At 33.3% G+C, this 72,089-nt stretch overlaps 4 protein-coding genes and 2 pseudogenes across 8 annotated transcripts in view; 2 read left to right on the top strand and 4 right to left on the bottom strand.

Moving 5' to 3' along the window:
* The window catches only part of LOC115989451 (receptor-like protein 56), a 12,783-nt gene extending 2,736 nt beyond the window's left edge, over positions 1–10,047 (bottom strand). Inside the window, exons 1-6 of one of the 5 annotated variants that reach the window (XM_031113135.1) lie at positions 9,571–10,046; positions 7,408–7,563; positions 6,757–6,912; positions 2,678–2,752; positions 591–665; positions 356–502 (exon numbers count right to left, since the gene is read on the bottom strand). In XM_031113135.1, coding sequence (XP_030968995.1) covers positions 356–502; positions 591–665; positions 2,678–2,752; positions 6,757–6,912; positions 7,408–7,563; positions 9,571–9,985 — 1,024 coding nt within the window. In that variant the 5' untranslated portion in view covers positions 9,986–10,046. Of the gene's footprint in view, positions 1–355; positions 503–590; positions 666–2,677; positions 2,753–6,756; positions 6,913–7,407; positions 7,564–9,570 lie in introns of all 5 variants that reach the window. The other 4 variants (XM_031113138.1, XM_031113136.1, XM_031113137.1 and 1 more) reach the window with 4 other exon arrangements.
* A 27,656-nt stretch (positions 10,048–37,703) lies between these two features.
* On the bottom strand, positions 37,704–43,068 carry LOC115989455 (annotated as a pseudogene).
* A 1,791-nt stretch (positions 43,069–44,859) lies between these two features.
* LOC115989982 lies at positions 44,860–47,492 on the bottom strand (annotated as a pseudogene).
* A 3,773-nt stretch (positions 47,493–51,265) lies between these two features.
* LOC115989981 (receptor-like protein 13) lies at positions 51,266–55,068 on the bottom strand. The gene is made up of 4 exons (XM_031113845.1): positions 54,914–55,068; positions 54,564–54,638; positions 54,309–54,455; positions 51,266–53,481 (listed from the first exon to the last, which is right to left on the bottom strand). Exons 3-4 carry the CDS (start codon positions 54,451–54,453, stop codon positions 51,266–51,268), a joined length of 2,361 nt encoding a protein of 786 aa, XP_030969705.1. The 5' UTR covers positions 54,454–54,455; positions 54,564–54,638; positions 54,914–55,068.
* A 7,628-nt stretch (positions 55,069–62,696) lies between these two features.
* LOC115989980 lies at positions 62,697–63,482 on the top strand. Its single transcript, XM_031113842.1, has one exon. The coding sequence runs from the start codon at positions 62,697–62,699 to the stop codon at positions 63,480–63,482; it is 786 nt and encodes a 261-aa protein (XP_030969702.1).
* A 1,693-nt stretch (positions 63,483–65,175) lies between these two features.
* On the top strand, positions 65,176–65,670 carry LOC115989979 (uncharacterized mitochondrial protein AtMg00310-like). Its single transcript, XM_031113841.1, has one exon. It carries the CDS (start codon positions 65,176–65,178, stop codon positions 65,668–65,670), a length of 495 nt encoding a protein of 164 aa, XP_030969701.1.
* Positions 65,671–72,089: the final 6,419 nt, after the last annotated feature.

The raw sequence follows: 72,089 nt of genomic DNA, 5'->3' as shown, positions 1-72,089 counted from the left end.
CATATTTTATTTAAAATCGTTGCAAAAATATAATATTGTACTACTATAGCAAAATTATGGGACCTTATTCCATGCGGCTGCCTTGAGCAAATTGGCTCAATTATGAATTAACAAAGGTTAGAGTCGGTCCTATGGGATTACAATGAGTTTTTATTTTATTTTTATTTTTATTTTTTTGGGTACGTGGGGAGTAAAATAATTTCTATATTTAGAAAAAGTGGATGTTCGAATGTTATGCTTCCAAGTTGCAGCTAGTGAGGATTGATCTATATCAAGTTATCAACCATTCTCTTTTAAATTGTTTTCACACTCCTAATGAAAATTTTAAATGCCTGATTTCATGGTAGAGTCTTACCTGGAGTGTTTAAAGTTCCATTAAGTTTATTCGAAGATAATGATATAGCCTTGAGAGAAGATAACGCTCCGATATATGGAGTAATGCTTCCAGTGAAATCATTTTTACTCAAATCTAAAATCTCCAAACTGCTGAAATTTGCCATATCTACCAAGAGAAATAACGATAATAGTGTTGAGAGAAAGTCTTTAAAATGGCTTCCATTAAGGAGATTAAAAATAGATGGAATGTTTACCCTTGAATGGTAGGCTTCCGTTAAGGCCATTTTTAACCAAGATGAGGGCCTTCAAGTTGCTTAGATAAACCAGTTCTACATCACCATTGAAGAGATATTCATATATCAGATTGAAACCAATACTACAGAAGAAATATCTAATAGAACTAACACATTTTATATTGGACTGGACAAAAATTTCCGTTAAAATGCTCATTGAATATTGAAGGCATACTACTAATATCATTTGCATATATCAAAAGCATTGGGTATTTCATTAAAACATTTTGTGCTTTTTAACTCGAAGAGGGTAAATGTTGATAAAGGTGAATATTGGTTAAAAGAAACTTTTTCATGGTGTTCTTGATGAAGAAAATTCAAATATGCACGTAACTTGGCTTGAAAGAGACCATATGTTATTGCCACTTAAATCAAGAGATTTAAGAACTGGGAGGGCACCTATAGGGTGTCATATCATGTTATTCATTAGCACAGTAATTGTAATACAAGAAAAATTCATTGATTAATTGAGCTATCAAGAATCAAATATGTTTTTTGGAACAATTATTACCCCACACCCCTATCCATCCTTTTTTTTTTTTTGGATAGGTGCGAAATTTATGATTGTAAGTCATAACAATGCACACTTATCATATAAATATGAACTGTTGGCAATTGTATCTGCCTCTCTTATTTACGAAGTCAGAGATGGTAGTAGGTGTCAAAGAAAAAATAATGCACCCGTAATAGTAGCAATTAGTGAGAAAGCATAAGTGAGGGACAATATTAAAATAAGTAACATTTTACAATCTAATTTTATGAACATTTATTTGTAAGAAAAAACAAGTAATGAACGATATAAAATACATTTTGTTTATTAACTTTTTGTAACGATTGGCAGTTTTTGTCATCATTTCGTGTTCTTGAGAACAGGTTTGTTGATCACAACACACAAGTAAAAAGCAATAAAATACTATGTGTAAAGAAATTATTCAATAATCAAAGAAAAACTAAAATAATTATTTGCATTACATGTTCAAATAGTTGGGCCCTTTGAAAACAAAAAAAGAGTTGGGCCATTTTGACTTTTAAAAAAACAAAAAACGAATTAAGCCATTTTAGGATGTGTACAGTAGTATAAGTTTTTCAAAAATTCTTTTCACTCTACCCCAATGTTTTTAATTTTTTATCTATCAAAAAATATTAACTAGGTAAGTTCTGGCATTGAAAGTTCTGTGTTACACGTTTAAGAGTTGAGCCTTTTTGAGTGTGTACTGTATTATAAGTTTTTCAAAAATCGCATTCCCCTCTGCCTCTTCACAAGATTCTCAATTTCACTTCCCTTTCTTTTTTCTTTTTTCTTTTTTTGGGGGATCACTTCAAAAGCTACAATGTGAAATTCAAACTAGATTATTGATTTTATATTAAAAGAATATATGTTGACAACTTAATATTCAAAATTACTTTTATATATAAGCATATGAATCAAACTCTAAGCTATTCGCTGTTATTACAACATAGGTACTTCAACAATATAACTAAAAGATTTGAATTTGAGAAGGGATGAATTTGGTACACCAATAGTTTGTCCATCCTATATACACCAGGTCTAAAATGTTGATATTCTTTTTTCTTTTCTTTTTTTAAGGGTGGAAGTAGATACCAACATTCACATATTACATATAACTAGCTTTTGAGATCTATTCCAAATCAACCATTCACTTTCCCTCGTTTTTACACTCTTATTCAATTTTAGAAGATTAGCAAGTAAAACTAACAAATTGTCAAAGTTCAATTTCATAGTAGATTCTTACCTTGAATGTGTAAAGTTCCATTAAGTCTAACAAAATATAATGATATAGCCTTGAGAGAAGATAATGTTCTGATATATGAAGGGAAACTTCCAGTGAAATAATTTAAACTCAAATCTAATATCTCTAAACTGCTGAAATTTGCCATGCCCACAAAGAGAATTGATGATAGATAGTGCCAAGAGAAAATATTTAAAATATTGGCTTATACGAAAAGAACTTTCTATCACAAGAAAATTATTCTTGCAGTTAAAGAAAATTATTCTTGCAGTTAAAATAGATGATAGGAATGTTTACCCTTGAATGGTAGGCTTCCACTAAGACGATTTTCACTCAAGTTGAGGACCTCCAAGTTGCTTAGATTAACCAGTCCTACATTACCGGTGAAGAGATATTCATTTGTCAGATTGAAACTAAGAGTATGGAGGGAACATCTAGTAGAATTACACATTTCATATTTGAATGGACAAAAAAATTGGGCTAAAATTCATAGTAAATATTGAAGGCATACTGTCGTAATCATTTGCATGTATCAAGCATTTTGTTTTGCACTGAAGCATTTTGTGCTTTTTAAAATGAAGAAATTAAAGTAAATGTCAATGAAGGTAAAATTGGTTAGTAAATTTCTGTTTTCTCTATACTTCTTCATGGTATTCTTGAGGAAGAAAATTTAAATATACACTTACCGTGGCTAAAAAGAGGCCCTTCCATGGTATTGAAACTTAGGTCCAGATATTTAAGAACAAGAAGGGCACCTAAGAATCTTAAATTTTCCTCGCCAAATTCATTCCAACTTAAATTTAAGAATATTCGTTGACTACTTAATATTCAAAATTACTTTTATATATATATATATATATATATATATATATGCATATGAATCAAACTTAAAACTGTTTTCTGTTAAGACAGCGTAGGTACTTCAACAATATAACTGAAACTCTAACACACACAACCAATGTGGGATAAATTTTTTTTTTTTTTTTTTGCAAAAATAGTAATACTTATTAAAACACACAAACACAAAAATAGTATATAGAATTTTTTAAATAGACTTTTAATATATATTACTACAAAGGTTAGGGCTTTTTGTGATAATCTAGTTATGTAATATATTATGAGCCTGTTTAAAATATTCTATATACTACTTTTGTATTCATGTGTTCCATTAAATATTACTGTTTCTTCAAATAAAAAAAATAAAGATATTTATCCCACATTAATTGTGTGTGTTAAAGTTTCAGTTCTCATAAACTCAGACTACTATTATAAAAGTTAAACCATTTTGTAATGATACGGTTATGTAATATATTACAAGTCTGTATAAAAAACTTTATATACCACTTTCATGTCCGTGTATTCTAATAAGTACTACTATTTCCTCAAATAAAAATATATATATATATATATATATATAAAAAACTAAACCATTTGAGTTTGTGAATGGATGAATTTGGTACACCTACAGTTTCTCCACCTTATACACCATGTCTAAAATGTGGATTTTTTTTATTTTTTAAATGTGGAAAGTAGATACTTATATATATTCACATGTTACATATAACTAACTTTTTGCAAATGGCCGGCATAGTGTTTTTTTTTTTTTTTTTTTTTTTTTTTTTTTTTTTTTTTATTGAAATGAAATGCTATAATATAACAAAGTAGTATAATATATAGGGCAATTTTTTATAAGAATATATTATTTTAGATGTATCGAACTATTAATTTTTAAAAATTCATTTATCTTATCCTTTACAAAACCAACCAAGAAAAGGTTTTTCTTTTTTAATTTTTTAAACTAAAATAAAAGATGTCATGTTGTTTTCTTTTTGTAACTAATGAAAACGTTGTGTTCTCCACATATAGTAAACGAATAAAAAAATTCATTCCTTTTTGTTCAAGATTTTGGTATTATGAAAAACATAAGTTCTCTATATATTATAACAAATAAAAAAGCAATTAATTTCCTTTTTGTTCAAAAATTTATGATCTTTTAGAATTATGAACAAATCTGCTATAAATAAAATATAGTGAGATTTTTCCAACCATGATAGTTAAAGAAGGTAAAAGAAAAGTAGATTTTTGATATTATATTTACCCCCAAACCACTGCATTTGGAATCATTCTCACTAATTCATATCCCCCAAATCTTTAATTAAAAGCTTTGCATCTATTTTTGAATTTCAAGGCTAATTTGTCAAAATCTTTAATTAAATATTCAAGCGAAGCAATGCAATACATATGATTTTCTTAATTGATTTTGTTTTGGCACTTGGTTACAATCTTCAACCAAAGAATTTTGATTTGGTATTTAGTTTATTATTAAATTGTTGACGAAATGGTCTTAGCAATTAGTTATTCTCTTGTGCACACCCAGTATCGAAACAAAGCACTACAAATGGAAGAAAGCAATTACAATAAATATTAAATATTAAATCAAGATTTTGGTGCAAGTATGATCTCGTGGACTTAATAAAAACACCTCTTATGAATGTTACATTCAATCATGATCTAAATTATCTATAAAAAAGATGACAAATGTACTTAATTTACATGGTCAAAAACAAAAGGAATGAAATAGGTTTAGAACAAAAAGGGGCCTGCTTAACCATCATTGCTCAATTTAGCACTAATGAAGGCACGGAACATTTTGTGTCAAGTATAGGCTTAATCGTCTTGGAACTGTATTGTCAAACAAATGAAGATTTAGCATTAACACCAGAAACATGGTATTAACACCTAGAAAGCAATATTAAGCAAATAGGATAGAGCCAAAAACAGCTGACACAATGATGATACACTAATTACGGTCCAACAAAAATGATATCTAGCTCTAATTTTAAAATTCGTTTTTAAACAAATGAAGATTTAGCATTAACACCAGAAACATGGTATTAACACCTAGAAAGCAATATTAAGCAAATAGGATAGAACCAAAAATAGCTGACACAATGATGATTCACTAATTACGGTCCAACAAAAATGATATCTAGCTCTAATTTTAAAATTCGTTTTTTATTAGAAAATTTTTTTTCATCAATATTAAATATAATGTGCAACTGCTCTGTTATATCCTTAGTAACAGAGCCAACTGCCATCAATTTTTTCTTCTTCTTTTACTTCGTAGTTATACGTACTACGTGAATTATTATTATTATTATTATTATTATAAACAATGCTTGGCGCAAACTGGGTTTGATGAAATCAGATATAAATAATAAGAGAATTTGCAAGGACTGTTGCACCATTTTATTTGGTTTTAACAAACGTTGAGAGAGGGTAATTAAGAAGCAAGATGGAACCATTTTATGTCTCTTAATCAATGCATACGGCAAATCGGAAATGACGTGCGATAATTTAGAGTGATGCAAACATATTGATGTTTTATGGAAAACAATGATTTGTTCATAAATATTTGACACATCATAATGAGGCTCCTTAAATACTTCTAAATAGATTACCATTATATATATTTGACATATGTAAACATATGTTGTATTATCACAGACACCTACAGTCAATCACATCATTTACCAGTCAATCACATCATTTACGAAATCCACAAATCCACAACATCTGACCTTAACATTAAAATCGTAACTGCCGTTATCACTCAATATAAAACACAACCCCCTTTACTTGGTAGTAGCCAAGTCATGTGAGTTAGGATTTAGATTAGACAACAATGTTAGAGCTAGATAGGTATCGTCAAAAGATTGAAGGTAAATGAAATTATTTTGGTCTATGTATTTGACATGAGATGGCATGAAGGGCTTTAAGTAGGTACATACAAAGAGGCAAAAGTGCAAGTTTATATAAAGGGGTAAAAGTGCCAGAGGTGAAAATGGTAAATTAAGATGTGAAGAGTTTGTGTGTGTGTGTGTGTGTGTGTGTGTGTGTGTGTGTGTGAGATAAAAAATTTTGAAACATTAAACCAAATGATACAAAAAGTCATAATTTAATTCGTTCCTATATGTGGCACTTTAAAATATTTTAATTCTCTTTACATGTAATGTGCCACCTGACAGGATCTCATGGCCTCTCACATGAGGTCTCTGTTCTTATGTACATATTGATATTGAATTCCTCACAGGATGAGGACCTCCAAGTTGTTTAGATTAACCAGTTCAACATCATCAGTAAAGGGATATGTACTTATTAAATTGAAACTAACAGTACAAATGGAAGATCCAGTAGAATAACACATTTCATATTGAAGCCACATTACCACAATCATTTACATGTATCGAGCATTTTGTGATTTTTAACGTGAAGAAAGTAAATCTCAATAAAGGTAAAGTTGGTTATGAAATTTCAGTTTGTTTCTAGACTTTTTCATAGTATTCTTGATGAAGAAAATTTAAATTTGCACATACCGTGGCTAGGAAGAGGCCCTTCCATTTGATTGTAACTTAGGTCAAGAGATTTAAGAACTGGGAGGGCACCTAAGATTCTTAAAATTTCCTTATCAAAGTTATTCCAACTTAAATTTAAGTGCGCCAGCTTGCTCATTTTAGACAAACAATTGGATTCTGTAAAAAAACATATTCAACCAATTGTTAAATCCATGAATACAATGGGAAAGGAGTGTACTCATTATCACAACAATCATAATACGAAAATAAATAAGTAAATAAATGATCTATCAAGAATCGTATGTGATTCTGGTACGATCATTAGTACAACCTGCATTGTTGATATGTGAAGTTTTACTATTGAAAACCAGATATTGATTTCCTCGCAAGATGAGGACCTCCAAGTTGTTTAGATTAACCAGTTCTACATCATCAGTAAAGGGATATGTACTTATCAAATTGAAACTAACAGTACAGATGGAAGATCTAGTAGAATAACACATTTAATATTGAAGCCACATTACCACAATCATTTACATGTATCGAGCATTTTGTGATTTTTAACATGAAGAAAGTAAATCTCAATAAAGGTAAAGTTGGTTATGAAATCTCAGTTTGTTTCTAGACTTTTTCATAGTCTTCTTGAAGAAGAAAATTTAAATTTGCACGTACCGAGGCTAGAAAGAGGCCCTTCCATGTCATTGTGACATAGGTCAAGCGATTTAAGAACAGGGAGGGCACCTAAGGATCTTAAAATTTCCTTGTCAAAGTAATTCCAACTAAAATTTAAGTGCGCCAACTTGCTCATTTTAGACAAACAATTGGATTCTGTAAAAAGCATATTCAACCAATTGTTAAATCCATGAATACAATGGGAAAGGAGGGTATTCATTATCACAATAATCATAATACGAAAATAAATAAGTAAATAAATGATCTATCAAGAATCGTATGTGATTCTGGTACGATCATTAGTACAACCTGCATTGTTGATATGTGAAGTTTTACTATTGAAAACCATATGTAACTTTGAAAGCAAAAGAAAGTATGTGCACTTATCATTTAAATACGATGTGTGGGCTCTTGTTTCTGCCTTTCTTATATGTGAAGTGACGATCAAGTGTACAAGACTACATCAAAGGCCAATGATATATGTATTACCGGTACTAGTTGCTAAGAGCATTTCCCGCAACTTCTCTAAATTTTTGTATTTTTTGAGATAAACAGTTACAGTTACATTTAACTTTTATTTACCTACTTTTTTAAATTCACTTTCAATAGATTTACTCTCATTTTTCTATCTTATTAAAATATTATTCTTTTATTATTTAGTTATTCCTACTTTTTTTTTTTTTTAAATACACTTTTCAATAGATTTACTCTCATTTTTTTCTCTCTCTTATTAATCATTAAATTATAATTAATTTCCTCAAGAAAAATTTAACATAATTATTATCATAAAAAATAAGATAAAATAAAAAAGTCCAGAGTCACACCACACGTTTTCCTTTTTTTTTCCTCTACCCCCAACCTTTTTGCACACCCAGTATCGAAACAAAGCAATACAAATGAAAGAAAGCAATTACAATAGATATTAAATATTTAATCAAGATTTTGGTGCAAGTATGATCTCTTGGACTTCATAAAAACACCTCTTATGAATGTTACATACAGTCATGATCTAAATTATCTATAAACAAAAGATGACAAATTAATGTACTAAATTAACATGGTCAAAAGCAAAAGGAATGCAATAGGTTTAGGACAAAAAGGGTCCTGCTTAACCATCATTGCTCAATTTAGTACTAATGAAGGCACAGAACATTTTGTGTAAGTATAGGCTTAATCGTCTTGGAACTGTATTGTCAAACAAATTAGGATTTAACATTAACACCAGAAACATGGTATAACAACCTGGAAAACAATATTAAGCAAATAGGAAGAGACAAAAATAGCTGAGACAATGATGATTCACTAATTCCAGTCCAACAAAAATGATATCCAGCTCTAATTATGAAATAGTTTTTTATTAGAAAATTTTATTTCATCAATATTAAATATAATGTGCAACTGCGCTCTGTTATATCCTCAGTAACAGAGCCAACTGCAAAAACTTTTTTTTTCTTTACTTCGTAGATGTACGTCTTATTATTATTATTATTATTATTATTATTAACAATGCTTGGCGCAAACTGGGTTTGATGAAATCAGATATAAATAACAAGAGAATTTGCAAGGACTGTTGCACCATTTTATTTGGTTTTAACAAAAGTTGAGAGAGGTTAATTAAGAAGCAAGATGGAACCATTTTATGCGTCTCTTAATTAATGCATACGGAAAATCGGAAATGACGTGTTATATTTTGGAGTGATGCAAACATACTGATGTTGTAAGGAAAACAATGATTTGTTCATAAATATTTGACACATCGTAATAAGGCTCCTTAAATACTTCAAAATAAATTACCATTATATATATTTGACATATGTAAAGCTTATTGTCTAAATATTTGTATTTAAAGTTTAGAGTAAATGAGATTTCAAAAAAATAAAGTTTAGAAGAGAGAGAAATTATATCTAATCTAATGATTAAAATGACTCGTCCTCTCATTCTAAAAAAAAAAAAATGACTCGTCCTCTAAAATAAATTTAATTAATCAAATTGAGAGCAGATGACCAACTATAATATTTTAAATTTGATTTGGGATATTTAATCGAATCGAATTACCTTGATCCCAAGCCTTTCCTATTAAGCGTAAAGTTCTTTTGTGTCTGTGTTTGTGTGTGTGTGATTTGGGAGTGGGGTATATGATAGTAGAAGCAAAGGCTAACATACCTTCATTTCCTAACCAACCAGAAATTCCGTTGTCAGATATATCAAGAATTCTTAGCTCCTTGAAAGGATGCAACAAGGACACGTTTAGGAACCAAGTCCCCTTGTAATCAGTCGAAGTTTGCTCTTCATTTATATTGGAGAGCATGAGATTGATCACATGACCAGTGGTGGGGCTACAGTTGACTCGCTCCCAACTACAACATTCATCCTGTGTCTCATAAACCCATGTTGGAAGAAGGGGCTTGGTATAATTAGTGTGAGATTTTAGGAAGGCTTTCAATTCTAGAAGACCCGTCCTCTCTTCCTCAATACAAGCTCTGTGCTCATGAATTTGAACAAAGAGTAACAAAGCCCATAGCAAAGACTTCACTAAAGGCCACACCATTGAGAAATTTTGTGAAACACCTTCTTTCATTTCTAGCTAAACGAGCTTGTGTAAGTACCCCAGACAAGAAAGTTTTGAGTCCATGGGCCTTTATATAGAGAAAGTTAGAAGGTTTTCATATTTAAATCCATAATTTATAAGATAAACTTTTGTTTAAGTCTTTGGGCATGAGAATCTGATAACATGTAGGTGTGGTTTGGATACAGATGATTTCGCATTTGCCTTTTTTTATTTATTTTTTTTCAGCACCTCTTGTCATGAATAATGATTTAGGTTTATAAACAGTAATCAGCACTATTTATGCACGCGGATTATACTGTATAGGAAATATTGTGCATTGTTTACGTACTGTTTATACATTATTTACGCATTATTTACGTACTGTTCATGTGACCCACAATCAATTTATTCAGAAAAAATATATATTAAAAATGGGTTACTATTTAAATATTTAAAAATTATTTTACTACAATATTTTCAATTTTCAATTGATGTGGAATCCTTTGACCCTACCAATTGATACGATACAAATCCATTAATTTTGAAGATGATGGCACATTTTCTTTTTGTTAAATATATTTTTTTAATATGTGGAGAATGTATATCATGAATTGAACTGTGGTCCAATAATTGAACTATGGAGAAGACAATTTGAAATAAGAATGGATCTATTTACAAATATAATTTTATTTTTGTCCAAGTTGAATAATTTTCTCCTCTAGAAAGTGGCTGTGTTAATAGCAATGTGCCATGACTATCATCACAATGAAGTAAGGAAGGATTAGAAGCTGTAAGAATTTAGGCCCCTAGAAAACACAATATGTTTAACCTAATTTATAATCCGAGTAATTTGTGTCCTTGATATGACTCATATTTTCTTCTAATTTTTCAATTTCATACTCTTTCTATAAATCTTAATTTTAACTACTTAAACAAATAAAGAAACATATGCTTAATTCTACAAAAAAATTTTAAAGAATTCAAGGCACTGAAATATTAATACAACTTTATAGGTATATTATTATATTCCTAACACTCCTACATCAATTTCAACATTATGAATTTAGATTTTTTTTAATTATTTACTATAATTTGATTATTTTTGTTTTCTTTATTTGAATAATATGAAATATATATATATATATATATATATATGTGGGGCCCAAATGATTTATGGGCCAGGCCCATCTACCCGAGGAGAACCCAAAGGCCCAAGTCGAGGAGGGCTATGGCCCAAACTTGATAAGGTGGCCTACGGATACCGCCAAGGGGAGTTCAGTCCTCGGCAGACCCAAAGTCCCCCCTCAGAGAGGAGGGTAAGAACGGTATAGGACAGAAACTTGGGAGAAAAATCTGAAATATCAAGGGAAAGCCGCCCTTATTGCCATTCAATGCTCTGAACCTGACAGAGCCGTATTCTTAGACTTTTTACAACCACCCCCAACGACTTTGAGTGAAAGCTGATGGGACAAATATCAACCTTGGAAATGCTGACCCTATACGTGGACGAAGGACAGTGAACACAAGGGAATATAAAAGGAAAAATCAGTAACCTAAAGAAGGGGCTGGGAAAAATGGCCAAAAACCAGAGCCTCCCAGCCCACCTCCAGGAGAAGGACTCCATGGGTGAAGATAACCTAGACATGCGCGAATATCACGAAAAACCCACCGCTCGTCGATCAAGGCCTAACCTTTCAAACCCACGCTCTACAAATGATATTGTTGGGGCCTCCTTATGTGCGAACCCAACACTGTTACGGTCCGCCACGAATCGCGTCCCCACAATATATATATATATATATATATATATATATACACACACACATGTAGTTAATTGAGCTTATGAAGAAACATAATCACAACTAAATATTCGAAAATATTTTTTTTTTTCCAAAAAATAGTATCACCTGAAAACATTTTACGGTGGTTGGAAAATATTTTCTTCTGAAACAAATACAGTCTTATCCTTTTCTGTTTTAATAGGTTCAGTCAAATTCCTGTTACACCTTTTGTTTAACTAACTATTATATATATATATATATATATATTTTTTTTTTTTGATAGGAACTAACTATTATTGAAATTTGGAAAAGAGTGATGATGCGGGTATTATTCTTGATGATGATGACGAAAGTAATTTAACCAGTATTGAACAGGGTGATGGCATTTCTTTTGGGTTCTGTCACGACTTGATCCTTTTTCTTTTTTTTTTATTGACATAGGTGATATATATTTTTTGAGAGGAAGATATAAGTGATATTAATTAATTGTTAAGTGTTAATATTAAGAAAATTTACAGAGTTTTATTAACCATATAGTGAATTCCATATCCAACCTCATTTCAATTTGATTAACGGAATAAAAAATAAAATATTTCAATAACAGTTACTCTCTATCTCTGATATATATATATATATATATTAAAGTTAGAACTCATCTGATTTATTAAGAACATAAATTCAAATATATATATATTAAAGTTAGAACTCATCTGATTTATTAAGAACATAAATTCAAATCCATGTCACAGCCAAATATGTTGACCAATAATATATATATTGAGAATCTTGGCCAATAAAATATTGGCCAACTAATGTGGCCCTAATTCATCAACGTATCTAACACTTATAAAAGAAAATTCACGTGAACGTGAAGGGAGAGAGAAGGAAATTGAAAGATCGTACAAAGATACATTTACATAGCAACCAACCATCTGACATAGATGATAGAACACAGAGGAGAAAAATTGAAGATCATGTGCATGGACAGTGGGTCAAAGAAGAAAAAGAAAAAGAAGAAAAGAACAGAAATAGAAGACTTGATTTTTGTCCTGCTACTCCAAACACGCGCAATTGACTGGCAGAATTAGTTGAATGGCTCGAATTTTATCTGACGTGTTGTAGGGGAATCAATTGTATCAGTCTGATGACTTATATGAAAATTTGCGTATCCATGAATCATAATGGTAAGAAATTAACAATTTTGATAACAGGCCGACGCAACAACTTTGAGATCTTTAAAAGAAAATTTAAGGGTAAACTATGTAATTAGTCCTTATTTTATTCATTATATTTTAATCTGGTCCTTAATTTTTTAATTGTGTCAATTTAGTTCCTAATCTTTTAGTATTGTGTCAATTTAGTCCCTACTGTTATCTTTTGGATGAAAATTTATGACGTGTCTAATAGTCAATTAGCTTACGTTGATGAGACAATAAACTTAAATTTTATTTTGACCATTTGTCATGTTAGTAATTTTTATCTAAGATATAATATTATGAACTAAATTGACACGACATTGAAAAGTTAGGAATCAAATTGACACAATTGAAAAGTTAGGGACTAAATTGAAATATGGTATAAAAGTTAGAAACCAAATAAATAGTTTATCCAAAATTTTAAGTGGGACATTTTTATTTAATGAAAAAATATTTATAGGTAAATAAAACATAATTTATAATTAAAAATGATAATTTAACTAAAAATTAATTTTAAAGTATAGAACAATAGAATTAGGTTACTACAATTTTTTTTAAAGTGTCTAAACTTGTACAAATAAAAATTAATTTAATATATGATCAAATAAATTAGCATCATTATAATATAAAAAGGAATAAATAATATATATTAAATTATTAATTATTAATTAGTATAATAATTGATAAAGTGAGAAACTGTATTCAGATTAAAAAAAAAAAAAAAAAGTGAGAAACCGTGTTGTATAACTATGGGCTGTCCTGCACAGTTGCGCACTGTACTGCTGTGCGCCTGTGCAGATAAGCAGTCGGCAGAAAAGAGATGTCCAGAGTCCGGCCTTAACTCTATCATCCTATGGCTAAATTTTAAAGCAAAAAAACGTGTCTTATCACAGCAGAAAGGGTTCAATTAAAAACAGGGGCAGAAAAGGGTACGATCATAGCAAAATACGTGTCTCATGATGGACTCTCATCAAACAATTGTGTAATAAAATAAATTAAAAAAATAATTGATATAATAATTGATAAAGTGGGAAACCGCATTCAGATTAAAAAAAAAAAAAAAAAAGGTGAAAAACCGTGTTGTATAACTATGGGCTGCTGTGCGCCTGTGCAGTTCAGCAGTCAGCAGATGTGAGATGTCCATAGTCCGGCCTTAACCCTATCATCCCATGGCTAAATTTTAAAGCAAAAAACGTGTCTTATCATAGCAGAAAGGGTCCAATTAAACAGAAGGGCAGAAAAGAGTACGATCATAGCAAAAATACGTGTCCTATGATGGGACTCCATCAAACAACTGTACAGTAAAATAAACTAAAAAAATAATTGGTATAATAATTAATAAAGTGAGAAACCGTGTTCAGATTAAAAAAAAAAAAAGGTGAGAAACCGTGTTGTATAACTATGGGTTGCACTGCACGGTTATGTACTGTGCAACTGTGCAGCAGTGCAGATCAGCAGTCAGCAGATGTGAGATGTGTCCAGCCTGTACTCTACCATCCTAAGGCTAAATTTTAAAGCAAAAAACGTGTCAGAATAGGGTCCAATTAAGAGGGGCAGAAAAGGATTCCATCATTGCAAAAAAACGTGTACCATTACGGGACTCCCATCAAACGCAGTGAAATAAACTAAAAAAGTATATAACTTAAGTTAAGTTAATTGAGATGTAAATGTATCTTAAAGCATTTAACTCCCATCTAAATTAAAAAAATTAATTTATTAACCTTAACTAAATAAAAAAATTAAAAACCACATAAATTGAGATATAAATGTGCTTTAAACAAGAATATAAAACCAGATCTGAGAACACAAGCCCAAAAAATTTAAAAAAAAAAACACACACACACTTAGATCTGAAATGCAGGAGCACCAAATCCATGAACAAGAACAATAGGAAACCCTTCTCCTTGCACCACATAATGTAAATCCCACAAAGTTTTCACAACCAAAAAATAACAGAAACATAAACATGATCGAAAAACCAAAAAATGGTTATGCAACAAAATCGAGTGGGATTCCATAAAATGCAAGACCCTCATTTTTGGGTCAGTACAATCCACCCCTTTTATGGGTACACGCATCCTCGCGTGTGGGACCCACACTTCTGGCTAGGGCATGACTCTAATACCATCTGTAACGACCCCGTCCCAACTGTGTAGATAGTCTACTTTGGACTCATACCCCTCACGGTTTTGTTCTCCCCCAAAGCACACAATAATGGAAAAAAAGTTTCTACACATTAAAAGAATGGCATTTCTTATAAACACATTCTCATATACTTCCCTAAGCGATGTGAAATTCTATAGAATGCAAGATCTCTCTTTTTGGATCACTATAGTCTAGTATCCGTTATTTATAACTCCAGTCTACAACTACAAAAGTTGGTCCTTTTATAGTTGTACTATAATTATATAATGTATTATAAACTCGATTTAAAACACTATTATTACTATTTTTCATATTTATTCTAATAAGTATTACTGTTATTTAAAAATAATAATAATAATGAAGGCAGCATGACATTATGGGTGATTGGCACTTCTTTTGAAAGTTACTAATTTTACTTCTTCAAGGTGAGCTTTAAATAGTCAACTAGTTTGGTTATTCAATTTTACTATTTATTTTTTTCTCAAAAAATTCTCTATAATTTATATTAATGGAAGAATATATGTTACCAATTAAAACTCTTAAAATATATATTGATAATCAGAATGAAATACCATATTAAACCCTTCAAAAAAACTATCATAAACTTTATCAAAAAACATATGCAATAAAATCAATGCCTTACAAAGAATAAGAAAATTAAATACAAAAAAAATGTTAATTCAGGAACCTAATTTCAAATTATTGGAAAGACATCCTCTAGCCATATGTGTACATCGTTTTCAGATTTGCTTCATTTGCTGCCTCAAGAAGGTTTAGATCCTATTACCATATATATATATTAAACCTATGCAATTTTTCACATAAAGAAAAAAGAGATTGAAAGATTAAACTTGCTTAATTACCCAAGAAGATCAAATAACCAACCAGATGTAATAAAGACCAAATAAAAAGTAACTCAAATAAAGTATCAAAAAGAAAAAAAAAATATAAACTAACACATAAACTCAAAGTTACAGAAAAGTTTCTATTAAAAAATAAAAAAGTTATGGAGAAAAAATTGAAAATAACAGTTAAGGAGGAGAAATTGAAAGAATGAAGTTTAATATATGTGCAATGTTAGCAAAAAAAGTGAAAATAAAAACAACAATAACAGCAACTAAATTTTTATATTTATCTAAAAAATTGATAAAGATATATGAAAAAAAGTCGATAAAGATAATTACAATTTTGTGTCTAAGTGAAGTTCATGTGCTGAGGACCAAGGGGAAACGTGATTGACGGAGAAAAGAATAGAAAAAGATAAAATAGGTGTGTCATTTTTCTACGCTGGGCCCACTGACTCTCATCGATAATATGTGACACGTGTACTGTCACCCTATGAGATAAGTACTAATCTTTTTTTTCTTTTTCTTTTTTGGGATGAGTACTAATCTTTTTGTTTTGCTTTTTGGGAGTCCTGGGAGGTGATTTCTACGAAGTTTCTGGCTTTTCCCTTCAATCACATTTTTGCTATTTACCCCTCCCTTAGTCCCTTGTTCTTGTGCAATATTGTGATTTAGTCCCTTCAGTTCATTGTGATCGACAAAATTTAATGTTTGTTCACTACTCACCAACCAAACAAAATCCATTTAGTTTCCGCTAGCATGGTGCCACTGCACTCACCAACCAACCAAAATAGGCAGTTAAAATGATTATTGAATATTGAAGGCATAATATTACTGTCATTTGCATATATGAAAAGCATTAGTTTTTGCATTGAAGCATTTTGTATCTATTAACACGAAGAGAGTAAATGTTGATGAAAGTAAATATTAGTCATAAGATTTCAGTTATATCTAAACTTTTTTATGGTATTCTTGATGAAGAAAATTCAGATCTGCAAGTACCTTTGCTAGAAAGAGGCCACATATTATTGTAACTTAGATCCAGATATTTAAGAACAGGAAAGGCACTTAAGGATCTTAAAATTTTCTCGTCAAAGTTGTTCCCTATTAAATTTATGTGTTAGCTTGCTCAGTTTAGACAAACAATTGGATTATGAAGAAAAAAAAATCCGTTGTTAAATTTATTAACAAAATGAGAAAAGAATGTCATATCATGTTATTCATTCGCACGTTATTGTAATACAGAAAAAAAAATAAATAAATAAATTTTTGCTAAACTACAGAAAAAATTCATTGATTAATTGAACTATCAAGAATCAAATATGTTTTCTGGAACAATCTTTACCACACACTCCTATCCATCCTTTTTTTTTTTTTTTTTGGATAGGTGCGATGTTTTATGTTTGTAAGCCATAAGATTGCACTCTTATCATAAAAATATGAATTGTTGTAATTGTATCTGCCTGTCTTATTTATGAAGCTAGAGACCAAGTCCACGTCAAAGCCCAATCGAAATAGGTGTTCGTAGCAACTGTTTAGGAAAAGATAAGGCTGCAAAAATAGCTAAATGTCACTTTTTGATAAAATTTGTGACAAATTATAAATATTTCGAAAATATTTAACAATTTATCACATTTTTAGTATTCGAATTTCATAAAATCGGGTTCTAAACAGTGCTCGAATTCAATGAATTCAAGTTCCTAGTAAGTCGTCAATGTGACACTGCTGACCTGAAATTTGTGTAATTAAAAAAATAATATGATACTCGATATTATTGAAATCGAATACTTTTTTTATAATACTCAAGTTTCATAAAATCGAGAAACTTGTTTTTCTTTTTTTCTTTTTTTTTCCTTTTTCTACTTTTCTTTTCATACAATCGAGTACCTTGTTTTTCTATCTCTCTTCTCACCTAGAGGCACTCTTTGTTATTTTTTCTTTTTCTTTTTTATCTCCATAGGAACTCACTCTTGCAAGTCAAAAAACTTGTCAAGTCAAAGAAAATGGCAAGCATTTATGGCCAAAGAAAAGAAGCATGAATTTGGTTTACATGTTAGGTATTGTTCCTGACTATCTTGACAATTCATGAAGAACATTTAATGCAAGTTCTTGCATTTCTTCACCCATGAAACTTCTTGAATAGCATCTTCCTAACATGGGCATACAAGTCATTTAATAGTTTGTTGGCTAATATCAAGTCACTAAGTTTGACTATTCAAGCCATTCAACATAAACAAAAAGTAGAAAAGGGAAAAAAAAAAACAAACAAACAAGGTACTTAACTGCATTAAACTCAAGTACTATAAAGAGATACTTAATTTCAGTAATATTGAGTACCATATATATATATATATATATATATATATATTTTTTTTTAATTACACAAATTTCAGGTCAATAGTGTCACGTTGGCAACTCACTAGTAACTCGAATTCACTGAACTCGAGTATTATTTAGAACTCGATTTTGTGAAACTCAAGTATTAAAAAAGTAGTAGATTGATAAATATTTCTAAAATAGTACTAGTTTGCCACAAATTTTGTCAAAACGTGATATTTAGCTATTTTCACCAAATGTTGTGAATTTCTTGTGAATTTTTATTGTGTCCTTGATACAACTCATATTTTCTTCTAATTTTTCACAATTTAAGACTCTTTCTATAAATCTAAATTTTGACTACTTAAACAAATAAAGAAACATATGCTTAATTCTACAACATTTTTTTAAAGAATTCAAGGCACTGAAACATTAATACAACTTTACAGGTATTGTGGGGCCCGAAATTTGAGGCCCCAGCCCATTCTGTGTTAAGGCCCAAGGCCCAGGCCGAGGAGCCTACTGCCGAGGACGCACAATGAAAGCGCCTTGAAGGCCCAAGAATGTAGCCGAGGACAACCTCCCGCCCAACGCCTCACGAAACACCTGAAGAAAAGGATAAACTCAGTACAAGAACAGTACAAATGAGAAAGCTGCCAACACTATAACGTGGAGCCCAGCACCTGACAAGCCTATACCCCATACCATGCTATCCAGCTTTTCCCAACCACTTTGACGTGAAGATTGATAGGATGAGTAACTGCCCCAAACAAGGAGAGACTGACGCGTAGGCAAAGAAGGGGAATTGAATACTAGTATAAAAGGGGAAAGAGAGCTAAGAAGAGCCCCCGGAAGAAGGATGGAAAAATAGAGAGAGAGAATGGTGAGAAGATACTGCTCCTCGGACTAATTCCGAGGAGACAGATCTTTCAAACCACATCCGCGCAAGGCTTAATCGTACAGATCAAATCCACCTTCGTATGGGCTTCCATGAAAATCCTGACTAAACCGTTGCCCAACGACCAAGATCCAGCCTTTCCAAACCTGCTCTCTACAAATTATATTGTTTGGGCCCATTACACTCGAGCCCAACATCATCTTTGGGTCGTTGAAAATCATGTCCCTACAATTGGCGTCGTCTGTGGGAAAGGTTTGCACGTTAGCGCAGGTGGCGGTGGAGTCAATTCTCTAGCAAGCAGAGGTTCGTGGGGTTTCCTCCATCTACGGCGACATGCAATTGTTGCCCCGGCCTAAACTTCTGCTAGGGGCTACGCCTTGCAGTGCCAATGGTGCGGGCGGCTCTAGGGGCTTATGGCCTCAAGCTAGTTCTCCCCGCCCTGATCGGGGGATTCACTTTCGAAAAATAGACAGATACAAAAAAAAAAAATAAATAATAACATAATACAAAAAAAATTGCAAGTTTTGGACAGAACCAAGGCCTTGCATGGTTCTCGGACTCGAGCCTATGGGGAAACCAAGTACGCAAAAAAAAAATTGCAAGTTTTGGACAAAACCAAGGCCTTGCATGGTCCTCGGACTCAAGCCTATGGGGAAACCAAGTACGCAAAACAAAATTACAAGTTTTGGACAGAACCAAGGCCTTGCATGGTCCTCGGACTCAAGCCTATGGGGAAACCAAGTTTGCAAGTTTTGGACAGAACCAAGGCCTTGCATGGTCCTCGGACTCAAGCCTATGGGGAAACCAAGTACTCAAAAGAAAAATTGCAAGTTTTGGACAGAACCAAGGCCTTACATGGTCCTCGGACTCGAGCCTATGGGGAAACCAAGTACGCAAAACAAAAATTGCAAGTTTTGGACAGAACCAAGGCCTTGCATGGTCCTCGGACTCAAGCCTATGGGGAAACCAAGTACGCAAAACAAAATTACAAGTTTTGGACAGAACCAAGGCCTTGCATGGTCCTCGGACTCAAGCCTATGAGGAAACCAAGTACTTAAAAGAAAAATTACAAATTTTGGACAGAACCAAGGCCTTGCATGGTCCTCGGACTCAAGCCTATGGGGAAACCAAGTACTTAAAAGAAAAATTACAAGTTTTGGACAGAACCAAGGCCTTGCATGGTCCTCGGACTCAAGCCTATGGGGAAACCAAGTACTTAAAAGAAAAATTACAAGTTTTGGACAAAACCTAGGCCTTGCATGGTCTTCGGACTCGAGTCTATGGGGAAACCAAGTACGCAAAATAAAAATTGCAAGTTTTGGACAGAACCAAGGCCTTGCATGGTCCTCGGACTCAAGCCTATGGGGAAACCAAGTACGCAAAACAAAATTACAAGTTTTGGACAGAACCAAGGCCTTGCATGGTCACTCAAGCCTATAGGGAAACAAGTACTTAAAAGAAAAATTACAAGTTTTGGACAGAACCAAGGCCTTGCATGGTCCTCGGACTCGAGCCTATGGGGAAACCAAGTACGCAAAACAAAAATTGCAAGTTTTGGACAGAACCAAGGCCTTGCATGGTCCTTGGACTCGAGCCTATGGGGAAACCAAGTACGCAAAACAAAATTACAAGTTTTGGACAGAACCAAGGCCTTGCATGGTCCTCGGACTCAAGCCTATGGGGAAACCAAGTACTCAAAAGAAAAATTGCAAGTTTTGAACAGAACCAAGGCCTTACATGGTCCTCGGACTCGAGCCTATGGGGAAACCAAGTACGCAAAACAAAATTGCAAGTTTTGGACAGAACCAAGGCCTTGCATGGTCCTCGGACTCAAGCCTATGGGGAAACCAAGTACGCAAAACAAAATTACAAGTTTTGGACAGAACCAAGGCCTTGCATGGTCCTCGGACTCAAGCCTATGGGGAAACCAAGTACTTAAAAGAAAAATTACAAGTTTTGGACAGAACCAAGGCCTTGCATGGTCCTCGGACTCAAGCCTATGGGGAAACTAAGTACGCAAAACAAAAATTACAAGTTTTGGACAGAACCAAGGTCTTGCATGGTCCTCGGACTCAAGCCTATGGGGAAACCAAGTACTTAAAAGAAAAATTACAAGTTTTGGACAGAACCAAGGCCTTGCATGGTCCTCGGACTCAAGCCTATGGGGAAACCAACTACTTAAAAGAAAAAATTACAAGTTTTGGACAGAACCAAGGCCTTACATGGTCCTCGGACTCAAGCCTATGGGGAAACCAAGTACTCAAGGGAACAAGTTTTGGACTGAATCAAGGCCTTGCATGGTCCTCGGACTCAAGCCTATGGGGAAACCAAGTATACAAACGAAAAATTACAAGTTTTGGACTGAACCAAGGCCTTGCATGGTCCTCGGACTCAAGCCTATGGGGAAACCAACTACTTAAAAGAAAAACTACACTACATGGACCTTACAATCTATCCGAGGAGAACTCCCCATTAACAGTTGGGTTAATCCCTAAAACTGCATGGATTCCCCAGTCTACTCTTGGATCCTCAGTACCAAAGGGATTGATGCAACATAGAGCAATATGTTACCAAAAACACAATCGAAGTCTCTCACTGCTCGGCTACCCTCTCGGACGAATTGTTTGGAGTTTATCGTTCTCGGACATTTGTCTTGCATGCATCGCACAGCGCTCGGCCGTTATCTCGGTTAGTTCTAATAGCTTAATTTATTGGAAATTACCATTGTTATACTTGATAATGTTAGTAAGTTCAAACTAGTAGGAATTTGTTTTAAGGATTTTTCCTACTCTAAATATCATTAAAGGAAAGTGTATATTTAATATTTATGCACAGAGTAGTTGTTGCAGAAAAGAAAAGTATTTGAGATTAAGCAAATTCATTTCTTATTAAGGCAAAAGAACAGTACAGTGTACAATGAAGGAGCTTAAATAAGCTCATATTAAAACTAACTACACAAGCGAAAAGTAAAAATACAAAGGAATGAAGGAAAAGCCGAAGAAGAGGTGCAGAGAAGAGCCGCGCTGCCACTTCAAAATTTCGTCTAGGGGATCCATTCCGCAATACTTTTACATGCCTTCAACCCAGGCAGTAAAAGAGCCCGGCTTGGGGCTAGCGCCGTAGAAGAAAAGGTGCAAAGAGCCCAACTTCAGGCTGATACCGTTGAAGAAAAGGTGTAGGGAGCCGAAAGTTGATGAGCCTCCACAAAATCACGCCTGTGAAAAAGCAGACGGCACTGAGGGAGGAGAACCTTTCTTCTGACACACCAAAAATCTGGTATGACCAGAACCTACTTCGGATTTTGACTGAAAGAGGTGGAGGTGTAGTTCCCACCATATCCAAGCGGGATGACACCTTAAATCTGTGCCTCCCCTGTCCCGACCATACCACCTTAAGTCTTGGAGGGGTCCGGTGCCTCTGTGGCGGATGAAGTTCCTTCACCCAAGCCTCAAACATATCACACTCAGGGAAATGACACTGGATGTGGGAACTGGTCATGGAGAAGGGGTTAAGATCTTCAAGAGAGCAGAAGGGTTTGTACGCCTGGAGAATACCCACCTATCCTACTTATATAAAGGGTGATGCCATTTAATTTGAGCAGATTCCCAAGGAATGCTACGGACAAGGCAGCTCTGGCACGATTTCCCAACACTATCTGCCACCACAAGATTTAAAGGTCCTCGTGAAGGCGCGCCTCGAATACCGAAACGTCAAAGGACGCTGCGCGGGTAAAGAGTAAAGCCAAGCCACTTAATTCGGCACATCTCCCACGCAAATGGCAGAACAGCAGCAGCAGCAAAGTACAGAACTTGAGCAAGTCACGAGGTAGGCTCAATCATCAAAACCCTCCTCCCCAACTAGGAAGCCAGGCAGCAGGATTTTGAGGGGCTATTGTGGGGCCCGAAATTTGAGGCCCCGGCCCATTCTGTGTTAAGGCCCAAGGCCCAGGCCGAGGAGCCTACTGCCGAGGACGCGCAATGAAAGCGCCTTGAAGGCCCAAGAATGTAGCCGAGGACAACCTCTCGCCCAATGCCTCACGAAACGCTTGAAGAAAAGGACAAACTCAGTACAAGAATAGTACAAATGAGAAAGCTGCCAACACCATAACGTGGAGCCCAGCACCTGACAAGCTCATACCCCATACCATGCTATCCAGCTTTTCCCAACCACTTTGACGTGAAGATTGATAGGACGAGTAACTGCCCCAAACAAGGAGAGACTGACGCGTAGGCAAAGAAAGGGAATTGAATACTAGTATAAAAGGGGAAAGAGAGCTAAGAAGAGCCCCCAGAAGAAGGATGGAAAAATAGAGAGAGAGAATGGTGAGAAGATACTGCTCCTCGGACTAATTCCGAGGAGACAGATCTTTCAAACCACATCCGCGCAAGGCTTAATCGTACAGATCAAATCCACCTTCGTATGGGCTTCCATGAAAATCCTGACTAAACCGTTGCCCAACGACCAAGATCCAGCCTTTCGAAACCTGCTCTCTACAAATCATATTGTTTGGGCCCATTACACTCGAGCCCAACATCATCCTTGGGTCGTTGAAAATCGTGTCCCTACAGGTATATTATTATATTCCTAACACTCCTACATTAATTTATTTTCTCAATTTATTTTAATTTCAACATTATATATTTAGATTATTTTATTATTATTATTTACTATAATTTGATTATTTTTGTTTTCTTTATTTGAATGATATGAAATATATATATATATATATATATATATATACACACATACATACATGTAGTTAATTGAGCTTATGAAGAAACATGATCATAATAATGAGTATCAAGGTGTTATTTAATCTTGCTCCTAAGTTGAAATCCTAACTCCACCACTAATATATATATATATATATATATATGTATGTATATATATAATAGTTATAGGTTTAAGTGTTACGTTATAAATTATAATCAAAACTTCATAGAGTTTTTGTGTTTTACGGGAAAACTATAAAGAATCATGTATATTTTTTCCTTTATTTTATTTCATTTTGTAAAAATAAATGTAGAGAGAAAAATATTGAAGGTATGTGTAAAAAAAGTTATCTTTCTTAACGTTTTTAAGAACACAACTAAATACTTGAAAATAAATTTTTTTTTTCAAAAATTATTATCACTAGAAAACATTTTATAGTGGGCAGAAAATATTTCTTCTAAAACAAACACAGCCTTATCCTTTTCTGTTTTAATAGCTATCATTGAAATTTGGAAAAGAGTGATGATGCAGGTATTTTTCTTGATGATAATGACGAAAGTAATTTGACCAATATTGAACAGGGTGATAGCATTTCTTTTGGGTTCTGTCACGACTTGATCCATATATATTTTTTATTGACATAAGTGATATATATTTTTTGAGAGGAAGATATAAGTGATAGAAATTAAATGTTAAGTGTTAATATTAAGAAAATTTACAAGGTTTTATTAACCATATAGTGAATTTCATACCCAACCTCATTTAGATTTGATTAACGGAATAAAAAATGAAATATTTCAATAACAATTACTCTCTGATATATATATATATATATATATGTATGTATTAAAATTAGAACTCATCTGATTTATCAAGAATATAAATTCAAATCCATGTCACAGCCAAATATGTTGACCAATAATATATATATATTGAGAATCTTGGCCAATAAAATATTGGCCAACTAATGTGGCCCTAATGCATCAACGTATCTAACACTTAAAACGTGAACGTGAAGGGAGAGAAAAGGAAATTGCAAGATCGTACGATGATACATTTACATAGCAACCAACCATCTGACATAGATGATAGAACACAGAGGAGAAAAATTGAAGATCATGTGCATGGACAGTGGGTCAAAGAAGAAAAAGAAAAAGAAGAAAAGAACAGAAATAGAAGACTTGATTTTTGTCCTGCTACTCCAAACACGCGCAATTGACTGGCAGAATTAGTTGAATGGCTCGAATTTTATCTGACGTGTTGTAGGGGAATCAATTGTATCAGTCTGATGACTTATATGAAAATTTGCGTATCCATGAATCATAATGGTAAGAAATTAACAATTTTGATAACAGGCCGACGCAACAACTTTGAGATCTTTAAAAGAAAATTTAAGGGTAAACTATGTAATTAGTCCTTATTTTATTCATTATATTTTAATTTGGTCCTTAATTTTTTAATTGTGTCAATTTAGTTCCTAATCTTTTAGTATTGTGTCAATTTAGTCCCTACTGTTATCTTTTGGATGAAAATTTATGACGTGTCTAATAGTCAATTAGCTTACGTTGATGAGACAATAAACTTAAATTTTATTTTGATCGTTTGTCATGTTAGCAATTTTCATCTAAGATATAATATTAGGGACTAAATTGACACGACATTAAAATGTTAAGAATCAAATTGATACAATTGAAAAGTTAGGAATTAAATTGAAATATAGTATAAAAGTTAAGGATCAAATATGGAATTTATCCATAATTTTGAATGAGACATTTTTATTTAATGAAAAAATATTTATAGGTAAATAAAACATAATTTATAATTAAAAATAATAATTTAATTAAAAATAAAATTTAAAATATAAAACAGGTTATTACAATTTTTTTAAAGCGTGTAAATCTGTACAAATAAAAATTAATTTAATATATGGTCCAATAATTACTATAATTATATTACAAATGAATGCAAATAAAAAAAAAAAATAAAATACAAATGAATAAGTGAGAAACTGTATTCAGATTAAAAAAGAAGTGAGAAACCGTGTTGTATAACTATGGGCTGCCCTGCACGGTTACGCACTGTGCTGCTGTGCGTCTGTGCAGCAGTGCAGATCAGCAGTCAGCAGATGTGAGATGTGTCCAGCCTGTACTCTACCATCCTAAGGCTAAATTTTAAAGCAAAAAACGTGTCAGAATAAGGTCCAATTAAGAGGGGCAGAAAAGTATTCCACCATTGCAATAAAACGTGTACCATGACGGGACTCCCATCAAACGCAGTGAAACAAACTAAAAAAGTATATAACTTAAGTTAAGTTAATTGAGATGTAAACGTATCTTAAAGTATTTAACTCCCATCTAAATTAAAAAAAAATTAATTTATTAATTTTAATTAAATAAAAAAATTAAAAACGGAATTAAAAATTAAAAACCACATAAATTGAGATATAAGTGTGTTTTAAACAAGAATATAAAACCAGATCTAAGAACACAAGCCCAAAAAAATTAAAAAAAAAACACACACACACACTTGGATCTGAAATGCAGGAGCACCAAATCCATGAATAAGAACAATGGGAAACCCTTCTCCTTGCACCACATAATGTAAAGCCCACAAAGTTTTCACGACCAAAAGATAACAGAAACATGAACATGATCGAAAAACAAAAAAATGGGTATGCAAAAAAAACAACCGTTCTAACAAAGAAGTCTCGGAGACAATAAATCAATCATCTAAACCGCATAACAAACAAAAAAAAAAAACACAAAACACACAACACAATCTCCCAAATCAAAACCCAGAAACCAAAAACGAATAAAAAGCACGTAGAAAAGTGATGTGAGGTCTCCGATCCAAAGATAATTCTCGTCCATCCAGTATTGGATGTCTCCGATCTAGAGAGTGCAGACCTCGTCGGCGCTAGTGGGTTGGTTCTTCTCAGTCTGATGAATCTGCAAAATGTGCTATTTGTTGTTTGGTGAAGAATAAGAAATTGAATCCAATTGATATAATCCCAAGTAGGTCTATGAAGATTTTGAGAGAGACACCCACATTGGCTATTGTGAGGTTTAAAGCTGGGAGTGTGGAGCCGGCTCATCAAAATATTTTTCCAAATAACATTAAATATCAAAAAATTTTGTTAGTTGTCACGTTGCAAAACAATGTTGGAAACTAGCATCTCAAGTATCTAAAACTCAAGTTTTTAAGTCTCGATTTGTAAGGGGTGGTGGATAAAAATCCACATGGAACTCGAGTTTTAAAGACTCAAGTTTCACCTTTTTCGTCTTCATCGTCAGATCGTTCTTCGTTCTGGGTTTCTTCATCTTCCTAGGTTTCTTCATCTATTGGGTTTCTTCATCTTCGTCAGATCATTTTTCCTTCTTCTCCTTCATTCTTCGATGGCAAATTTGAAGACCAGATCGTGCCTCTTCAAATCGTCTCTTTGTTCTTCCTCTTCAGATAGATCATGCCTTTTCAAATTGTCTCTTCGTTCTTCCTCTTCAGATCAGATCGTGCCTCTTCAGCCTCTTCAAATCGTTCTTCCTCTGTTCTTCTTCAGATTTGATGTTCTTCAAGTACAAAATCGAGTCTTTAAAACTCGAGATCTATGTGGCATCATATTGCCAACACACCAAGTGGGAATCGAGTTTTTAACACTCGAGTTTTAGATTGAAATCAAGTCTATGAAACTCGAGATGCTACTTCATAACTTTCTTTCAAACACATCTTAACTTACGATATACTTCCTCCTCACTGTTCTAGTTTGCACATTCCCACATCATACTTTTGGGCATGATTTGGTGGCGATGGAGGGGAAGAAGAGTGTGTGGAATTTGAGCAAAAAGGAGAGGTATGATTTGGGTGTTGGGGATTTTTTGTTTACTCCTGCTGGGGATGTGCATAGAGTGAAGTATTATGAGGATACTGAGTTTTTCATCAGGTGGGATGGGAAATGGGATATGTTCTTTGATGAGGATCTTGAGACTGCTAAGGTTGCTGTTTAATTTTGTGGATCTGATGTTTGATTTTGTCTGCTTATTTTCTAAGTTATTTGGGATTTTTGGTTTTTAGTTTTGAGTTCTTAGATCTGAGTTGATGTTCTTGTTCAAGATACTTTTAGATCTAAATTCAATTGAATTTTGATTTTTAATTCTGTTTTTATTTTTTTATTTAGTTAAAATTTAATTTTTTTTAATTTAGATGCTGATGTGGCATTTTTGAATGCCAAATAATATTTTTATTATTATTTTAATGGCCGCGTCAACTTTTAGCGTGTCAACAATGCACTCCATTTTTCATGTGTGCATTTTCTGTTTCTGATGTAATGGCAATAATAAAAACGAGACTCGTTTTTTAGGATAAAGAGTAAAAGTAGTGAAAATAAAAATTAGGGACCAAAATGGGAATTGCGTGAAAATATAAGAACAAAAATGTGGTTTTCGCCTTAAATAAATAGAAGAGTCATCATCTTCATTTTTGGAAAGGTAGAAAGGGGAAAAAGATTACCTCAAAGGTAAGAAGATAGATGGAGAGGTAGAGAGATGAGAGATTTTTCTTTTGTTTTTTAAATTTATAATCTCTATTTTAGCATATTTTAAGACAATTGTGTTGTATTATTAATGAATTTGTCTGGTATTAATTTTGATTTTAGCGTATTTCAAGAATGAGTTAATAAATTTGTCTCTTAAAATTTAATTTCTTAGTTGAAATTTGACTATTTTTGTTTTTTTTTTCCTTTTTAATCTTCTGCATTTTAGGATACAATGAGACATTTTTAATGCATTTTATTGACCAATAAAGGTGCTTAAATTATTTTTTTTAATCAAAATATATAGATAAATATGTTATATATATAATTTTTTTTACAAGTGGGGGCCTTTGGCGATCGAGATTAATGATGGAACTTGCCTTCCAAAAAAAAAGAAAAAAGACCAAGAGAAACTCAGGTAACCGATCTTTCTTCTTCTCTTTAGATCAAGTCCAAATCGGGGCTTAGAGACCAAAGTAGATCCTCTCCAAATCTGTAGATCTGATCCTTTGGTGCTTCTCTGTAGGTGTTCTCTCCTTCTTCGCTTTTCTTCATTGAAATCAACTCTTATTCACTCGAGATGTTATTTATCAAATATGTTTTTGTCATAAACTTTTAATGAAGGAACTTATTTGATGAGAATAAATTTTTATTTGCAAGAGTTTTTCTGTGGTGGATGTTTTCTTCTCCATATGAAAGAGTGGAGAGAGATAATACAATAAAAAGAGGGTAGTACCAATAAAGAGAAAATCTTTCACAACATATAAAAATCAATGAAAATAATATTTAAGAAAGGACAATTGTAATAAACGAACCAGTCTTACAAGTTATTTACTTCTACTTCATTTTCTCTACTACATTTTTTAAATCTTTCTTATTCTTAAAAAAAAAAATAATGATACATATCATTTTACCATTATTAATATGAAGGAATAGTGTGGGTTTGGATTTTTTAGATCTAGAGCATCCACAACAGATGTGCCAAATGCCAAATATTTGGCACACCAAACACAAAAACAGAGCTTTATCAGATGTGTTAAATGTGTCAAATTTTTGTAATATGCTACAGTACCATTGCATTTTTGACACGGTACGGACTTAAATGCCATTTGTACTTTATTATTTTTTTTATTCATCTTTCTCTCTCATCCCACTCTGAGCCACTCCATCTCCACTTCTTCGGATCCTGCTCTCTCTCCTCCCTCTCTGTCTAATCGCCCTCTCTCTAGTGAAGGATGGGTTTCGATGTGGATATATTTTGGCGTGGGCTCCGACATGGGTTAGGTGACGGCGTGGGCCGTAGGTATGGTGGCGTGGTGGGTCGCGGTGAGCTAGGTCTTGTCGAGGTGGGTCGCGGCGAGGTGGGTTGTGGCGAGGTGGGTCACAGACTCACGGCAGAGGTGAGTGGGTTTTGATGGGTGGGTTCAAATGGGGTTTGGGGTGGTTTCCTTCACCATTTTTTTCCCCTCTCTGTTTGATCTCTCTAGTTGTGTTTGATGTGGGTTTTGCTTTTGGGTTTGTTTGGTTTGTTGTGCCGATCTCTCTGGTTGTGTGTGTGTGTGTTTGTGTTTTTTTTTTTTTTTAAGGTGGCATTGGTGGATGTGGGTTTGTGCCGGTGGTAGCTGGTCAGTGTTGTTGTTGCGACAGTGGTGGATGTGCCGTTGTTGTTGATGATGTTGTTGATGGTGATGAAAGGGAGAAGATAATATATTATTTTAATGTGTAGTAAATATTATTTTAATGTATAGAATTGAATGATAGAATATCTGATAAATGAGATATTGTAAAATGGTGTGGTAAAATAATAAAGAAGGCTTTTGGTATGTCAAAATGACATTTCTTTTGCAACATCTGCTACGGATGCTCTGTTATTAGAATTTTTTGTTATACATTCCACAAAGTTGGAAATGGGAAGAATGGAGGAATAGATGAAAGAAGTTTTTTTACATGAAGTTGTAATTTTCTTTTAGAAGCACATGAAGTTGTAATTGTTTCTGTACTTCTGTGGATTTAAAAAAAAAAAAAAAAAAAACTTGACGTGTGTAGTTTCTTATTTTATTGTTAATTAGGAAGTTTTTTTGTGTGCTTTTTATATATTTTTTTAATTTTTAATTTACTATTTTAATCTCATAGAATAATGATAAGTTAATTAAATTAGGGGTATTTTTTACGGTGAAAAAAAATAATTAACTTTTTGAATCTTCTTAATATACAAAAAAAAAGAAAAGAAGAAGATATATATATAAATATATATATATGTATATTATTTATTTATTTATATTGTTTTTGATAAGCTTATAGATTTTTCTCCAATTTCATTTTATTCCCTTAGCAAGGTTTTAAAAATCGAATCAAACAAAGAATATAAGAAACAAGAAGATGGTTTCTCACTTTTTTAGTCTATTGGATTTAATCAGCGGTCAATTTCGTGATGTAATAAGAAATTTTAATTTATAATTATTTAAACTATGAATTAATAATAATTAACAATTGAAACTGAAAATTTTCAAAAAATAAAGATTTCTCTTGTGAATTGTCTCCTCTTTTTAAATAAATAAAAGTAACAAAACATAATTAGTCAATTTTTTAATCCATAGCTCTAATAATCCCACCCACCACTATGCGGAATACAACCATTATGATGGCGAGTCCAATAAAAAAAAACTCAACAACTAAGTCAAGGTACAAATTTTCACTTGAAAGGATTGACAAATCAATTTTTTTTGACAAGTGCAAATCAATATAAGAAAGGCAAGCCAAAAAGGCAAAAACCTCCTACCGATACATTTTACATAAGATTAAGATCGAAAATGAAGAAATAAGAAGATAAAACTAACCCTCTCTTGAAAGATGGTACAAAATAAATTCCACTCAAATTAATTTACAAAATCAAAAACCAACTCACATTTCAGTGGAAATAAAAATAAATAAAAATAAAAGTGGTCAAGGCCAAAATAACCCACAATTAAAGTAAACTAGCTGAAAAAAAATTATTATTAATTTTCTCAAATATTTCAATAAGTTTACTACGAATCTTGTAACTTAATTGGTTGATACTTCAATTTCCAATAAAAATATTCATGATTCAGATCCCCCCAACTATTGATGTATAAGAAAACATTTTGAATAAATTTTCTTGTAAAAAATTGTAATCTTTAGTTATTTTATAGACAAAATAGAAAACACACTATATATATGTGTGTGTGTGTGTGTGTGTGTGTGTGTGTGTTCACAAATTGCAAATTGCATGATATAGTGTTTAATATAGATAAGCATGTTTCATGCCTAATAAAAAATGCATATATCCTTCAATTTATTATTTATTATTTATTTTTTAATTATTTTTTTTACCTTCTTGATTGTGTGTTACTAAGTTTTTTCCCCACTCTATTGGACATTGCTTCAATTATTGCATGATATGGTGTTTCATTTGTTTCTCACATAAATTTTTTTTGTTTTCATACAAATCTTAGAAAAATTATATTAAAATTTCATTATGCTATAACAAAAAAATATATTTATTCTATTACACACACACACACATATACATATATTACATATGATTGAAAAGCGTTGGGAAATTTAAAAGACTAAGATTTATTTTAGTGAATTCACGAATATTTAATTTTTTGTGTCTTATGTGTCAATTGTTGTCAAAGAAACTAAACATGAGTAAGAATGTCATATTCTAAATTTATTATTATTATTATTCCAACTAAAAATTATCTCTTATATAGAGTTTATAAAAATAATCATATAAATTTATTTGATATAAATAATTAATGCACAATTATAAATAATTAATATATGCATTTACTTTGTTGTTTGATTTAATGAATTAATACTTTAATATAAATGCAAACTTTTTTAATTTAGAACCCTAAATAAAAAGAACTTCAAGAAATGCGCTATATGGCACAATCTCAAACTCTCTAATATGCTTTTATATATACTAATATTATGTCTGTGCAATGCATGGCTTAATTAAAAGTTATATATGTTAAAACTATATTAATAATTTGTGAGTCACACGATAGCGCCGTTTGGATCCACGTTTGTCCACGTCTGGTGTTTGCGTTTTGCTCCTTTCTTTCTTTTTTTCTTTTATTTTATTTTTTTTCCACACGTTCAGCTTTTAGAGACAAATTTTAATGTTCACGCACTGTTCATGTACTGTTCACACATTTAAAAATATTAAAAATGGGTCCCACGGTACTATTCACACATCTAAAAATTATTTTGCTACAGTGTTTTTAGTTTTCAGTTTTCAGTTTCAGCAAAAATAAGTTGTATCCTAACGGACCCGATAAAAACAAATTAATTTTGCAACATGTATACATACATATATTGAGTCACTTTGTGCATACATAGTGTGTAGTATATAAATTTTACATATTAAAACATAAAATTATGATATATAATCAAAATATTTAATTTATTTTAAATTACTTGAAACATTTAATAGAATTTGAGGTGAATGAAATATTAAAATTTGAGATTAAATCACATCATTATGATTTGTAGGGACTGGATTTGAGCACTATTCCTGAGGAATAAGTGAATTTAAGCCCAGCAAGCCCAATACAATAAATTTGTAGAGAGTGGATAGAAGAACTGGGCTTTAATGAGTGTAACAACGGTTGGAGAAGATTTAAAGAATGAACAAGTAAAACAAATATGGACTTGAGCTAGCAATTCAGTCCTCGGCACTAGTTCGAGAAGTTTCAACTTATTATTTCTTGAGTGACAGTGGTAATGGTTACAAAGTTAGTTCAAATTGCTACAGTGTGTCTTCTGGTAAAATCTCCGATCCCTTTTCTCAGGGCTCCTTCTTCCTTATATACTACTTTCTTTCTTTATCGTCACAGTACACGTGCAGGTCGGATCTGATGTTGTCGGTCTTTGTCACATCAACCTCCTACCAATGCTCTTAGGTAGTAGCTGTGAGTCTGAAAAGTCATTGCTCAGGTATCATTTTCACATTAATGCGGCCAGAGTGTTAGTTATGGAGCATTTAATGTGGAGGCATCAGCTTTTCCTGGAATTGCTCTACCAACATGCTCCAACGTGCTTACTTGTTGTACCTATCTTTTTCCTTGGAGTGCTTTGGAAGATTGTCTTTATCGATAAATCACTTTTCTTCTACCTTGGCTTCTGTTAGCCGAGGACAGAGTTGTCCTCAGCACGGGTTTCTAGGTCGCCATGATTACCATTGTCTTCTTCACACAAGATTCTAGACCTTGGCATGGGCCTCAGGCCCAGTACGAAAGGTGGGTGTATGTCATTGGGCTTTATGACCCCACATGATTACTTTTATATATATTCATAAAAATTATATATTCAAAACAATAGTGAGAAACCTATCAAAGTTTGATAGAATTATTTTAATTAAATAAATAACATATTTCTATCATTCTTATCTCTTCTTCCATATTGGAAAGTTGCATAGCAAGTACTTTTCTCTCTCTATGTCTCCCTCTGTTTTTATGCCTTGCATTTGATTCTTTGGCATATTTGTATGCTTATTTAGACTTGCATATTTGCAAGTTCTGTTGTGTCTCCAACTTGCATGTCCAACATGTATCTGAAATATTAATTTTCCATTTATATCAATTAATATTTATATACATTCAAAGTTAACCAATAGTAAATACATATTCAAAGTTAACCAATGGTAAATGTTATCATTCTAACATAAATCTTAATATTAACAACAAATAAATTTTTTTTTTCTAAACTATTCTTTTTCAATCTTTATAAATGTCAAAATTAACCAAATGCAATGACTCAATCTTTTTCTCTTTCTCATCAAGGTTGAATTCGGATTCTTCAAAACTATATTGAAATACAACATATTAAAATAGTACAAAAAGAGAACTTGTAGCATTCATTGTAGGCATCCTTAAAGTATTGTTTAGCTACAAAAAGTACAGTCTCCTTATCATATTTGAGAATTAATAATAATAGGGGAAAATAAAAACAAAGCGGCAAACAATGTATTTTTTTAGTAAGAAGTTTATTCTAGGAAAAAAAACACAAAAAAAAAAAAACAATATAAGCTAAGAGAAAGGGTATTACTGGAAGGATATTTTGGTTGAGAGCCTGAGACTGAAATTGATAAAGACTGCACTAATAATAGAGAAAAATGTACCACATCCATAATCCATTAGCACAAAAAATGTGACATAACAATAAAAACGTACCACATCTAGGATTCAATCTCCATCTACACTAAAAACTCATCGGTGTCTTGATTCGATAATAAATAGCACAATTATCATAAACGGACTCCATAGGTTAAAACTCTATCAAAAAACCCAAAAATTAAACAAATTCTAGAAAATTATAAGGAGGGATCACATATTGATGTGGGAGTAGGGGTTGTGAAACCTTGAATAAAAATTTCTCAAGGATAAACGATGCTATCTTGATTACATGACTTTTTGATTAGTTGGTATGATATCATTGATATGTCCACCTGCTAGTGCAAGCATAAACTTAATACAAACATCCTCTTCATTATAGTTTTATTCTAAGGAAAACAAATTATGCAAGTTCATGTGCTACTTGATTGTTTTCTCTTATGGTACTCTATTACTCCTTGCTCTTGGGCGAATAGAAATATATAATATAATTTTTTTTCTCGATTGGTTTTACCATTAAGAGATAGTAGAGTTTCAAGTTAAACTCTGATATAAAATCTCATAAAGTTATTAGATATACTTGAAGATAAATATGAAAATAAAAATTTGATGATAATTTATACACGAAAAAGCAAAAGGCCAAACTGATTGCTGAATATAAAAATTGATAAGAACCTTGAATTGTTTAGTTGGTTTCTAATATATACATTAAACCAATAACTGAGCACCCTTTATGAATTTATTTGTTGGTAAAGAAATCAATAAGGACTTATTCATATAATTAACTTCACTTCAATTGCAATTTTTTTATTAAATTAGAAATTGTAGTAAGAACTAATAAATAGTTGTTTTTATCTAAAAAATTATTGCAAAATTTGGTTTATAATCAAGTTAGGATTCTTGGTTGTAGTTTAGTTTTTGCTATTCAAACTGATTAGGTCTCTTAGGTACAATAGTTGTATGCCACCAAATAACTAAATTTAATTTTTTAAAACAGAAATTTAATAAATTTCCAACAATTTGGTTTATAATCAAGTTAGGAATCTTGATTGTAATTTAGTTTTTGCTATTCAAACTAATTAGGTCTCTTAGGTACAATAGTTGTATGCCACCAAATAACTAAATTTAATTTTTTTAAACAGAAACTTAATAAAATTTCTGTAATTTGATGAAACCACTTGATGCAACCACAACGTCTAAGTCTAACTTTTATTATATAGTATATGATATTGAACATAAAATTGAGATCATAAACCCTCCCATTGATATATTTTACATAAGATTAAGATCGAAAATGAAGAAATAAGAAGATAAAACTAACCCTCTCTTGGAAGAAGGTACAAAATAAATTCCACTAAAATTAATTTACAAAATCAAAACCCATCTCACATTTCACCAGGAATAAAAATAAAAATAAAAATTAAAGTGGGCAAGGCCAAAATAACCCACAATTAAAGTAAATAAGAAAATGCATAAAAAGAGTAATTCCTTCAAATCCAATGACCAAAACCTCCCAATGCAGTGACGGTAAGCATCAATTGGATGTAAGAAATCTAAAGCAGTGGAAGGAAATAATAATAATAGAAATAATACCTACAGATATGTTGTTCAAATGATTTGTAAATAAAATCTCACTGCAAAAGAATGAGTTGTGAAAGAAACTACTCTACACCTTAAACCGAGAATGTATATTTTTAAAGGTTAGAATACTCCTGCCATCAAAAAGTTTAATTAAGAGTTACTTTATAGTGTTTATTCACTAAATGACATCTCAAGTGATGTTAACATACTCCTAGAAAGTGTTCTTTATCTATCACTTTAAAATAAATCCAAGTATATTGTAATTAATCAATTAGAAATTGTGTGCGGGAGACAATAAGCCTCCTTACATTCTCTCACTTAGCCCACATGGCATTTAAATATCTTGAAGAGTGATGGTCATTGTAATATACTTAGGATATTACTTTTATTGTCTAGTTGTGAAATTCTCCTACTCTAATAAACTATCCAATACAGAAAACATAGCGGTAAAACTCTTAATTAAAATTACTATTCCATGTATTACAATTTATGGTACTATGTGAGTACTTTATAAGCTATTAATTCTTAATAAATGGACTACCTATTAATCATTCGAGTCTCCTTTCATATATCCACCATGAAGAAAACTCTCGTTATATTTATACAACAAATATTTTGCCTTATTCTCTAAAAATAACCAAATAAGTGTCTAAATATAAAAGGAGATGTTAAGTCCACAACATTTTCATAACAAATTTTAAGTAACAGATTGTTACAAGTTATTATTGACAGATTACAAAGAAATTTCAGTGGTATGTTTAAATTAAAACCAATAACAACTTATCACTTATGATTTGTTATGAAAATATTGTGAAACACAACACTTCTCAAATAGAAAACAAATAAAGAGAAATTAAACATCAAATAAGCTAACAAGCCCCACGTGTTCAACGTGATTTATATTGTTTGGCCAACAAACCTTTAGTTATGGCCTTATGGGATCAATAATCAATAGCTCTATGGTAAATATGCTTTTTAGACACCTTTTGTTTCTTTAACATTCTCTCTAACAATAGTGTACTTTATGTGAATATGCTTACTTTTGGCTTCCACTTTTATTATTCTTAGAGAAGAAAAATGCAATCAAATTGTCACAGAAAAATTTGAAAGGTCTTGATATAGAATTGAAAATCTTGAGATTTGTGATAAAAAAAATTTTAAACATAAATAATGCATGTGTTGTAGCTTCATAGTATTCAATATCTAAATTTTTGAGACCTGTGATACAATTGCTTAACTATAATGCGTGTGTAGCAGATCCATAGTATTCAATAGCCTCCATGGTAGATTAAGCAACAATTGTGTTTAGTAATTCTTTAAGATATATCACCTCCAAAAAATAAAATATAAATTATATGCTGTAGTAAGACTTTCTTGTGTCTACACACCCGGTAAAATTGGAATTTGGGTAACCAATCACCTCCAACTGATTAATATGCATGTAAGTCAACCTGTAATCATTGGTTCCTTGTAAGTATCTCAACCTTTTTCGCAACTTTCCAACGATCCAAACCGGGGTTGCTTTGATACCAACCTAATGAGATGCTTAGTGTTGAAGTAGACTTTCTTTTGTGCATACTTCCACTACTTTAGGGCAAAGCAAAATGAAAATACAATTGTTTATCTTCTTCCTCAAAACCTTTAATGATATAAACAAATGTTTTATCTTACATAGTCCAACACTAACTACAGTTAGTCCTCTACGTAATTGAACAAAAATTCAACATAAATGAAAATAGACATTTAAACTCCTATCGTCTAATCATACATGTTAAATGTTTCCCTCCAAAATACAATGTGAGAACCGGTTTACCTTCAATAGTTAGTTCCACAAGCGACCACTACCATGACCCCTCCCACGATCTCGAAAACCCCCATGACCTGGTTGGTTGATATTCATTGAAACAGTCAGTTTTAGTAATCAAATTCACGCACTCATACATGTAAACACCATGACAAGCATGCACGTGTGTATGTGCACGCGTCTAAGAATATTCAAGCTAGCCAACTAACCTGACGGGGGAGGAGGCGCACCACGCCCCATTGCAGCCAAATCAGGACTGACCTTCTGTCCAGCTTCCTCAAGTATGCTGATGAGTTCCTTTGCAAATCTAGCATTTGCGGCAGTGAAGAAAGTGTGCAGTTCTTTTTGCCCCGGACCTTCCTGTTCGACCAATACGGTGAACATAGTCCACAAGGGATCCAGGGAAGTCATAATTTATCACATATTTCACATCCTTCACATCTGGCACGAAACAAAAGAGCATTATAAGTTATAAGAAATGCATTAGGCCAATGATCTCTCACATCGGAAGCTTATTTAGATCAGAGAATCTATGATCTCAACACATTTCTGCATTTATGCTAGTGTGTTGTTGTAGCAAATAAACACAAAATGTCAGATGAAAACCCCCAAAAACCATATTCTGGCAACAATTATGCACAGAGGGGAAACGTTCAAGGGCAATATCCAATATCCAATATCCATAGACATGAAAACAAGCGGCTCAAACAAACATACAAGTAGGATCCATGTGACAAATAACACCATAAAGCCCATCCAATAAAATTAAAAGAAGACTTAAATTAGGGACAAGAAGAAGATCAGATAATAATTTCCTTCCAAAATGAGATGTTGATGATGAGTGCTATTAGTAAATCGTTTACCTACACAATTTCCTGTACTAAAATAGAATTTCTATCAACTCTTTGAACAAGCTTTAAGAGTTTTATCTCCATACCTAAACCACGAGCTGCAACATCCGTAGCAGTCATTATAGGATTCTTGCCAGCTTTAAACTCTGAGAGGACCCAATCCCTCTCTGCTTGACTTTTATCTCCATGAATTGAAAGAGCTGGCCAGCCATCCATGTGAAGCTGCCAGGTAATCTGATCACATCCTTTCTTGGTATCCATGAAGATCAATATTCGGCTGCCATCCATGATATCCTCCAGCAATTTAACCAATCTGGAAAATCAAACCTATCAGTAAAATGACCACATCAAATCTCATATGATGAGATCTTGAAGAAATTAGAATATACAAGAACAAAATAGAAATGGGGCCTACTTGTTATATTTCTGGTTTTCAGAAACAATGTCAACGTGCTGGCGTATAGCATGGTTAGCTTTCAAATCTTGAGATCCTATTATCACCTATGCAAAGTCCAAGATAAGAGCCAATCACATAACATAATCGCACATTACAAACAGATACACATACCACAAAAGCAGGAACTTTCAAAAAGGGCATATGCCCTCCAGAACTCTGGCAATTACAAACCAAGCCATTAAACCGGGGAAATTACCCTCAGTTTCAAGAAAAAGGAAAGAGGGGGGAGGAGTAGGGGAAAATTCAGAAAAAACAAGCTGCCTCAAAACGAGTAAAATGACATGAGTAAAATGGCAACTACACACATCAAAAGTATAAAATAAAAACGAAACACAGAAAAGAATATATTCTAACAGAAGAAATCCCACAACTGCGGTAGGCAGTAGCAAGATTAAGTTAGAACACCTTACTTTGTACAGGTTGTAAAGAAACTGTCTAGCAAGTTGTTCAACCTCTTTAGGCCAGGTAGCACTCCAGTACAAAGTTTGACGATCTGGGCTAATCTGCATTGAACAAAACATTAGGAGGGAAGTAAAGGGCCCCATCGCATTGCCATCAGTGAAACTTAACAGTGGATTAGCTGGCATCTTCAAAATACCACATTTGTACTACTTGCAACTGGGCATAAACATTACGAAGTGATCATTAAAGCAATCAGTATTCCAGGACCAGGGTCAATCCTAGAATGAAGCATTTATTAAATCTAAACAATTATAAAATTAAATAAAATTAAAAAAAAAAAAACCCATGGACATTATTTTATTGGCCTCAACCAAGTATCCCATAATTGTTTGTTAAAAACAAGTCCAATCACTAGTTGGACTCAAGTCAAAGCACAAATTTTAACAAAAAAAAACCTAATTTAAACTCACATATCTAAAAATCGTACAAAATCAATATGATTCATACAATACATATATATGTATCATCAGATTCATAAGCATGGTCGATACACACCTATAATACCTACCATTCATATTATACGTATTGCACAATACTAACAAGTATGTGCATGTATATAATTAAATGTTGGTAACTTTAGTCTTTAAAGCCAATAGCTTTTCAAGTAAACAAGAGTATATGGCTAATATTATGAATAGGCAACAAAATTAAGCAAAATACTGGAGGGTAAGCAATGTTTAGAGATTTCCCCTTGTTAGTGAAAATTTGAAAATTCAACCAATGACTTACACTCTCTTAGGTAGGTTTCAGTAATAAAAATATTGGATTTTGAATATGTTTGATGGCTGTTAGGTGTTAAAACAGTGGGTTGAACAAGAAATAAGATAAACACTACACAACCACATAGTAGGCAACCATACCTACACTGTCTGAAACAATCACAAGGCAATCACACCCTCAACACTCCTTAAACCTTAAAAGAAGCTTCTGGAATTTTATTAGAATCAATCTCACTAGGACTCCTAAAAAAACACTTGACTACTAATAAGGGAAATTGCTAAATCCAAAATCCTTTCCTAAAACACTAGGACTCCTAAAAAAACACTTGACTACTAATAACTACAAAAGGTACTTCAGAACTTCTAAACCAAATACAAAAATAACTCAAAACACAAAATAAGACTCCCAGGCCTTTGGTAGAGACAAGAACAGCCATTCTAGGAAAAATGGAATTTAATAGATTGCCCTTATTCTACACCAACAAGCAAGCCATAGTCCCAAATTATTTGGGATTGGCTATGGATTCTCAACAAATTAGTCAAAGTAGGCCACATGTATTCTTTTATGAGATTTATTCCAGTAAAAATTAATTAAAACTAAACCAGTAGCTTTCTATCCTAAAGAAACTTAATACTAAAACTCAATAATAATTAAAGTAGCCTATGGAGTGTTCCAAGAAGGCCCCACATCAAAACGAGACCACAAATCTATCTTTTTTTGTTTAATCTCGCTTTTCCTCAATCTCTTTATTGTCTACATCATATCTTCCCTTTGGTAGGGAAGTAAGCAAGAGGCTTCAATAATGATATGGCCTTCGAAAACTCCAAAAAAAATAAAATAAAATAATACAAAAAATAATCTAATAAGTTCTTGTCACAAACTTAAGTTCTATTGGACAAGACCTGCAATTAAGTACTAGAAGTCAAATTGGGATTCTAAACCAACAATTAGAACTTCCACACTGTTCAAGAACTCAGTTCAGCCAAGCTATTTCAGATCAGACATCTGCTAATCTGCCCTTCTTTTCTAACAGATCTAATCCATAATTGAAAGCAGGAGACAGAAAGGCATGAGGAAGAGGAAATATGAGAGCTAGGGGAAACAATCATCTGTCAGAAATTATTTTTGTAACAGAGATAAAAGTACAGTAATGATCATGACATAAGTTTCAAACAGCAAGGCACAATTCAAACCTGAGAAACAAGCTTTCGAATCTGAGGCTCAAAACCCATATCTAACACCCGATCTGCCTCATTCAACACAAGATATGTAACCCTTCGCAAGTTTGTATGATGTGAATCCAACATATCAATCAACCTCCCAGGTGTTGCAATTACAATTTCAACGCCTGGTCCAGAAAAGGAATAAATTTGACATTAACAAAATCAAAAAGAGTAAGCAACTATATAAACCTACACATGAAAGTAAGAAAAAAATAGCTAAGTCAACTACCTATCACAGGAGAGACAGTTCTTGAAAATCAAAATACAGCAAGAAATGAAAAGTTGTCTAAAACTCAATCGACAACCTACCTTTCTGAAGATCACGAATTTGAGGTCCCTTTGGAACCCCACCATATGTGCATGTATTTTTAATTTTTGATGATGCACCAAATTTAGTACATTCGTTTTGTATTTGAACAGCAAGTTCACGGGTTGGAGCTAATACCAAAACAATTGGGCCATCTCCAGAGATTGAAAAAAATATAAACAGAGGCATATATATCAAGATCATATTAACAATACACCCTTACAAAGAATTGGCTGGGCATTAACATGGACAATGGTAGGCAAGTGTCTTCCCTGACCCTGTTTCAGCGATACCAATTAGATCACGGCCCCTTAGAGCCATTGGCCATCCTTGAGCTTGAATAGGGGTAGGTTCGACAAAGCCAGCTTTTGTAATCTCTTCAATAACATAATCTGTTGTCAAGTAGGTGTAAACATTGTCTCACCAATGTCAAAAAAAGAAAAAATAACTTGCGAGTTGAGGATAAGTCAATGACCCACTACTAGATATGCAGGATTTTCAATACAGTTCAGATATTACATTGTCAATTAAAATCATTAGAATTCCAACCCCCCAGTGGTAAAAATCTCTAAGAGTATGAAAGAAGATTTCTAAAATTTATAAACCTTGAGAACTATTGCGAAATCATTTTAAAGAAATGAATTTACACATATATTCTTTGCATAAATCATACAAATCAAAAATCTTCAACATCAGATAAAGAAATAAGGCAGTGGATAGGTGTGAATCATAATTTATAACAAGAATTAACATATTACTCAGGCACAGTATGGTGCCAACACCGCTCCTTCCAGGTTGTAATGAATGTCTTTATAGAGTAATTACTAATTAGCAATTGCAAGATCAGCTTCATTAAAATTGTTAGGCTCCTCAATTTCCTTGGCATTATCAACTGTATCAACATCTAGTTCCACCTTTTTAGACACAGTGCAGAGTAGATCTTCAGGTTTTCTTTTCTTTTTTGATGATCCACTATAACTCTCATTCTGCCTTTGGGCCGCCACTAGCAGTAGCAGAGTGGCTTTGGACAGCTACTGACCCGCGCGGACAGAACTGGCAACATTTCGTGAAGCCAGAAAGGTACCTATACTATACACAACAGTGGAAGAAAGAGAGTGAATTTTGTGACTGTGTTTGTAAGGCGGCAAGTCACAAGTGAAGTGACAAACAATTTATACGCCCAGCTCATACAAAAATTTATCCTCATCGTTAGAGCAAAAGTCTTCCCATAGTTAAAAGTTTTTTTTTTTTTTTTTTTTTGAGAAGCTTCCCATAGCTAAAAGTTGTACGTGTAATTTTGACTAAAATTTTGTCATAGTTATAGTTTTATTCTTCATTTAGTTTTTTTTTTTTTCAAAAATAATTTTAAACATTTTATTTATACAATGATGCTCTATGTTTGGTGGACAGAAACCAACATGGATAAATATTGAATACAAATTCTCTATACCACTTTATGTTCTACCAATTATTACTTTCTATGTGTATGATTGCTTTTTATTTTAAACTTCTATTATTTTATATAAAAAACAAAAGTGAAATCAAAATATAACAAATAGTGATTAGTAAAATATAGAGTGGTATACAAAAAATGGTGTAGAAAATTTGTATTCATAAATATTTACTTTTCACAAAATTTGTGTACTCACCGTGGCATAAGAAATTTTAAAATTAATAAACATCAAAGTTAATATTTAATATTTTTATAGAAATAAAAAAAGGATAATAAAATAAATGCTTTTCACGAACAAATATTAATAGCATAAATTAGTAACTATTACACAAAAAGAAAATATTTAGGTTGAATTTTATAAGAGATATTGAAAAAAAAAAAATTTTAAAACTAATTCTAATTCTAATTTTTCTTAAAATACATATGTGAAAACTCAAAATTTTAAAAATTTTCTTTTGAAAGATTTTTTTTTTTTTTAGTTATTGAAAGAGAGTAAAAAAATAAACTAATTTTTTTTTTCTTTTTTCTTCTCTCTTTTTTTTTTTTTTTTAATTAAATCATGTAAGATTAAATTAAATCATGTAAGATTAAATTAATTAGTTTAGAGCTAATTCTCTTGACTCTCGTGGGTTAAAGCAACCCAATATTAAAAAAAATCTAATTAAATTAAAAATTATTTAATTTGATTTTTAATTATTAATATTCATTAATTAAATATGCATAGGGATAATGAATGGCTTTGCATCTCTTGAACAAAAAAAAAAACCTCTGATATTAATATTACATCATTTTAGTATTTTACTTTAAGCTAGGATTCAAAAGGCTTTTAGATCTCGTCGATGTGAGTGGTACAGTGCAAGAGCTGGTTTGAAGGAAGATAGTAAATTAATCCCAACGGCTTTTAGATCTCGTCGATGTGAGTGGTACAGTGCAAGAGCTGGTTTGAAAGAGGATAGTAAATTAATCCCAGTCCAGCCCACCAACATAAACTTAATAGTAGTAACTATCTATTGTGGGCTTAGCTGGGCCATTTGATAAAGGTAATTGTCAGCAATTGTATCCTAAGGTCATTGAAAACAATGAAGCAGAGAGCTATTTGTTATTATCATTTTCAGTTGTTATCTTTTAGTTGAGGGCTGATGGCTTAGCCATCAATCTGAGTGATTTGGGCTAAGTTGTGACCCTACCCTCTATGAATATGATCCCCTTGAGTCCTCACCTAAAACAAAATATCAGATGATGCAATATTTGTTACATGAAAAACAGAAAGGAGTCATCTGCTCTTCAATTAGCAGAGTAGATGTATCCAGTTGCGACTTGGTGCAATCTTTTACTGACTAATATCAACATTATCCTTTGCATTGAACAAAAATGATTTAAAGAACTTCGAAGAGATTTGACATAAGGATAAACTAAACTTCATGTAAAAAGAAAGAAAATATTTATGTTAGTAATCTCTAAATTTGAGAACAAGTGTTAAATAATTAGATACTAGGGATATGTTTCGCTCAGATAAACTGTTTGAGAATGGCTTTCTCTTCATCAATGCGCTTCTTTTCTTCAGGATCTTTTGGTTTGATCTTCCTTTTCTCTTCCAACATCCACTTAAAAAGTTCGCGCTGCTGATCCTCTAGAATTGGCTCCCGCAACTTCACAGGTTTTGTGATGGATGGTGAGTGTAAGGTTTTTTCAGCAATAGGAGCAGTTTTAGCAGCGGAGATTGAAACTGGAGTTGCACCTTCTTCTATGTGCTCATCTTTCTTCTTTGTTCACACAAAGAGGTAGGCTACAAAAGTTCACAGAAACTCTTAACTTCTTAAGGAGCATATTTAGAGCCCTAGAGACAACTTTGTGATAGGCTTCAAGACAGTGTTAACAGAAGCTTAAACTAACAACTTATCTAGATTAAAAAATAAAAGACTAACAACTTATATAGAAAAATTACACACAAACAGAGGGGGGAAAGACCAAGTTTGACCACAAACCTAGATATAAATACCTCTCAAACTATATAGGACCATAACATATAAAGAATATATTCCCTTTATGAGACCGCTCAGTCTACTTCGATGTCAATGTGACGAAACCAGTTTACCACCCCTGAAGCCTTCTTTTATACTCCACTTTTTCTTTCTCAAACCTGACTGAGACAAACAAGTCATTAAAAATGATCACCAGATGTAGGACCTATATATTAAAAAGATCATACCCAGTGCACAAAGATTGCATTTTTGTGGGGTTGGAGAGTGGTGATTGGTAGGCATCCTTACCCCTACTTATAAAGTCATTAATATTTGTTCAACAATTAGTTAAGTAGGTAAGTGAGTTTGAGCAAATAGTACATGTTGCTACTCACCTATAACTTTATAAGTTCCTAATGAGCCAGTTGAATGAATCCATCCAACTAACTGTTACAGTATGCAAGATACTATGTAGTATGCACACCCTAAGGAATTAATATAACTTTGTCTATCCAACATATTGCTCATCATCGACATGGATAAAGCCAAAAATTACTGGTATATGATTTTAATCATATCAAGTAGTAGAGCTTTAGATGACCAGTTAAAAATTATGCAAGAATTGCATTCTGTGTCTTTTTCTCCCACCTATTGTAATGATTATTCTTAGAATGATAGACAAACAAGTCTTTTACTTGATCATGGGCTGTTTTCCATGATAAATAGCCAAAACCATTACTCTGATTAGGAAACCATATGGCTGTACTAATACAATGAAGAATGCCATGAGCCATTGCAGTTACTCCCATTTTAACAGAACAAGAAGAAGTTCCATCAACAACAAACTCCAGGATTTCCAAAATGAAGAAATATGCATCCATTTATAAGAAGCGTTGTAGTGAACTAAAAGTTTTAAGTTGAGAAATAATGGTTTTTATCAATAGAAAAATAAACAAATGACACAAAGACATGGGATTCAAGTAGTACTTTTGCCTTTACTTCAACTAACTGGGAAGGGGAGGGTTGGTGGGGACATTGCCATTTGGCCAAGGATATCTATGGAGACCAGAAATAAGCTTTTCATAAATCCCCCTCTGTACTTGGGTAGAAGAAAAGGAGAATCATAAATCCCACACAAGACATAAAATGTTTATTTCCCCTCTAATAGGGATAGTATATTAACCCCATACTTATCACCACTCTTTACACGTTTGTGTTCCTAGACTCTTTAGTGCATATTAGTAATTAGATGTCGCATAACCAATTAAGATCTAAATCCACAGAGGCTAGAATCAACATCTTATCACACAATTCCTCAACTAAGGAGAATCATAAATCCCATACAAGCCCAACCATGGAACACCAAATCCCATTTAATCAAGGATTCCTCCAAAAATGAGATGTTTAAAACCATAACCCTAATCCTAACAACATAGTACCCATCAACAATAACATCATGAAAAGCACCCACTAAGCTTAAAAAACAAATCTTTGAAGTTGAAATCTTAAAACCCATTACACCTTTTTATAAATTTAATCACTTTGCATACGAAATAAACACCCACATATATTAATGTAGATAGGAAATTAAGATAAACAATGAATTACAAAGCTGAAGAAATAGAAAAAGAAAGGGACCTCCAACAGCAAGATTGACAGCCACGAGCATAGGCCAGAGAAACTTGTAACACCGAGCAAATGACTCTTTTGGTGGTGGTTGAGGTGGCAGAGCTGAAGACTCATGAGTGACCATTGCTGATGGTGAAGAAACTCATTGGATTTTTGTTTGGTGCTCTTGAAATTGTTTCAGTCGTGCTGTTCGTGAAAGACCACAAGCAAGCAGTCAATCAATCAAAAGTCAAATACTAAAACCAAAATATTGAAAGCAAAACCAACAAAAGCACTGAAGTTGCTTTTGGAATCCCTTGTTACTGTTTCTCAAAAACATAAATAATTTTTTTTTGGAAAGCGTAGAAATGATTTGAGCTTACATTTTTGGGTTTATTGGTGTAGAGCTTTGGACGGTTGGACCTTCGCCCATCGTTGCTTTAAAAGTTCTTTTCTTTGTCAACTGTCAACACTCTTTTTCGATCACCTACTACAAGGCTGGATCCGGATCTTCTTCATTTCAAAATGAAATGGAGTGTCCATTTAAAGGTTGAGATTCATTTCAAAGATATCTAAGAGAATCCATTCAAAGTCTTGCAAAAACCGATTCTCAAAAAAAAAAAAAAAAACAAACAAACAAAGTGTTGCAAAATACGGTTCATTTTACACATTTTGACCAAAAAAATACCCACATTAATGGGTGTAAAATTGTACATAAATACACAAATGTTACAGTAACCATACATATATGTACAGTTACTATGCACTTACATTTAATATTTTAGTATTTTTTTTTCTCTCTCATTGTCTCTAGTTGCTCTCCCTCTCCCCTTTTCTCATTTCATCAAATCATTAGACTAGCAAAACCATTAAACCTCTTGCAGCCCCTAATCTCTCGCCACCGCCGCCGATCGTCACTGCCACTAATTTCTCGCCGATTGCCACGAAGCCTCTCTAATCACCTAACTCTTCCTTTGTTTCTTGTTGTTTGATCAGTGAATTTTGGGTTGGGTGGGTGATGATTTGGCTCCTTTTTTTCTCATTCTTTGATCAGTGGGTTTTTTGGTAGAAGGGTTAATATGGCCAGATTGAATGGGTTGGCTTTCCTTGATGATGGTAATTGGGTGGGTGATGATGGTGGCTGGGTGTGGAGTGATCGTTGATAGTGTTGAGAGAGAGAGAGAGAGAGAGAGAGAGAGGGGTAGTGAGTGAGGAAATAATAAAAAATTGTAAAATAATGAATATTTTATTGAATAAATTTGTAAAATAGATAGACTGATGTGAGTATTTTGTTAAAATGGGTGTTTAAAATAGAAAAAATAGTTTTTTTGTGCAAAATAAACAGAAAGTTTGCGTCTACTAATGTGGATGCTCTAAGGGCTATAATTTCGCCACCTCTTTTAAAACCAGTAACTCAAAAGGTTAACGTTGGTTAGTTTTAAAAAATAAAAATAGCAATTACAACTTAGGACTTATGATTTGTGAGCGGCAGAAATTTAAGGGGTTTTGGTAGTGTATTTTAAACAATAGTTTTCAATGTTTAAACAACATTATTCTTATTTCTACACACTTTTTCACTCACATGTATTTTCAATGTTTGACCGAAATTTAAGTTGTCTACATGTGGTTTGAAATCCCATGATACAAGTGTTTTGATGAATTTTTTATTTTTTATTTTATCTTATTTGATATTGTATTTTATGTTTTTTTTATGTTTTTTTTTTTTTTTTTTTTTTTTTTTTTTTTTTTGAAGGAAAGATACATAAAAGTGGAACAAAATTACATATCTAGTCATGTTTTTAACAAAGATGGGTTACGGAACCCTAACTAAGCTAATCTCATGTGGGTAAAATGTCAAATTTCAAACCATAGATAAATAACTTAAATTTCATCCAAACCATAAGTGGTTAAATTGTAATTTGCCAAAAAAAAAAAAAAAAAAAAAACAAAAACAAAAACTGTGAAGTTTTCTGCCAAAGGCCCTAAGGAGAAGGAAAAGAAAGAAAAACGCAAGTCCACTGTTGACAAAGGCGTCATGATCGAAAGAGGTTAGCGGTTGGTTTCAGAGGATAAGACCATCACTGCAGAAGTCCACCACTACCACTACCAGCAACTCCAATGGCGACAACACCACCATACCTAATAGCTTTTAGCGAAAAAACTAGAACTTAACGATAATGCTAATGTTTCGGGTTTTTATGTAAAACAACGTTAACCTGTAATGTGTTTAATTGCAGTTATTTTTATTTTTTATTTTTAGGAAAAACCACATTCATGTTGATGAGTTGAGTAATAAGATTTAAGCTGACACATTTTACACCTTTGATCTATTTTAAATAGATCTTGTCCATGAAATGGATACTCTCCATTTCTCTTTGAAACGGAGAGGATCCATATCCCTACAAGGCTACGCACTCTAAAATTTTGTCAATGAATTTTTTAATTAATTTATCCCATCATCCCTTTTTACCGTACGTTTGTGTTTGTTTCCATTGAAAATATTTTTAGAAAATATTTTCACCAATTTTTGGTGTTTAGTTGCACTGAAAACATTGGCTATTCAATTACTCAATACATGAAAAATAGTGCTATCTTTTCTAAAACTATACAAGAAAATCTAAGATACAAGTATGACATGTTAGGTCCAACGGATTAGGTGTTGGTAACCAATGACAAAAAGATTGAGTTTTGTTGAGTTCTTAATGTAAAATTATGAGTCCAAGACGAAAGTTATTTGTGGAAGAAAACTGAGTTTTTGTAAGTTTGATTGCAAGTTCAATTGATCGAGAGATGAGTTCGACCCCTGTTTGATTTGAAGTTCAGCTAATCAAGAATTGCAAATTCAATTTTTTCAGGTTTGATGTGATTTATTTAGTTGACTGTACATGTGGGTTTTTTAGTTTTTGTAACCTTAATGAAGAGTCTATATAAAGGCCCATTAAGCCCGACTTATAAAGAGGTTAGAGAGATAGAAACCCTAAGTTTTTCAGAGTTGATCTGAGCCTCCACTAACAATCAACACTGTTGTCATAGTGCAGATTAAAGTTGCTTGTCCAAACCTCAAAGTCACAAATGGAGAGTTTTAGGGTTAAGTCTTTTTTTAAAATGGAAGATTTAGGATTAAGTCTAGTGTATAAACTTCAATTCTATTCTAGTGCATCAATTTACCTTGGAATTGATAGGTTAAATCCCTTCAGATTATTACTGTGAAACGATATGTTTCATAGGTTTTGTTGGGTCACCCTATTGTTGTCTTATGTTATTTTTTTATTGAATTTACTATTTTATTACTTTGTTGGTGACATATTTAATCTGTGGCAATTAACCTAGAAATCAATCTCTGAATCTAGCGTTTTGTTTGTTTCAATGGAAAACTTTGTGTAAAGATAGTTTTTCATATTTTCTAGTATTTGACAGCATCAAAAAAAATAATTCAAAAAAAAACTATCTTTAGTCAACAGGAAAAAAAAAAAATAGAGAGAGAGGAGGCTTTTTTTAGAGATTATTTTCCACTTATTAATTCATAACAGATTAATTATTTGAAGTTGATAATTTTGCTGTAAAATCAAGGGGTCTAAAAAACCTAACTTGAACCCCGGAGAAATTGTATGGAAAATTAACTTTTTTTTTTTTTTTAATTTCAATTTTTCCAAAAACAATATAGCCAAACATTTATTTTTCTAAACAAGAATAATTTAAATTTGCTGGAAAATTTATGATCTGAACTTACTCCTAGTCCTATCCAATTGTGATAAGTTAAATGATAATTAAATAATAATTATTTTTTGCTAAGGTTAAGGTGGACGGATTCAAACCATAGAAATTTAACCAACAATGAAGGAGGCAATCCTTAGGCCACAGGCTATTGGTAATCAAATAGTTATTAATTCATTGAAGTCATATTTCACATTCTTCATATATCAATGAAATAATTATATAATTCTTATGATTTTACATTGTTTGCTTTTTTTCCCCTCATGACATATAATATAATTGTAACTAATGTTTCTAATTTTTAATAATATCATATACAACAAAATAAATTTCACATGGCCCTTATAAAAACTTTCTCGACGAATTATTTTAAAATGAAATTATAACAGACCCACACATGACAGAGCATGATAACAATTATTCATAACCAAACATACCCATACACACAAGTATTTATCAATAATTACAATACGAATGAAAAAGTACTGCAAGTGAGCTCCTTGTTTCATAACAGAGCATGATAACAATTATTCAAAACCAAACATACCCATACACATAGGTATTTATCAATACTATCACAAAAGGTTTCTACAGAAATTAAGTACATCTAATGACACATACGGCTTGACAGCTCTTTTAGGGTATTTAAAGCAAAAAAATAACACAAGTACATACAATCCTCAACCAAGTTGAAGCATCGTTGCTGCCAATGAGGATTAATATAAAGAACACTGACTACACCCAAAAAGAAAATAATGCAAGATACCAAAAAACTTGTAAAGAAGGCTAGAAGATCAACTTCATACCATCTGCCGTCACTTGTCTCTGAAGATTTTTGTGATGATGGAGGTGATTCATCAGTATTGAGGCAACTTTTCTTTAGTGGTGCACCGCAAAGAAATGGATTTCCTTCATAGCTGCTCTCTTCAAATGTTGAAAATTGTTGTTTCATTTCTGGAACTTTACCTGATAAGTTGTTGTGAGCTACAGTAAAAACTGCTAGAAATGTCAGATCAGTCAATGCTGAAGGAATTTGTCCACTCAAATTGTTGTGAGAAAGGTCTAAGCTCTCTAATTGAGACAAATTTGAGAACGATTTTGGAATAGGACCAGTCAACTGATTGTGAGACAAGTTTAGTGCATGTAGTGAAGATAGCCGTCCTAGCTTTGGTGGGATTTCACCTATTAGTTTGTTGAATGACAAATCCATTGCAGACATGATATCAAGATTGAGACCCTTGTACAAGTCAGCCCTATATTTCGTCACAATCTCAATCTCAACTTGTTCATAGAAGTACGAAAATGACCCTTCAATTTTAAAATCCCTATTTAGAAGAGATTTATATGGGAAGGAAAAACCATTTATATAAAAAGAAGCACTAGGTGTATAGACAAAATCTCTAGCAGCTAGCTTCCCAAAGGATATGTTGTTAAAGCAGTACGGTATTGACCCAGAAAAAGAGTTACAAGAAAGATCCATTATACCTATCCTCTTTAACCGACACAACTGCTTTGAAATCACACCACCAAAATGATTACCACTTAACGAAAGCACTTTTAAGTTGGAAAGTCCATCAATTTCATCAGGGATGCTACCGATAAAGCGATTATCTCTAATATCCAATGTCACAAGAGATGATGAATTGAGAATAGCTTTTGGTAATGACCCTGTCAGTTTGTTCCCTTGCAATTGTAGGTGCCTAACATCCCATAGATTCAAGCAAGAAGGTAACAATCCTGAAAGAAAGTTATGAGAAATGTTTATTACTTCAGATGAAGCTAGTCCACATGGAATCTGGCCTTCGAATGAGTTGCCACTCAAGTCAACAACATACAGTGGTGACGTACTACGATTTACTATCCATAGAGGAATTGTACCTGTCATGTGGTTGTTGCTAATATTTAGGAGAAGCCGTACCTTTAGGGGTATAACTGGAAGAGTGCCTTTGAAATTGTTATTTTGCAATTCTAAAGAATACAAGGATAGGTTGAAGTGCCTTGAGAAAATTTCACCATGAAAGTTATTATTAGATAACCTCAAAATTTCCCAGGAGGTGCAATTAGCAACCAATTCCATTGGTACCTCTCCATAAAAATTATTAAAGGACAAGTCCAAAGCCCACAAATTACTCATGTCACTTATTGAGGATGGAAGATTACCTTCAAATTGATTATGGGATAAATTTAGATATTCTAATTTTGGAATCCACTTTCTGATATTTTCTTGAAGTTTCCCATCAAAGTGATTTTCTGAGAGATCCAACCAACGAAGATTCATGTAGTGATCTGATGGCAAATGAAACTCGCCCGTGAAAGAGTTACTTCGAAGATTTAACAGTTGTAGTCCAGCGTTGTTTTCAAGCAACCATATGGGGAAGTTTCCATTCAATTTACTATGAGAGATATCAACGACTTGCAATCCGTGTTGGTTCAAGAGAAACTTAGGAAAGTTGCCAGTAAGCTTGTTGAGATTACAATTAGACAGTACTAAGACCTTTAATTGAAACAAAGGGTCCCAACTGTGATTCTCAGTTTCTATATCAAGTTTGTTGTTATCACTCAAAAATTGAATCACCTTAAGCTTGGAGTGATTAGCAAATAAACTGAATGAGAATAAACCTTCAAAAAGATTATAACTCAAATCAATGTACTCAAGGGATGTTAGGTTGGCTATTGGAGATGAAGACAAGTTTCCATTTAACCGGTTGCCAGATATATCTAAGTACGTAAGAGATGTCAAATTGTTTAGGCATGGAGGAAGCATCCCTTCAAAGCCATTACTAGCAAGCTCTATCTCTTCAAGTTTCTTCAGCACACAAAACCCTATCAAAAGAAATAAAAGATTAGTGGTGTCTATTCTAAACTTGTGCCATCGAAAGAATCAACAACACAACCTAATTAATATACGAAATCACGCTATTGCCTCAATAAGATTTGAAGCTTAAGAAGACAATTTTAAGTCAAATATTCTCTTATATTTCGATATCAATTTAATATTATTTATATAAATTTCTATATTATAAGTTTTTACTTCAAATTCGTTACTATTGTTTTTTAGATGTAAAATTACTAATTAAATTTTTGTATTCAATTTTTTTCTTTTGAGAAGAATTGTATTCAAGTTTTGTTAAAAACTTATTTATTATTGATATTATGTCTAATGCTCCTAATTTTTTTGTTATAATTGATTTTAGGTAGGAGATAAGTTTAGATGTGAAATAGAAAAAGAGTGGCTAAGCTTTGTCACTTTTCAAAAAAAAAAAAAAATAATAATAATAATTATGTGACATTATTTATTTAAAATTGTTACAAAATATAATATTGTACTACTATAGGGCCAAAATTATGGGACCTTATTCTATACGGCTGCCTTAGGCAAATTGGCTCAATTATGAATTAACAAAGGGTAGAGTCGGTCTTGTGGGATTAAAATGATTTTTTTTTTGGGGTGGGGGGGGGGGGGGGGTGGGGGGGGAGAAGAGGGGAGTATAATAATTTCTACATTCAGAAAAAGTGGATGGTCAAATGTTATGCTTCCAAGTTGCAGTAAATAAGGATTGATCTATATCAAATTACTAACCATTCTCTTTCAATTGTTCTCACACTCCTAATCAAAATTGTAAATGACTGATTTCATAGTAGATTCTCACCTGAAGTGTCTAAAGTTCCATTGAGTCTATTATAAGATAATGATATAGCCTTGAGAGAAGAAAACGCTCTGATATATGGAGTAATGCTTCCAGTGAAATCATTTCTACTCAAATCTAAAATTTCCAAACTGCTGAAATTTGCCATATCTACCAGGAAAATTGATGACAGTATGTTAGGAGAAAGTATTTAAAATGGCTTCCATTAAGGAGATTAATTGAGGGAAAATCAATAAAAATAGATGTTGGAATGTTTACCCTTGAATGGTAGGCTTCCATTAAGGCTACAATTCTGCAAGATAAGGACCTCCAAGTTGCTTAGATAAACCAGTTCTACATCACCGGTGAAGAGATATTCAAAATTTCATATATAAGCTTGAAACTAATAGTACAGAAGAAAGATCGAGTAGAACTAAACACTTCTATATTGGAATGGACACAAATTTCGGTTAAAATGCTCTTTGAATATTGAAGGCATACTACTACTATCATTTGTATATATCGAAAGAGAGTAAATTTTGATAAAGGTAAATATTGGTTATTAGATTTCAGTTTTGTGTAAACTTTTTCATGGTATTCTTGCGAAGAAAATTCAGATATACACGTACCTTTGCTAGAAAGAGGCCAGAGATTATTCCAACTTAAATCCAAAGATTTGAGAACTGGGAGGGCACCCAAGGATCTTAAAATTTTATTGTCAAAGTCGTTCTCCGCTAAATTTAAGTGTGTTAGCTTTCTCAGTTTAGACAAGAAATCAGATTCTGAAAAAGAAAAAAAAATCCATTGCTAAATTTATCAACGAAATGCAGAAAGTCATTCTAAAAAAAAAAAAAGGAAAAAGTGTCACATCATGTTATGCCTTAGCACATAATTGTAAAACAAGAAAAAAAATGCATTGATTAATTGAGCTATAAAGAATCAAATATGTTTTCTGGAACAGTCATTAATTACCACACACCCCTATCCATCCTTTTTGTTTTTTGGATTAGTGCGAAGTTTTATGATTGTGCTCTTATCATATAAATATGAATTTTTGACAATTGTATATGCCTTTCTTATTTATGAAGACAGAGAGTCAGAGACCAAGGCTATGTCAAAAGCCCAAACGTTATAGATGTTGCAATGTTGGTAGTAGCTGTTAAAGAAAAGATAAAGCACCGGTAATAGTAGCAATTATCAATTAGTGAGAAAGCATGAGCAAGGGAAAATATTGAAATAAGTAACAATTTACAATATAATTTTACAAACATTTATTTGTAAGAAAATACAAGTAATGAACGATATAAAATACAATTTATTTATTAACTTTTTGTAACGATTGGAAGTCATTGTCTTCATTTCGTGTTCTTGAGAACTGGTTTGCTGATCATAACACACAAGTAAAAGCAATAAATTAAATACAATGTGTAAAGCAATTATTCAATAACCAAAGGTGAACTAAAATAATTATTTGCGTTACATGTTCAAAGAGTTAGGCCCTTTTGACTTGTAAACAAACAAAAAAAGAGTTAAGTCATTTTGTGGTGTGTATCGTATTGTAAGTTTTTCAAAAAAAAAATTCCCTCTACCCTTGTGTGTTTATCTATCAAAAAAAATATTAACTAGGTAAGTTCCCACATTGAAAGCCTTGTACTACCCTTTTAAGAGTTGAGGCTTTTTAAGTAGTCACTCTACAAGTATAAATACTTGTGGGGTGTGAAGCGTGGGAGGGCAAGGGTCGGAGTTCAAGTCTCTAGGAGGAAGCTTTATACACATATACACTTAAATTAGGCTAGAGTAATATCTTGTATAAAAAAAAAAAAAAAAAAAAAATCTCACTCCCCTCTTCCCCTTTATAAGATTCTCAATATCACTTCCTTTTTTTCTTTTTTCTTTTTTCCTTTTCTTTTCACGCGCCGCCCGGGGGGGGGGGGGGGGGGTGTGTTTGGGAGGGGGGGGCGATCACTTCAAAAGCTACAATGTGAAATTCAAATTAGATTATCAATTGTGTTTTAAAAGAATATATGTTGACAACTTACTGTTCAAAATTACTTTTATATATAAGCATATGAATCAAACTCTAAAGGCTTGTTTGGTATACTGTAATAGATCATGTAATGTAATAGCTAATACATAAGAATAACTATTTAGTTGTTTGGTTGAGTTTCTATTACAATGAATATATATTCCTTATGAATAGCTATTCTTTATTAAGATGACTGTAATGACTATTCCTTAACCTCTTTAATAGCTATAAAATTAAGTACTTAAATTTTGGATGTATAATAAAAATCAAGAATTTAAAGCTATAAAATATTCAAAAAATGAAAAAAAAAAAAATAGAGAAAACTTCAAGGTTTTCTATCGTATAGTACTTAAGTAATTTTTTAAAAATGATTTTGTGGTAAAATATGGGTCCCATTAATTTAAGTCTTTTAAGTTTTTTTCTTCTATTCCTTAAAACTTGTTTTTCTTTTAAATAAAGGCCTTGAAGTTGAGTGTCGTGGGAAGTTATTAAAGAAAAAAAAGTGATAAGCCAAACAGAAAGTGCCGCAACTAATGAAAAGATTGAGATTAGGGAGAAATTATTACATCTCACAGGTCAAGGGTATTATATAGAAAAAGTTTAGAGAAAATAATGAAAACTTCCTTGAGGATTAGTAAACTTTCACTTTGATCCTCTTATTTCTAAAATTTATAGTAGTCTTGATCAAAATTAATTGTCACCTAAATGGTTTCAACAAAAGTTAAAAAAAAAAAAAAAATGCATTAATAAAAATGGTTCAAGTCTCTTTCAGTCTCAAGTTTATTCTCCTCTACTTCACATTCTCCTGCTGCCATGTGATTGCTTGTTTGTCAGTCTCCCACTGGATCAATTTAGTGGTATTAGAATATGCGAATTTAGGATCGATCGCTCAGTTTAGTGAATAATATCATTTTCAAGACCGGCTTGCATGACAGTTGACATGATGACTTGTAATTGGCTTATATCTATTTCTTTCTACAAAAGATCCAATTTTTCCAACGGGTTGGTGAAAGGAATTTATTATTAGCAAAATCATTCGTTAATGTCACGCATCTTGCTTTAGTCTAGTTTGAAAGATTGGGTTGTAGAAGTCATAATTTACAATGTTCATTTTTCTTCCTTAAAATTGAGTTGTTTGCAGTTATTAATGGAATCAATTATGTGTGTTTAACAACGTAGTATATGTGTTTCTCAAAAAAAAAAAAAAAAAAAAAAAAAATTTCCCAACTTATCTCAAATAAAAGTTTCCTAAAACCATGCTACAATTTTTGTTTTCTGTTTTTTATAACATATTCTACGTTTTTTTTTTTTTTTTTTTTTTTTTTTTTTTTTTTTTTTTTTTACGAAAACTTGTACTAGAGAAAACAGTCTTATTATCATATGGTCTAAACTGAAGTACTGGAAAAGCATTTTCTGTTTTGTTCTGCCTTTGCGTATGTTTTCGCTGATTGTTGGGAGACCAGGGACTAATGGGCCTGCTTTTCTTTTTTAAATCAAAAGAATAATGCTAATGACTACTTAGAAAATTAGTTTCCTTGCCAACTCGATGGAAAGCGGAAAAGAAACTCTCTCACCCTCCCTCTGTTTGTAGATAATGGGGCCAACTGATGAAAAAGCCCATAGAAAAATGATGCTACTTTGACATTTATTTTGATTAATTAAATAGTTTGTAATTCAAGAAGTTTTTTATTATTAATGATGAGAAAAAGTTATTGAAAATAATTCGATAATTAGGAGAAGGGAGATTTAGAACTTAAGTATCTTCACAAGAAAGAATAAAATGTGTCATTTGAGATATAAAGGAAATTGAAAAGATCATACAACAATACATGCGCACACCAATGAATCATATGACAAAAAACATAAATTAATAAACAAAAAAGTAAAGTTCATATGAGGGGACAGTGGGACAGAAAATATAAAAGGAGACATGATTGATAAGGAAGTGGAAAAGAAGTAAGAGAGGCGAAATTTCTGCGAATTCAAATTTTGTTTACCATCTAGAATTGTCTAACCACGTGAAAATGACCTAGTAGCGACTCTAGGATTTTATTTGGAGGGGTCAATAATGGCAGAGCTATGAATTTATTCGCAGGGGAGGTGTGAGTAAAAAATAAATGATTATTTTTTTTTGTTTTTTTTTTTCTATATATATAACTTTCATGTTATATACAAAACAACTATATTGTACAATAATCATAAAAAATATTAACATTCGAAAGATCGTTAAGACAACAATCATTGGATGCATAAACGAATAAAATTAAATAACTAATCATACATTTTTATCAAATTAATAATAACTTATTATATAATTTATATTTATAAGTTATATCAATTGAATAAAAAAATTATTAAATAAATAAGAATAGTAACACACTTAGGAGTAGGGTTTGGGCTTGAGAGTAAGTGTGAAGCTAAGAAAAATAATACTTCAATAATAAAATTTTACTTTTGAAGTGTATAGTTTTTAAAATATGCATGCTATCATTCTCTTGGAATTAGAGTAAATAGTAAAAGATTTCATGGACTTGGAAATGTGTAGAGCACTTATCAAAATACTTGATCGGACATATATAGAGAAAAACCAAGGATCATGTTCAAACTTATATCAATTGGGTTTAACAAAAAATTTAAAGTTAGGGTGTTCAAATTTTTATTGTAAGGGTCAAAATAAATTATATATAATTTTTTTTTTTTTTTTGGGGGACCAAGTCAGGGGGTTCATTTGAACCCCGGGTTGGTCTTGGAGCCGCCCCTCCACCACATGATAAATTAGGACGAATATTTGAAATGTTGCAAGGAATCGATTGATATGTTGCAAGGGACACAACCATACTAGTTTAGTAATTTATATGAAATTAGTCGACCTTACAAATCCGTATAGTACAAATCCATTAATTTTGATGATTATGACATGTTTCATTTAGTTTTTTTTTTTTTTTTTTGGGATAAATATTGATTTTAGTATGTGAAGAATGTATATTATATGAATTGAACTGTGGTCCAAGAATTGAACTATGGAGAAGACAAATTTGGAATAGGAATAGATCTATTTACAAATTTGATTTTATTTTTGGCTATCAATACTATGATCAAAGATCTTTGTTCAAGTTGGATAATTTTCTCCTCCAACAAGTGGTTGTGTTACTAGCAATGTGCTGGGAGACTATCATCACTATGAAGGAAGGATTAGACGCATTCTCCGCCATTGATTAGCAGCTTGCTTGTCAAAAGTGCTCATATTGCAGCAATAGTATTAATGTTGGAAGTCATAGATGAGCAAAATCAGAGCTATATCATGTGAAAAGTCACACTCTCTAAATAGAATTTGAGATCTATATATATATATATATATTGAACAAGAGAAAAAAAAATTATATTATGATTAAGCTCTTCTATTTATACACTAATCCAAGACTAAAAGAAAAGGGAAAATATCACTAACTCCCAAAACCAGAGCTAACGGCTTTGTTACAGACTCCACTAATTTTACATTTGACCAATTATACTAACAAAACTTCTATAAGCCTCATGTGATCTTCTCGTGAGTCACTTAAGCCACGCAACACTGTTCTTAATGTACATGTGCACACGTGTAAATTTGAAGCATTTGACGATATACACCGTTTGCTTTAATAACATGTTTTCATCATTAACCGATGCCGTTTGATACTCAAGTCTTCCTTCCTTCAAAATGCCTATAAACACCCTGAGCATTCAGAATCAGGCGATTGAGAGTTGAGACCCACTATGACTAAAAAAAAAAAACACATCCTAAATATAGGCTGTCTCAAACTCTCCGAATTAAGCAATATTTGCTGTTTGAATTATGTTTTCATTTACATCCTAAAAAATGAGACAAGTTTACGAAATTAAGTAACATTATAGCCTAAAACATATGCAACGGAAAAGCATTTGTATCAGTTAAATAAATTATATGGGTAATCAAGTGCAGCGGAATAATCTTATGGAATATTTCTAACTTTATTCAATAAAATATTGCATGGAGGACTTTTACTTTTAGTAGGCATTATTGAAGAATCATCAGTGGATGTTATTGATTACTAAAGAAAAAACACGACAAGACGTGGAAAGATATGACCAACACCTAGTTGAAACGAGAGATTGTGATTTGTGTAATTTAAAAGATTCAATAGAACACATTACCCACTTCTGCACAAAGTGAAAGAATTTGCAAAAGAATAAATGATAGAGGAGATATTGCAGTTATAAATACCATAGCAAAATATTATATTAAACTTGGACCGGTCTGGCCGGTCAGATTGGAAATCCAGCGAACTAACACTTAGATCGGGCTGGGTGTTTAAATGAACCATTTATACACAAAATCTAGTCTAACCAAGTCAAACCTGGCCGGTTTGTGGTGGTCTTTGTAACTCGGATAGGTTTTTAATGTTAACGTAATAAAATTTTGCAGGCGTTTATTAATGATGAGCAAAATTGTGAATACCATAGCAAAAGTTGTTTCAATTTAAGAAAATTAAATATTTTAATAACGATTAATACATGTATATTATTTTAGAATTATTTCTTTAAGAGCCATAATAAATGTAAACTAAATTATAGCCTAATATGTTAGCAAATAATGTATTCACCAATTACAGCCTTAATCAATCATACAATGTTTCTTAAAAAAATTAAAAAAAAAATAATAATAATAATTCAATCATACATATATTTCTTTCCTTATTTTTGTTTTATAAATAATTCGATAATTAGAAGAAAGGAGATTGGGAACTTAGATATCTCCACTAGAAATAATAAAAGGAGTAAGAAAAAAGTTTCTCTGGCTGCTAGGGTTTAGGGTTTTCCCTTCCACGCCGCCTGTAGAATTTTGTACCTAGCTTAGTCTAGGTTGCTATCACCCTTCAGCCTCTTTTGGGACTGATAGGACGACTGGTTTGTGAACGTCTGTTTACGTGGTGCTTTTGTTTTGTCTTTGGTTGGTTATGGAATCATGGCTGGGTTAGAAGAGATGTGGGTACGGTTCTCTCTGTTGGAGGAAGAAGAGCATGGGGCAGAGGTAGCACGACAACAGGAGGTTCTTGTCCATAGGTTGGCTGGAAAGTTTCTCACAAAAAGGGTGTTGAATGTCGATGCCGTGGCTCGCACGTTTAAACCTCTGTGGAAACCTACTGGAGAGCTCAAGATTTGGGACGTTGGTGATAATATTCTGATCTTTGAGTTTGAAGACATCTTAGACATGGAACGGGTGCTGGAATTTGAACCTTGGTCGTGTGACAAAAACCTGGTGGTTTTTCAGAGAGCGGTTGATACCGAATCGGCGCAGATGCTTGACTACATGTATACTACTTTTTGGGTGCAACTTCATAACGTACCTGTTGCTCTTGTTACTCAGGAAACCGGTGAGTCAGTTGGCAAAAATCTGGGCACTGTGATACAGGTTGCTGATCCTGAGGATGATGGAACGGGGGGTGAGTTTTTAAGAGTGCGACTCAAGCTGGATATTACTCGGCCTCTACCACGATGTTGCAAGCTTTGGAACGATGGGAAGTTAGTAGGTTGGGTGGGATTAAAATATGAGCGCCTCCCAAATTTTTGTTATTGGTGTGGGAGAGTTGGTCATGGGGATAGGGACTGTGAGGTGTGGTTGCGTAGTATGGGCCATTTGAGTAGAGAGGATTAACAGTATGGTGACTGGTTAAGGGCAGATGCAATCAGACCTACAAGGAAAACGGTGGCTGTGATTTCGGGGGTGGCTCGCAATCAAGCTCCTTGGATGAGGCAGAAGCAAAGGCAGACCCGAGCTAATGATCACACGGGTGGGGACTCGTCCCAAACAAACTCCATGGAAGGCTCGGATTCAGTCGGACTGAGGGGCAATGATGGAATGAAGCAAGCCATGGCAGAAAAATCCGTGGCACCCACAACAGCAGAGGCAGGCCGTGACTATACTTCAGGTAATGAGAACATGGCGACAAGCAAGAATAAGGAGCTATCGGGATGTCAAGCTGTTAATTGGAGAGGAATGTAGTCAACCTATCAATTGAGGAATCAATGGGTAACCAAGAACCTATGGAGAGGATTGAAGTCATGGGTACACTTGGGAATAATACTAAACAACCAAGCCAGTTGTGTGCCAGCTCTACCAACCTTACTAATAATGCACAATCTACTAGGGGATGGAAGAGATTAGCCCGTGAGGTGGGAAAATATGTGCAGGAAAATAAAGTGAGAAGTGCGTCTGGTTTTGAAGCAGAAAAAAATGACTTTGGCAAACGTAGCATGAGTATGGAGATTGATGTGCAATTAGAGGGCAAAAAACAATGCATGAACAATGGCAGTCAAGAGGATGGCCAAATTTCTAAGGTGGTAGCTGGATTCCAGCACCACCGGTTACAATGAGTTGCCTTAGCTGGAACTGTCGTGGGCTTGGGAACCCACAGACAGAGGATGAAGTAGTTGCCCTAATAACTACAAAAGATCCCAAGTTGGTTTTCTTAATGGAAACCAAAGCTGACAAATCTGCTTTAGAGAGAGTTGGTAGAAGGATTCAATTTACTAATCTTTTCTTTGTTCCTTGTGTTAATTCAGGTGGTGGCCTTGCTTTGTATTGGAAATCTGATGTTGATGTGGATGTGCAATCTTCTTCCAATCGACATATTGATGCTATTATTAACCATGGAGTGGATGACGCCTGGTGTTTCACAGGTTTCTATGGAGACCCTGATACAGCTAGCCGGGAAAACTCCTGGTCTCTTCTTCGAGATTTAAGCCACCATTCATCGTTGCCTTGGGTGTGTTTAGGTGATTTCAATGAAATTTTGTTTGCTGATGAGAAATTAGGTTGGTTGGATAGACCGGAGCGACAAATGCAGAGTTTCAGGGATGCTTTGGACTTCTGTAGACTGAAAGACCTGGGTTTTAATGGCTACCCTTTCACTTGGTGTAATCGTAGACCGGGTGATCAAAATACCTGGATTCGGCTAGACAGGGGTGTAGCAACCATTGATTGGATCTTGAAATTCCCCACCTCCCGCATTCATCATCTAGATGCTTTCCATTCTGACCATAAGCCGCTGTTGCTTTGTTCGGATTCTGAATTCAGGCGATTTTATAGAAAGGGTAAACCATTTCGATTTGAAGCTATGTGGTTAAAAGATTTATCTTGTGCCATTTCGATTTGAAGCTATGTGGTTAAAAGATTTATCTTGTGAAACTGTGATTAAAGAATCTTGGGGTGAGCAAGCTGTGTCAGAGTCAGTTTGGGGTTTTCAACAAAAGATTGTGGCTTGTCAACTCAATTTGAAGGTGTGGGATAAAAGAAGTTTTGGGCATGTCCGTAATTCCTTGAAAAAGAAGCTTAACGAGTTGCAAGAAGCTGAAGAAGGTGGCTGTTATCGAATTAACCCGAGGAGAATTTATATGCTGAGGGAAGAAATTCAGAAGTTGAAAAATAGGGAAGAATGCATGTGGAAGCAACGATCCCGGAATGCTTGGCTTAAGGAAGGAGATAGCAACTCACGGTTTTTCCACTGTAGGGCAAACCAAAGAAACCGACGAAACTTCATTGCCGGTTTGGAGGATAGTGATGGGGTGTGGAGAGATGATGAAGGCCGAATGGGTGGTATTTTTGAGCAATATTTCAGGGACATTTACACCACATCAAATCCTTCAGGCTTTGAAGATATTTTGAGTGGTATTCACCCAGCCATAACTGAGGAAGATGCTAGCTTGCTGGGCCGAGATTTCCATGCTGATGAGGTGAGGAGGGCTCTCGATCAAATGGCTCCATTTACTACACCTGGTCCTGATGGTATGTCCCCTATCTTCTATAAGTCCTTTTGGCATATTGTGGGTGGTGATGTAACATCTGTGGTCCTAAATGCTCTCAATTCTGGGGTAGTGCCAGAGGCTCTTAATTCCACTTTTATTGCCTTGATCCCTAAAGTTAAACATCCAAAGAAAGCTGCTGATTTCCACCCTATTAGCCTTTGTAATGTGGTCTATAAATTGATTTCCAAAGTGCTAGTGAACCGGTTGAAAAAATTCCTAGCTAGTGCTATCCCGGAATCTCAAAGTGCATTTTTGTCGGGTAGGCTTATTTCGGATCATGTGCTTGTGGCCTTTGAAACTCTGCATTATCTTAAGAGGAAAACAAATGGGAGAGTGGGTCAAATGGCGCTTAAGCTGGATATGAGCAAAGCTTATGATAGGGTCGAATGGGAATTTTTGGAGCGTGCTATGAGGCATCTCGGACTTGGGGAAAGAATGGTCAGTCTCATCATGTCGTGCATTAGTTCGGTATCCTATTCTGTCTTGCTCAATGGACAACCGGTTGGTAATATCAAACCTAGTCGTGGCCTTCGGCAAGGTGATCCTCTGTCGCCTTATCTCTTCCTAATCTGTGCTATGGGTTTGCAAAGCTTATTGACTAAAGCTGAAGTTGAGGGGCATATACGGGGTGTAGCTATCTACAGAAATGGCCCAAAAATATCACACTTATTTTTTGCAGATGACAGTGTGTTATTTTGCAGTGCCAAAGAAGCTGAGTGTCGAAAAATTCTGGAAATTCTAGCTACATATGAGAGGGGTACAGGGCAGAAAATTAATCGGGAGAAAACTAATATCTTTTTTAGTTCTAACACCCCCCAGGAGGTGCGGGTTCGGATTCAACAGGTATTGAGTGTTCCAGCTATATGCCAATTTGAGAAGTATTTGGGTTTACCAGCATTGGTGGGTAGGGCAAAAAAACAGAGTTTTATCTATATTAAAGAAAGAGTATGGAAAAAACTTCAAGGGTGGAAAGAGAAGCTTTTATCATAGGCGGGCAGGGAGGTTCTGATCAAGTCAGTAATTCAGGCAATACCAACTTATACCATGAGTTGTTTTAAACTCCCAAAGGGTCTTGTTAAGGATCTGGAAGGATTAATTCACAAATTTTGGTGGGGATATGGTGGAGAGCATCGGAAAACCCACTGGGTGAAATGGGAGCGTTTATGTGAAGCCAAAGAAGTAGGGGGGTTGGGGTTTAAAGAAATTGAAAAATTCAACGATGCTTTATTGGCGAAACAAGTGTGGCGTCTGATTAATAATCCTGATTCTCTATGCCATAGAGTTTTCAAGGCCCGTTTCTTCCCGGATTGCTCTATCTTGGAAGCTCAAGCTTCTAGCTCGGGGTCTTATGCTTGGAAAAGCATTATTAGTGCTAGGGATGTAATTCGAAAAGGGATGGTTTGGCACATTGGTACAGGGGAGGCTGTGCGAATTAAGGAGGATAGGTGGCTGCCTGGAAGTACTAACTGCTCAGTCATATCACCCCTTCCATCTTTGGCTCCTGATGCGAAAGTGTCCTCTTTGATTGATCAAGAATGAGTGGCATGGAAAATGGAGGTTGTACAGCAACTGTTTCTGCCCCATGAAGCTGAGATTATCTTGGGAATTCCTTCGAGCATTCGACGTCCTGTTGATCGAATTACATGGGCGTTCACGCCGACTGGTATGTTCACTACTTGTAGTGCTTACAAATTGCTAGTTTCCTGTGATTCATCTTCTAGTGCAGGTAGCTCAAACTTGGAAGTTCAGAGAAAATTCTGGAAAGGTATTTGGCAGCTACGGGTTCCTAACAAAATAAAGTATTTTGTGTGGCGAATTTGCAATAACGCCCTGCCAACAATGGTGAACCTTCATTGGCGGAACATCGTTCCAAATGCGAACTGTGCACTGTGCAAGGATCATCCTGAAGACTCCATCCATGCAATTTGGGCTTGTGAAGTTATTTCGGGTGTGTGGAACACGCTGGAATGGTTCAACCATTCTGTGCCGGCAGAACCAAGCTCCTTCAATGACTTACTTTCCAAGTTTCTGTTTTGCCATGACGAGTTCAGAGCTGAGATTTTTGTTACCATTGCTTGGTTCTTGTGGAATAGACGTAATGCGATCCACTTTGGTCGCCCAGCCCTTCCTGTCCAGAGCATTTGCAGTAGAGCAGGGAGCTACCTGCAAGAGTTTCTTCAAGCACAGACAGAGGAGCCCGCTCCTCTTCGTCTTTTTTCTATGCAGCAGTGGTGCCCCCCTGAACCTCATTGTTTCAAGGTAAACTTCGATGCTGCAGTGTTTCGTGCTTCACGTTTGGCGGGTTTAGGTGTCATTGTTCGTAATAACAGAGGGGAGGCCGTGGGTGCTCTGTCTGCGTCCATTCCTTTGGCCCATTCAGTGGCAGATTTGGAAGCCTTAGCTTGTTTAAAGGCTGTTCAGTTTTCTTTAGAGCTTGGTCTCAATCGTGTTGTGGTTGAAGGGGATTCTACATTTATCATTAATGCTCTCTTTCATGGTGCGGATTGTATGGCCAGTTTTGGCAACATCTTAGGCGATATTCGGATGCACTCTACTGTTTTTCAGTTTGTAGAATTTGCTTCTGTTAATCGTAAGTGTAATGCTGTGGCAGATGCGCTTGCTAAGAAAGCAAAGTCAGTTAGGGGGGTTCAGGTTTGGTTATCTGATTTGCCAGCTGATATTGCCCCGTTGCTTTTGTATGATGTTCATTAAGTTTCTGTTTTTATGGAATAAAGTTCCCAGGTCTTTGATCTGGCTTCTCAAAAAAAAAAAAAGAAATAATAAAAGGAGTCAGTTGAGATATAAACCTCTTGGCATCAATTTACATATCTTAAATGAAGGAAATTAAAAAGATCATACCAAGATAGAGCACACCAACGAATCATTTGGCAATGAACATAAATAAATAATAAATAAAAAAGTAAAGTTCATATGGGTGGATGGTGGGACAAAGAAAATATAAAAGGAGACATGATTGATAGGGAAGAGAGAAAGAAGAAAAGAAGTACAAGAGCTTAAATTTCAAAGAATCTAAATTGTGTTTACCATCTAGAATTGTTAAACTGCATGGAAATGAACAATATAAGACAAATTAGGGTGAATATTTGAAATGGTGCAAGGAACATAATCATACTTGTTTGGTGATTGATATGGAATTCTTCGACCTTACCAATCGATATGATATGAAGGACAAAATTGGCTTATGCCCTTTTCGGGCAAAAAAAGCAGCATTATGCCCCCTTTCCCAAACTAATTAGGGAAATGCCCCTCTTTTGAAACTTGATTTTCTCAAAATCGAGTTAAGCCCTATAGTGGCGTTTTAAAGAGCCTATAGTGACGTTTTAAGGAGCCTATAGTCGCGTTTTGGAACTCGAGCTCCATGAAATCGAGTTATAGGTAAAAAAAAAAAAAAAAAAAAAAAAAAACTTGCATGGAACTCGAGTTCCAAAACGCCACTATAGGTCCTTAAAATATCACTATAGGCTCCTTAAAACGCTACAAATCCATTAATTTTGATGACGATGGCACATTTTCTTTTTGTTAAATATATTTTTTTAATATGTGGAGAATGTATCTCATGAATTGAACTGTGGTCCAATAATTGAACTATGGAGAAGACAATTTGGAATAAGAATGGATCTATTTACAAATATAATTTTATTTGTCCAAGTTGGATAATTTTCTCCTCTAGCAGGTGGCTGTGTTAACAGCAATGTGCCATGACTATCATCACTATGAAGTAAGGAAGGATTAGAAGTTGTAAGGATTTAGGCCCCTAGATAACACAATATGTTTAACCTAATTTATAGTCCAATTAGTTACTTAGATTAATTATTCAAATTTAGGTTAAACATTCTACACGTGTCAAACATAATGGAAAAGTAAATAATATAAGATGTGATGACTTAGGAAAACCAATGAAACAACTTGTTTCAAGGTAAAAAACCTTGGGGCAACTATCCCAAGAGAACAATCCAATATATCAAATTGAGATTTACAGTCAAGAATACCAATTCGTAGTAAATCTAACACAATTACCAAACTAGGCTCTAAAGTCCATAAACTTCTTTGATCTGGATTTGTTCTCACATGAACCACCTGTTCATGCCATGATCTTTAGTACACTTGATTGCTGAAGGCTTGACTAAAACTTTACTACGCTGGTACTAACAATATGGACTTGATCTCCGGTAGGTGCTTGATAGAATTAGAAGGTACAAAATCTCACAGATCTTACAATAGTAACTCAATCAAGACTTAAATAACGTGTATTAGGGTTTTTATTTATTTTTTATTTTTTATACAAAGTTTCAACCTATGACGTTTGCTCCTGATGATAGCTTTTTATCATTAGACCAAGACACTAATCAATTTTTAGTGTAGGCAGACATTGAACCTCAGATCTCTTATTCAACCATCAAACAATTTATCAATATTTTAAAAGAATAATGCAAGTTTTCTTAAAATAATGATAATAATAATGTTAGGAACACCTAATTATATATTTAAATTCACAACATACTTAAGTGTTATTTTGTAATTGGTGTGCTTTTTTTTTTTTTTTTTTTCAGCAATTACTGTAATCATCACAAATTGATGTGTAAATATGTTATAAAATTGGGCGTGAGTCTGTTTATGTGGGCGGGTTGCAATCAAAAAATTCTCATGAACGAATTTTATTGATTTTTTTTTTTTAATATCAATTTTTGCTAATGGACCACTTTGAAAATTAGTTTCATTGCCAATTCACTGGAAAAGAAACCAGCTCTTTCTCTATTGGAAAAGAAATTCCGATGAAAGTGATGGTGTTTTGCCATTTGTTGCCTGTCCATTTCTGTAACTGTTAGTGCCATTAAAATGGTCTGTTTTTTAGAGAGTTGATCTGAGCCTCCACTGACAATTAACACTGTTGTCGTAGTGCATATTAAAGTTACTTGTCCAAACCTCAAAGTCACAAACGGAAGGTTTTAGGGTTAAGTCTTTTTTTAAAAGGGAAGATTTAGGATTAAGTCTAGTGTATAAACTTCAATTCTATTCTAGTGGGTCAATTTACCTTGGAATTGATAGGTTAAATCCCTCCAGATTACTATTGTGAAGCGGTATGTTTCATAGGTTTTGTTATTTGTGTACTCCAACTTTATTCTCTAGTGGATCGATTACCGCTTGAAGGGCGGCGGAGAGGTTTTTCGCCAAGTTCTTCGGTTTCCTCTTCGATAACACGTCTCTATATTACTTATAATCCTAAGCAAGACATAAACAGTTTGAACTTCTTATGTGTGCATGTGCATGCACGCTCGCGCTTGTGTTTGTGTGAGCGATAGTAGAAGTAAATGCTCACATACCTTCATTTCCTAACCAACCAACAATTTTGTTCTTAGATAAGTCAAGATTTCTTAGTTCCTTAAAAGGTTGAAATAGGGACATGTTTAGGAACCAAGTATCCTCATAATCTTGCTTTTCGTTTATACCAGAGAGCATGAGCTTGATCACATGACCAGTTGTGGTGCTACACTTAACCTGCTCTTAACTAAAACACTCACTCTTTGAATTATTAACCCATGTTGGAAGAAGGGGTTTGGTATGATTAATTTTGGATTTCAGAAAGGTCTTCAATTCTAGTAGACCCATCCTCTCATCCTCAATACAAACTTTGTGCTCATGAATTTGAACAAAAAGTAGTAAAGTCCACAGCAAAAATTTCACTAAAGGCCACTCCATTGACAAATATGATTTTGAAAAACCTAGTTTTATTTCTAGCTAAACCAGCTTCTTTTTAAGTACTCAAGACAAGAATGTTATAAGTCCATGGGCCTCTATATAGAGAAAGTTATAAAATTTTCATATTTTAATCCATAATTTATATGATAAAATTTTGTTTAAGTCTTTGGGCATGATAATCTCATGACATGTAATTGGCTTATACTTTTTTTTCTCTACAAAAATATCCAATTTTTCCAATAGGTTGGTAAAAAGAATTTATTATTAGTGGAATCCTTTGTTAATGTCACGCATCTTGCTTTAGTCTAGTTTGAAAGATTGGCTTGTAGAAGTCACAACTTGCAATGTTCACCTAATCTTTCTTCCTTAAAATTGACTAGTTTTCAGCTGCTAATGGAATCCGTTATGTGTGTTTAACAACGTAATATATATGTTATAAAAAATAAAAATAAAAATAAAAACAAAGATAGTGGCATGGTTTTAGGAAATTTTTTTTTTTTTTTTTTTTTTTTTTTTTTTGCCTTCATGTATTTTTTTTGCTAGTTTCCTGGTTGGTGAGACCAAGGATTAATGGGTTAGTTTTTATCTTCTTCTTCTTCTTCTTCTTCTTCTTCTTCTTTTTATTTATTTTTAAGAAAGTTTCAATCTTTAGCGTCTACTCTTTATAATAGCTCTTTATTATTAGATGTAAAATGTTTTCCAAGTGTAAAATATTTTCAATTGAAAATATTTTAAGGAAAGGAAAACATTTTTTTCTGTTTGGTTGTGTACTGTAAAATACACCTGAAAAAGTATTTCTAGTGTTTGGTTTTATATGTAAAACATTTTCCAGAAAATTGTCAAAAACCTACCTTAATACATGGCAAATCCCAGCAAAAACAAATCAATTGCAACCAAGAAAAAATTATTGTTACTACCTCAACCAAATCATGTAAACAAAATAAAAACACACTATATGAACTCCGTAAAATCCCAGATCTGGAGGGAAAAGAAAGGAGGTGGGTCTTAAGGGAAAAGAATGGAGGCAGATGGGTTGGTAGAGGTGGGTCGATGAGGATGAGGGATGGGTTGGTGAGGACGAGGGATGGGTTGATGGAGATGGGTCGGCGAAGTACCCTGAGAACGAAGGATGGATTGGCAGAGGACGAGGACAAGGGATGGGTCGATGAGGATGAGGGATGGGTCGGCAGAGTACCCTTTCCTTGCTTGGCTTGAGGGATGGGTCTTCTTTCTCTCTTTTTTTGGGTGTGAGTCCGGCGAGAGGAGGTAGGTGGGCACGGGCTTGATCGGTGGTGGACATAGGCTTGTCCGGCGGTGGACATAGGCTTTATCCGCAGTGGACACGGGCTTAACCGGCAGTGGACATGGGCTTGATCGGCGGTGGACATAGGCTTGACCTTTGGTAGCTCTCTCCCTAGTTCCTTTGGCTTGGTGTGAGTCTGTGAGGAGAGTGGAAATTGTTTGAAGGTAAAATCAATGTGCAAAACAATTTTCGGCTCTAAGGGCTTAATTTACAGTCAACTGAAATATATTTTCAGTTTGACCATATTTTCATATGCACCCAAACACAGTCAAGAGTGTAAAATATTTTCCAAATTTTGTTTTCACCCAAAACAAACGCGGCCTGAATTTCAGATTTCTTATTCAGCCATCAAATAAAATATCAACATTTTAAAAGAATAATGCTAGCTTTCTTAAAATAATGAAAATAATAATGTTAGGAGCACCTAATCATATATTTAAATTCACAAAATACTTAAGTGTTTTTTTTTTTTTTTGTGGTAATTGGTGTACTTTTTTTCAGCAGCTACTATAAGCATCGCAAATTGACATGTAAACATGTTATAAAATTGGGTGTGAGTCCGCCTATGTGGGCAGATTGAAATAAAAAAATTCTCATGAACGACTTTTTTTTTTAAATATCAATTTTTGCTAATGGACCACTTCGAAAATTAGTTTCATTGCCAATTCACTAGAAAAGTAACAATCTCTCTCTAATAATGGGTGCCATCTGCCAACATATTGGAAAAGAAATTCCGATGAAAGTGATGGTGTTTTGCCATTTCTTGCCTATCCATTTTTGTAACTATTAGAGCCATTAAAATGTTCTGTTTTTACTTTTTATTAATGAAATGCTGCTGTCTAGCTCTCTCTCTCTCACCCTCCCTCTGTTTGTAGTATGATGGGGCCAAGTGGTTGGAAAAAAAGCATGGAAAAATGATGCTTCTTTGACATTTGTT

The sequence above is a fragment of the Quercus lobata genome, chromosome 5 (genome assembly GCF_001633185.2).
Source record: "Quercus lobata isolate SW786 chromosome 5, ValleyOak3.0 Primary Assembly, whole genome shotgun sequence".
Lineage (NCBI taxonomy): Eukaryota > Viridiplantae > Streptophyta > Magnoliopsida > Fagales > Fagaceae > Quercus > Quercus lobata.
This window is presented reverse-complemented; position numbering and strand designations above follow the sequence as displayed.

Bases quoted from the DNA above. Each gene is read 5' to 3' on its own strand.
- LOC115989979 (XM_031113841.1), top strand. From the start codon at position 65,176: ATGAGTTGTTTTAAACTCCCAAAGGGTCTTGTTAAGGATCTGGAAGGA.
- LOC115989981 (XM_031113845.1), bottom strand. From the start codon at position 54,453: ATGGCAAATTTCAGCAGTTTGGAAATTTTAGATTTGAGTAGAAATGAT. The intron at 53,482-54,308 runs GTGAGAATCTAC...TTCTTTTGATAG, and splicing joins TGGAACTTTAGACACTTCAG to GGTTTTGTGTGCTGAAGAAA.
- LOC115989980 (XM_031113842.1), top strand. From the start codon at position 62,697: ATGAGTTGCCTTAGCTGGAACTGTCGTGGGCTTGGGAACCCACAGACA.